Source organism: Microtus pennsylvanicus, chromosome 16 (assembly GCF_037038515.1).
Source record: "Microtus pennsylvanicus isolate mMicPen1 chromosome 16, mMicPen1.hap1, whole genome shotgun sequence".
Classification (NCBI taxonomy): domain Eukaryota; kingdom Metazoa; phylum Chordata; class Mammalia; order Rodentia; family Cricetidae; genus Microtus; species Microtus pennsylvanicus.
The window spans coordinates 35,298,871-35,370,959 of record NC_134594.1 but is presented as its reverse complement, the minus strand read 5'-3'; positions in this window follow the sequence as shown (position 1 = coordinate 35,370,959).

The window sequence follows — 72,089 nt, the reverse complement described above, 5'->3', positions numbered from 1 at the left end:
CATACATGATAATACAGTAAGCTTCATTCTAGAGATGCAGGGATGGTTCAACATATAAAAATCTGTTGATGTAATCCATCATACAAAAAATTAAGAAAAAGCCTACACGATCTTCTCATTAGCTCTGAAAAAGTCTTTGACAAAAATCTAACATGTCTTCATGACAAAAGTCTTGGAGAGATTTAGGATGCAAGGGAAATACCTGAACAATAATGACAAGATGCAGCAACCCAATCATCAGCATCAAATTAAATGAAGAGAAACTGAAAGCAGTTCTACTAAAAGCAAGGAGAAGATAAGGTTCTCCACTCTCTATCCAATACAGTACTTGAAGTTGTAGCCACAGCCATAAGACAACTAACTAAATGAGACCAAAGGGTTACAAATTAAAAATGAAGAAGTTAGAGTATTAATATATTCAGATGATGTGATATTATAAATAAGTGACCCCAAAAAATTTTATCAGGAAACTCCCATGACTGATAAACACCATCAGCCAAGTGATTGGATACAAGATTAATAGGAAAAAAATTAGTAACCCTCTTATATATCAATAAATGGACTGAGAAAGAAATCAGGGAAACAATACCCTTTGCAATAGCCACAAATAATATAAAATATTTGGGGGTAACTCTAGCCAGGCAAGTGAAAGATATGTATGGCAGAACTTCAAGTCTCTGAAGAAAGAAATTGGAGAACATATCAGAATTTTTATATGTTGATTTTGTATCCTGCTGTTTTGCTGAAAATGCTTATCCTATTTGAGGGTTTTCTGGTTGGTATCTTGAGAATCTTTTAAGACAGGTCTGCCCACCAGGCTTGCTTGGCTTCTTCCTTTACTATTTTCTTTCTTTAGTTTCTGTCTTTTGTTCAGCAAAAGTTTACAGCACTGTATTAAATGAAAGTGAACAGAGCAGGCACTATTGTCTTGTTCCTGATTTTAGAGGCAAAGGCTTTACTCTTTCCATTTGGTGGACCGTTGGTGAGAGCTTCCCATAGAGATTGCATTATGCTGATCTGGATTTCTTCTAGCCCTACTTTTCTCAGGGCTTTTATTATGACAGGCTGTTGAAGTTTGCGCAAGGCTTTTCTATATTGATTGAAATGATTGTACAGCATCTATCTTTAATTTTATTTATCTGTTAAATTACATTCATTGATTTGCTTTTGTTGAACCAACCTTGCATCCCTGGACTGAAACCAACTTGATTATGGTGTATACTCTTCTCTTGTTTTTGACTCCAGCATGGAAGGATTTTTATTGAAAATGTTCGTGTTTATGTTCATCTAAGAAATTAGTCTTTTTTGTATATGCTTGTTGTATCCTTCTCTGATTTGATTTCAGGGTAGTGCTGGCATCCTAAAATAAGTTTGGCAGTATCCACTCTCTGTTTTGTGGAACTGTTCGAGGAGTATTATTGGCGTTAGCTCTTCTTAAAGATTTAGTGGAATTCAGAAGTAAATCTATCTGATCCTGAGCTTGTCTTGTTGGCATGCTTTTATTCCTTTATCAATCTCTTTGCTTGTTATACATCTCCAAGTCATGCAGAATAGTATTTGGGAGTATGTCACCAAAGTCCACAACTGGGTTTAAAAATTTTGAGCGTGGTGGTCTTGTCTTATAGGAAGGACTGCCTTCTTTACCAGATCCAGCCGGTTTGTGTTTTAAATAAGATTTAAACTCTGCTCCACCCATTGGGGAGACATGTTACTAAAGCTGGTTTGGGTTTGGCTTCCCCCCCCCCCCCCGATTACTCTTCTCTTTCTTTGTTTGGTCAGGTGCCCTATCAGCTGACTTTGGGGATTATTGAAGTGCCGTTTTTCTCATTCTCTTTGGAATAAGATCTATTTCTATTATCCTAGCATCACATGGAGGCTGCTTCTAGTTCATCATCTCATGGGGAAGCACTGAAGAAATGCCTTTCCCCAGATACATGCAGAACCAGGTTCTGAGAACCCTGCCGGGTAGAAGTCAGTGCTCTCTTCACAGGGAGCAGTAATGCAGGAAGCCCTGGTTAGGGGCTGGGTCCCAGGACCTGGTGTCAAATTTATTATCATCTAATATTGTTGCAGTACAGAGTAGCCTTTGTGAATGAGAAAGCACTGGTGAGAAATGAGGTCTGGTCTACTTACATCCAGGTCAAGCATAACAAGCGCATGCAGTGATGAGCAGGGAAGTTTTTAGAAAAGTAGTTGTCTTAATTTCTTTCCCTTTTCTATTTCCCCTTTCATCCTCTTCCTTCTGTCCCTTCCCCTTTTCCTTCCTCATCTTCCCCTTTATTCTCTACCCCCAACTCCTTTCTCAAAAATATCTAAGACATATAGCCTAGGGTAACCTTGAGATCCCAAACCTCCTACTTCATCCTGCTAAGTGCTTTGTGTATCCACCATTGTGTCAACACAGTTGCTCCTCTTTGTAGGAGTGTCTTACCTGCTTGTCCCTTCTTATGAACCCAGCCTCACCTCTGGGCTCAGCTAAGGGGTAAATTGTTCTGGATATTTTTCTTTGGTTCGTTCATTGGAATAAAAGACCTCAAGCATGTGCCTTGGATAACATCTTCTAATTATTTTCATCTTCTAACCTTGATGCTTGTTTATAGCGGTAAAGTTATTTTCTGGCTTCCTTTCAGGATTATCAGCTCCTCAAGTGTGGGGTTGGGCCAATCCCAGTGCCAACCAATGACAAGAGAAGAGGGATCTTCAAGAGCTGTTTGATGGACGGCACTATATAGAACTAGAAAAGAAAGCTTGGCTAAGACAGATGGTAGACTGTAGCAGCATGTAGAACCATTTAAAATATTAAGCTTTTGTGGAATATGTCTTCAGTATTAGGCACCATATATTAGTCAAATTTCTCTAGAATCTAACTTCTTACACTGTGAGTCATGTGGGATCATATTACTTAATGTGGGAATCATGAAAATATTGGCAACATTAAAAGGCTTCTAAATGTATATGAAAAAATTCCTATTGGTCTTTTGCCTGTTTGTTTTTATTTTCATTTTGTGTGTGTTTTTCATTTCTTTGCTTTTTTATCTTTGCTTTTGTTTTGTTGTTTTTTTTTTTGAGAGAGAGAGAGAGAAAGAAAAAACACATAGTTGGGTGGGTAGGGAGGTGGGGGGGATCTGGGGAGTTGGGAGAAGGAAAAATCCATAAATAAAACATATTTATGGAAAAGACTAATAAAATTTAAAACAAAACAAAAGCAATTTCCCATTTAAACACACAATGACTGTGAAATGTTTCCGGAAGGATTTTTCTCTGTTGCATCATGTGACTTCACTGACGTCCTTGGAAAACCATGCAGTGTCAACAATCACTGCCTGAAACAACTTAACTCAGAGGCTCTGATATGATATGAATTATGGTATTTTTACTGGGTAGTCAAAGTTTTATGCTCTTAAAAAATAATGGTTTAAAAGACTTAAGTATTTAACTGAGACTTTTAATATTTTTCTACAATTATTCCTCTGCTATTTTAACATGTATTATATGAAATGGTACTCTCAGCATTGCTAATGATAAAATCAACATATTGATCAACTCTGAAAAACACTGAAGATGCTCTATGTCAGGTAGAAGTGGGGATGTTAACTTATAGGCCTGAAAGCTTCAGAGAAGGGGTAACCGACCCATCTGAGCGGCAGTCTGTGGAGGTGTAGAGAGGAACCCGACAGGACAGTGAGGTACACTGTGAAAGAAATGTCTAAAGCTGACTCGTGACTTTTCTTTGCATCAGGAAGTATAAATTCTCTCACAGATTTTGAGGTTGACCGTGCTTGCACTTACAATGTTTTACTGGTACTTGATGTTAAAAAAAAAAAAAAGCCATCTGCTTGATGGAATTAGAATGTGCCATTGTCTCAGGTGCACCTCTACTCTGATTCTCAAACTGAAAACCTTTTACCGACCTTTCCAGAAGCCAGTGATGGGGGTCCCTCCTTTCTACATGAATCTATCATGAATTCTCCTGGTAGAGTTATCCTGTATCCTGTGTTCGGTGTGTTGGGTTGGGTGTGTTGTTCCATCCATTTAATCTGGACACCATTTGTTATGCTAGACCAAGTTCCTGCACACCAGGGATCGTGTCTTAAAACTTTGCCTTCAGGGCACTGGAGAGATGGCACAGAGGTTAAGAGAACTGGCTGCTCTTCCAGAGGTCCTGAGTTCAATTCCCAGCAACCATATGGTGGCTCACTACCATCTGTAATTCGATCTGGTTCCCTCTTCTGGCATGCAGACAGAACACTGTATACATAATAAATTAATTAATAAAACAAACCTTTGCCTTCAACCAGAGCAACCCCTCAGTGAGAGTCTGTTGTGCAGATGAAGAGACGGGTAAGGGCATGGCATTCTCAGCCACAGTTAACTGCTTTAGAACACCTCTGTTGAAAGACAAAAGGCAACTTCAAGTGAGGCTTAACTAGAAGTAAATAAAAAGCTGAGTTTTACAATTACCTAGGGTTTCAGGTGAAAGACTTTAGAACTGGCAAGGGAGAATAAGGGACCAAATGAAGTCGTCAGGCTGGATGTCCATAGAGCGGATATCCCCAGAAGCTGAGCCTGGCACTACCACATAGTTCTTTTGCAGGGAAAGAGAATTATCCATGTTGGAAATGAGACCTGAGAAACTTGCCACGTCAGCAAAAAGCCTAATTTGGGGAAGTTGGTAAAAGGATACAGAGGGAGCTCCCCATAGGCAGAAGCTGCTTGAAGAAGGTTCTGAATGATAGATGCTGGCAGGCCCCACGGACACGACACGTGTAACAGCCGCATCACACGGAAGTTTATACTCCTCTCTTCTCAAAAAGGAATCTTGCTTCTTTCGGCTGTTCATCTTCTGAGCTCTTTTTGCGGAAACCATGCTCTCTTCTGTCCTAAGCTGGAGAACTCTGCCTCCAAACATAATAACCTCTGTTTTCCTAATATACAATGTTTCATTTATTCCCAAGAGTTTGCCTGCTTCTCAAAAATTCAAAATATTAAAACCAGTTAAACCATTTAGTTTGGCAGTATAATATTTCATTTATATGAAAATATAATACATTTACATGTAAATTCAATTAATACTCTGAATGGTTTATTTGAACCCTAATGAAACCTAATGATTTTGTGGGCAAATCAAATTACAATTGATATGTTTCCTGTTCCATAAGATAATGAGTAATTTTACACTGGTAGAGGGGCTTTAAAAAAAAGTCTTGCAAACCATAAATATAAGGTTTGCACAGATTATTTTGCTCCAACTCATTAAATTTCTCCAGGTTTGGAACTGTTTTGGAGATTTGTGAACTGAGAAAGGCTGGCACAGGAATTTGGTATGAGTTGGTGAGAGGCAGTGGCAGAAAGCCACCGGTCCTGCTGGGTCCTCAAGCTTGGAAAAGACCAGGGATAGGAGGAACATCCTGCATATAGAGAGCTTCCATGATAATTGCTCTCTCTAAAGCCAGGTGTGTTCCTACATTTAGATGGTAGATGACTGTCCCAGCCTTTGCATTTGGGAGCTCCCAAAGCAGGAAATGAAAGGAAAAACTCCATTTTGAGCTCCTGATTTAGAATATACATTCAGTTTGAGGCTTGGGTATATAATTAGCTATTTTATGTCTACATTTTCTTTCATCTACATGGAACAGTTGAAATTTTCCTTGTTTTCTTTTCAGGTTTAAAACCACAAAAATTGTAGAATGCCACCGAAGGAAACACATCCTTCAAACAAACTCTTTCCGTGTGGGTCAAGAGTTAGGCAGTTTTGGCCGGGTTCCTTCCCACTCTATGGGTTTGCTTGGTTCCTTGGGGACTTTCCTTCTCCAGCCATTCAGGCAGGCTCTGCTCTTTCCCCCACCATAAGCCATCTGCATCCTCTGAGATTTCACTTCTCTGAGCCATTGCTCTAGTTTACCCTATTGGCCTCCTAACTCCTCTGGATCTTGGTTCATGTGTTGCAAGGACACCTAGCTGGGTCCTCGGAGGTTGAATTGGAATGGCTCCTCCCAACCTCATAGGTCTCTTGGTTACACACTCAGTGTTCTGAGATCTCCTGCCCCTGACTTCTAGTTAGCCACAAGTAGGGCAGGGAGGTGGGCAGGGGCAGGGAATCACATCAGAAGGCAAAGGAAGATTTGAACAAGTGCTGATACTTGGATAGTGTCCATTCCTGAAGACAGTAGCAGAGTCACAAAAGAAGATTGGGGATAGAATTGCAGCCCTCAGTATCAGGTCCATAAAAGTGAACAAGGTCTCAACCCAACAATCTGTCCTGAATCCTGTACTCAGGAAGAATGGTGACTGAGCAAAAAGAAAGTCTCAGCTAACAAACTACTCTGGATATGTAAAACCAGGCATGGAATCAAAAGTAACACACACACACACACAAACAAAAACACATCAAACCCCTCCCAAATTATTAATCTCATAGAAGATCTTTTAAGAGATCTTCCAAAGAACTGAAAAGAATGATCCCAACATATTCTGAGGATTTATTCATGTCTCTAGTAGAATAAAACAAAGGAACTAAGAGAAATGCAGCAAGGAACAGAAGGATAAATGATCTGATCCTTTAGAAGATGTTCCTTCAGATAAGGATGTTGAGCCGGGCGATGGTGGCGCATGCCTTTAATCCCAGCACTCAGGAGGCAGAGGCAGGCAGATCTCTGTGAGTTTGAGACCAGCCTGGTCTACAGAGCTAGTTCCAGGACAGGCTCCAAAGCTAGAGAGAAACCCTGTCTCAAAAAACAAAATAATGATAGTAATAAAAAAGATAAGGATGTTGACATCCTTATTCTTATACCTACAAAATGGCAAAGGTAAGACTCTGGAAAATGTTGACTTTGGGACATCAATTTTTCTCTTTTGTTTGAATCAAGCTACTGTATATTGTTAGGTAAAGGACCCACCTTGGGGCTTCATTTCATTTTCCAGAACATGATTCTTTTTCTTCCTCTCCCTATGTATTCTACCTCCCTTCATAATTCTTTTGAAAACTCTCGTCATTTTTATTAAAAAATACACAGAACTCCTAGACTCTACTAGCTCATCACAAAAGAATCATGCTCGTGGTTAAATTTTCCTCAGAATCGGAACTCTTGCCCCTAGAAGTATTTGTGTTTTAAAATAACCCACTATTGTTTTACTTTCTTCGAATAATTTGAGTTTTGCATTTGAGAGGTAGTTTTCTCTTGAAGTGGATCCTGTGAAATGTGCACTTCGGGGGACCACTCTGCAATTTTTTTTTCTGGTTTTGGATGGGATGCTGTTCTTGGGTAAAACGATCTCTTTTCCTTTTCTGTGACAACAAACCCATCCATTAAAGAAATATATTTTTAACAGTTTTTAATTGACTGTGTGCGCACATGAGTGTAGGTGCCTAAGGAGGGTAGGTGCTCCTGGATGCCCCTGGAGCTGGGCTATAGGTGGTGTGAGCTGCCCCACATAGGTGCTGGGAACTGGACTCAGGTCTTCTGCAAAAGCAGTGCGCGCTCTGAACTGCTCAGACTGTTCTCCAGCCCCAAAGGGTATAATTTTGAAAGATAATAATATACTACTAGAGAGGATTTGAGTTTGCCTGTCAGAACAAGGCTAGGCTACTAAATAGTGACTACATCGCTGTGAAATAATGCTATTCATTCGCTGCTGAAAAAGTTTATATTCCCCATCCCTTCCGACTGGTGGAGGGGGAGCTATAATTTACAGGGCCCGCAAAAGGGAGAAATAATGAAAACGCCACAGGCCGAGGGAAGAAGAGTAAGAGATGTCTTTGAGCCCACCAGCACAAACTTCCCTTTCATGGACACATTCAAATTTCAGGGTCACAGACACATGTGAAGCTTCCTGGTTTTCTGGTATGGATTTGTCACGCACGCCTCCTCAAGCCTAGATCTCCTATGGCCTAAGGTGGGGATTTAGAATAAATGTCTAGAAAGCAGCAATGGGTACGGATTGCTTCATACACTAAGTGCAGTCAAGAACACATTAATATTTTGTGAATTGTAGGACCTACTCAAGCGAGGGAGACTTTAGATAGAGGAAAATATTCTAAGCACTATATGGGGACCCAGCAAGAGTCAACATCAACACACCTATGTGAACTTTGCTTTAGTGTCTAATAAAATGTGTGAATGCTGGAGAGGCTGATGAAATCACAACAGATAGAAATACACCTGGGTGCTTGAGTTTGGGTTTTTCCATGATAAGGCAAACTACAGACTAAAAAGAAAAAGAAAAAAAAAAAAGATTCCCTGTGACTTTGCTTCATTCCCAGAAAAAAAAAGTGAACGATTCTTTAAGTGGTCACTTATCACTGTGTTATTTATTGTATCTTTGATACCTCAGTTAACTATGCCTTCCTTGGCTGGGATAAATTCCGGCCTTAGGAGCTTCAGTCGGAAGTAGAAATACGTTCTGTTGTGGACATTGTGAAAGTGGACAGTACCAGCTGTGGCTCCCAGAGTGCCAGGGGCAAGTGAATGACCTGGCAAGTGTAGCCTCGGTGGGTAGTGAACAGCGCGATGCAGGGATGCAGGGGCTGGATTCTGGTATAGGTGGCAGCAGAGCTGAGGGGATCAGCCACAGAGTCCTGCAGCTACTACTGAGAGCGTCAACCGTGCCCTTGGCTGTGCCCTAAGCAGCCGGGTCAGTCCTGAATTGTGACTAGGGACAGCTTTCCTCGCCTGTGACCTGAGGTTTGTTTGGCTATTGTCTTTCTAGAGTGGCCTTTTGCAATCCTCTCTCTGTCTAAATTACTTGTTTCTGCTGCAACCGAGTCTTCCCAGTGATGCGATTCACACTCAATTAAGTCCTGGTTTCCCTCCCCCGTGTGTTTATGTTCTCGGATTGCTGTGACCTCTGACTGAAGGGAAAGCTCTGTGGAGAAACCAAAAAGCCAAGCTTCTTCACCCTTCAGTATTGTCATAACTCTGGGCCCAGAGTTAAAAACAAAAGCTTGGACTCCAGCAGCCCCACCAAGCTAGACTTAGTCATTTGTCCACAACCAAGAGACGAGCAACGGTGAAAGGCAAAGTGAGATGTATTCAATATGACCACATTGGGAAGAGTAAAGAATTAAAGGGGTTCAGGTACCTCCAACTTTGTCTTTGAGGTATGGATATGAGATATAGGTTTAAATCGAGGGAGACTTGGGACAAGAGGCAAGAGCAATGCATCATTAAGATGTTTGTGACTAGCTCGGTTACTGTTTTAACTCTGGTCCGGCCAGATCGTCTGGGGAGGTCACTGAGGAGGCAAGGTGGGCCCCAGGAGATGGTTGCTTCTGCAGCTGTGTCTACCTTTACTCTCACAGATAATCACCCTGTTCTAGAGCGTTGTCTACCCTGCACGGTTTACTGTTCTGCCATTCAAGGTGACTCAAGGGAACAAGTTAAGGGGAAAGCCAACTTCATGCCTTCATTCAGAACAACAGTAGACAGACAGATGTGAAAAGAGATGCTAGGCTTCCCTTCTGCTTTTAGTTCCCTTCTGGGCCCAAGTGAGGAGTCAATGCTCCCAGCAGGAGATGCTCCTGTTGCTATTTCATCCCCACAATGTGGGAGTCATGGAAAAATGCAAGTCTGACTGCCGTGCTTAGAATAGGAATTACCCGACTTACCCAGTATTTGGGACTGTTTCATTATGCTGCCTGTCAAAATCTTATTTACACTTTCTATTTCATCACTAATGCCTTAGTTATCATACACAATGAGCTATATTATGGTATTTTCATACATGCATAGTATTGTAATGTTCATATTGACTCCCTACTACTGTCTTTTGCCCACCATTCCCTCCTCCAATTGGTCTCCTTCCTCCACATTAGCCCTCTTCTATTAATATTCCATATATAATGAATATCTATATATATATATGACATAACACTATATGTATATACATCTATATAGTGTATATAGTCAAATCTGGATTCTTCGTCTTAGAGAAAGATGCAATGTTTCTCTCCCCTTCCCAAATACACTATACTTCTACTGTGAAGAATGTCAGTCAAAACCAAAACGTTACTCTCACGTTTATGAAAAAGTTATGCACCTAGCAATCAGCTAGAGCCAGAACCAGTCAAGAGCAAGATGCATAGTGCTTCAAAATGACTCTAAACCCAGAGCAGCTTAAAGCCACCATCTTGTTGACATGAAGCTTCGACATTCATCAGCTCTGGCTGTTTTTGTCTATTCAGGAAAATCTCAAAGGGCACTGGTACCTGAGGTCACCCCAGTTGGAATCATCTTCATGCTTACCCAAGGAGATATCATTATAATTGTTTCATTGAGTCCCCTGCATGGTTTCAGTCTGGTCAGTGCCAAATGTGACCACAGAAACTCATCAGTGGGTGACGGTCCCTTGGTTCTGCACGCCCACCCACCCTTTTTTTCCTAACCTGTGACTTCTGCAGGAGTCATGCTGTTATTTATGAGACACGAGAAGAAGCCACGGCAAGTCCATTACTCTTCAACACGACCCCTCTACTGATGGAGAGTGACTAATAGAAGCCTCCTTTTCTTCTCCTAAGCAGCTCCTGAAATGGGTTTGATAAGCTCATAATTTAGGCAGCCTTTCCGACCACAGTCAGGTCTTCCCTGGGCTAATAATTATCTCCCATAGGTAATTTTTTAGGCTACTGATCATTTGTCTCCCTAATCTCTCTATTTGTTCCTGCAGCTAACAGCAGATCCCAATACCCGCTCTAATTTTCTAATGAGCGGAATTCCAATTCCCCATTAAGAAATCTTGCTTTAAAGTGTAATTAAAGATCATCTAAGAAAAACAAGGCCAATTTTGAACAACCCAGGAGCCATTTTTTCCCCTCTGCCTGGAGGAAGGGTGTTTAAAGGGAATTAAAAATCACTTTAGAAAATTATAAACAGATTTAATGCGACCATTTTGATCAACACTCTTGTTATCAAGTAATATAGCAAAAATTAAGGTAATGGATTTGAAAAGGAATAGACCAAATAAAAATCATCTGGTATTCAACAGGCATGTCAACCAAGCAATTATGAATTCTGTTTATAACTACAGCACTTACTCTTTTGAAAAGGGCAATGAAAGCAAAACTTGGTTTGTGAGCGCCTATTAAATTAGCATTGATTTTGTTTTACTGCCAGGCTAAAGAAATATCAACATTAAGGAGTTTTTAAACCCTCCTTAAAGTATGCACACTTGCACAGAGTACAGTCCACATGTTATTTATCTTGCTGATTCCAGAGATCTCCTTCCTGGCCCTGACACTTCTCCCCACCCCTCAAACAAAGAAAGCCAAACAAACAAACAAACAAACAAAAACCCACCAAACCCACAAAAGTCCTCAGCATGGACGTCTGATACCTGGTTCTATGTAAAATTGTGGGTATTTGAGAAGCAGTAGAACGCAAGGAAACACACCCACTGAAGTGTAATCCCGTGTTACAAAACGCTGCATTTGAGCCGCTGCGGAATGCTTTGAAAGGTTCCTTTGACGCTCATAGAGGCTCGTGCCAAAATTATTTCCTCGATGGTTTTTATGTTTGTAAGTATTTAAGGGTGCCTGGAGGCAAAAGGACACATAACATATATGGCAGGTACGACAGGGAATGCTGTATGTTTTGGCAAAATTTGACACAGTGCTAGAGGAGGACCTAAGGACAGCCTGGAAATCCCTACGCGGAGTGGTATGGATGGAGACGAGGTGGCTGCACAGGCTTGCCCGCAAACATGACAGCAAAGTGTTGAACTCGCCTAGCTGCCAAGGGCCTGATCTTTTTCAGATTATGTGAATTTAAAATTGATTGAAAGAAGGGCAGCTATTAGATTTGTGTCAAAAGGCCTTCCCGTAATGGGAATGTACTAGCCATTTTGAAATTTAATCATAATCCTTCAGATCTCCCTAAGCCCCTAGAAACAATCTCTTTTAAAGTGTAGTGTAATTTTAAATGAGTTCTCCATATTCTGTCTTTCCCTTATATACTTATCCTAGGGCGTGCAGACTATCTTGAGAGTTTCTTTTCCAAATAAAAACAAGCGAATTAAAGAGTAATAGCACATTATATGGTTAACATAACCTAGAGGCTCTCATTCGTGAAAGGGTTCATTTCCAGAGGCTCTGGCATCCCAAGAATACTGGCTCCTGGAAATAACTAACTTGTGTCCCAAATTCTTGCTTGAATCACAGAACTTGCTCTTCTGCTGGCCATACAATAGAAGGGGAGAGGAATTACACGTTTTCTGTCCCTTTATCATGCAGATGTACCATGCTAACCGCTTTCTTAACTGTTAACATATTCAGCCTTCACAGAGGCCCAGGCATATTTCCATTTCACAGAAGGGGAGGTGTATGCTTAAAGAAGCAGCCTTAGAGTCCCGTTAGTTAGCCCCCAAATCTGAAGATTTGCCAATTAAACAGCAAGGGCAGCAAAGACCCACAAACTTCCAATATTTGAAAATCTTTCTTCAGTGGCTGCAAAAATCATTAGTGTGATAAATGGTCTCTAGAAATTTTTCAGTTGCACACTGAAAGAATGCAATTGAAAGAAAGGAAAGGAAAAAAGTATGCAGGTACCCACAATGCATATATATCATTAATTATACATTGTAGGATGTGGAGAATGTATTGTCAAGACCTAATATCTTAAGACACAGCATCAACTAAGGACAAGTGTCGTGGCTTTAAATATTAGATGTAAAACCACATGACAAATAGCCTTCCTGATAATTCTGTGTATTAGGAGCTGAACTTGTCAAGGCATGATTGGATCAAGCATTGACTTGACCCTGTGAAACCAAGGAAGGGAGTCCAGCTGACAGGAAGAGAGGGGTCAGCTCTGCCATCCTCTGGTGAGTGGCTTGCTCTGTTACTAATAGCTTCAAGCCAATTTCTGTACAAGGATTTTGTCAACTCTCTTTCTTTCCCACAAGCAGAATTCTAAGACATATTATTTTGAACAAGATGATGTTCATAAATATCCTTGACATATTAGAAGCAACACATCTTAAGATCAACATGGGGGTCGGAGTCTCCCCAAGGCTCCCCATCCATCCCTTCTATAACGTAATGCCCACTTCTGCTACGTGACTAACAGTCCGTCTTGACTGCCCCAGTGAGGACACAAATGTCAGCTGGTGGTTTAGTTAATGAAGTTTGACTTCAATATGTTTTCTGATTTTTTTTTTAAATAAACCTCCCAGTGCCTCACCTGGCTCATGCCTTCATTGTCGGCCTCTGCTCCAGGAAAGATGGTTAGAGCTCTGTATGGACCCAAACATTCCTGCACATTTTCTTCTTAAGTCATCTTGAAGAAACCTTTCAGGACATGTTGGCCTAACTTGTCTCGGCAGAAGTAGGAGAGAAAGAGAATCGTAGGACATGGAAAGAAGCCTCCTGCCGCCACTCACTGCTACTCCATCCTGGGTCTCAAGACTTTAGAGGCAGTCAAATGAGCTGAGAAACACCGGCCTAATCTGAAGAGACAAGCGCGAAGCATAGGTATTACTCGAGTCACTCACTACAAAATATCTGATTGTTAAAATATTTTAGTGGAAAATCTCTCACAGAAAACTGTTACCCCATATTATCCTAATGAAAACACCCCTATGTCTACAGGCGAAAGCTGATTGTAACATACCGTCATATCAATGGAAGACTTAACTCTGAGCCCCCAACACTTCAAATTATTGAACATTAATAAAAACACAAATTCAAACAATAACAGCATGATTTTTCATTCCAGTCTAATTTGCTGATTTTTATTTTTATTAGTTCTTTGAGAATTTTATACAGTGTGTTTGATTATTTTGCTCCACCCTCACACTTTCCTCTTTTCAGATTCACCCCCCCTTCCTCATTTTCCAACTCTGTGTTCTTTGTTTTTTGTTTTTCACCCATCAGAAACCTGTTTGTGCTACTCCAATATTCTTGGACGTGGGGCCTTTCAATGCAGTGTGCTGGACTTTCCAACGACTGTATACTCCTAGGGAGAACTGACTGTCTTTCCCAGTAGCTAACAATCGCCAAGAGCTATCCAACTAGGGGCGGGATTCCATGCCCACCCCTCCTTCCACGCAGGGATTTGCGATGGTTCAAGCTTGCACCGGCCTGTTCGCTCTGTGCCAACCACTTTGAGTTCATCTGTAGGATACCCGTTTTTAAATGAGCTACAGCTAGAAATCACACTCTTGTTGTTATTGGTAGAGGCGGGAAGAAATCAGTGGCCCCCAGATTAGCATCATCATCAGGCTGCTGCTTGTTAAACCTTGTTAAAATGCAAACTTGAGCTCCATTTTAGACCTTCTGAACTAGAAATTCCAGAATAGATTGCTGAGTACCCATGAGCTCCCCAGGTGATTCTATTACATACCAAAATTTGAGAATTGCTAGCAGATTGGCCTGTTTACCAGAGCAAAAGGGTGCTTGATTTTTCAGTAGTATGGACCAGAGTCATAAAATCTCTCTACGATGCAGTAACCTTCTTTCCCTCGTGGGCATTATAATGTTAGAACATAGGTAAGAAAAAAATGTTGTTGCTAAAGTTTGGTTTGATTTTGTTTAGTTGTATTTGATATGATTCAAGAATATTATAAACTCAAGACGGTTCTCACTCATGATTTGTGGGAAGCTGAGAGGAGCTCAGGATTTTGTAAGTACAAAATACGAACTCTGCCACTGAGTTATTCCTCCAACCCTTGAAGATAGATGTTCAATTAAATGTGTTCCCTAGTTTACAACTTCCAGTTCAATTTAATATAATAACCGAGTTCCATATCTATTTATTACTTGCTCCGTTCTCTTGGAATATGTGTATATATGTCTCGTGGTAGTATTTTGAATGAAGAAACAAAAAGTTCCCATATAATTTCATCAAATTTTTTCAAATTGTATTTAAGAATTTTGGGTTTTTTTTTCATTTTATTACCATTTTATCTTCAACTGGTTTATTTTATTGGATTTTTTTTTAATTTGGCTAATCTAATTAGCTTAGATAGCTATGTGTTTGTACTTTGTTTTGAATTATGCCTAACTTACTAAGATAGTCCCACCTATAAAGACAAGTTCATAGCTGATTTTAAATGACCCATGAGAAAGAACAGTAGCAGCTGATGAAATCGCAGTTGTCCGTAGTCTGAATAGGATCTGTGCCCTTTCTAACTGCACTTGCGCTTCTTAGCCAGATGACTCCAGTTTCATATTCACCACTTAAACTTAAATGTTTATATTAGCAGGTGACATCAACACATAAAAACAAATAGGACTCTGTCTCCATCTGAAGCAACTTTCCCCAGTGTTTCTCCCCTTCCTTAGCATATAACTTTATTAACTGGCTGTTCGCTTGTTCTGCATTCGGTTTCTGGTTTTGGCAGAGACTTAGTCCCACTCAAGTGACACTACTTAGGAAAGAGAATATGGGTGATTTCAAGGCTTAGATGGCCCGTCAGCATTAAGTCTGACAGATGAAATGTTGTAATACACATGCAAAATTTGATGAAAGCAGAAAGGAACATTCTCAGATAATAAAATATGGACCAGTTCCAGACAACCAGCTGAACTTGATTCTTTCAAAATGATTTACATTATCCAATTGCACTCTAAAAATTTTTCGTTTCCTGTTTTTGTCTTGATCTACATCATACATACACATATATAATGTATTTGGTGTCTTGTTCATTTTGATTTATTATTAAATAATTTGGACTCAATTTTCTCTGAACATGTCTTCTATGAAAAAATGATGTAATGTTTATTACCCTTAATGATAAACCTTTCAGTAAATTAACAAATGATCAAAATGGAATGTTTAATGCAACACATGACTTTACTTTAAGGTATTTTGCACACATAAAATTCCCCAAGATTTTTGCCTCTATCTATGGCAATTTTCTTTCAACAAGAGATTAATTTGAATCCATTGCTTTCCCTTTTAGTTATATTCAGGTCAAAATTCTTATGTAAGCCTCATGGGCATTTGTGAGACATGAGAAAAAAAACAAGCAAATCTAACCATTTGTTTGTAGGCAAAAGGCTTAGATAATTTTTTTTTGTTATTTGATTAGTCTCTTTTGTGTAAGAGTTAAGTGTTTTTTATTTCTCCTTCCAAGAGAAAAAAATTATAAAATCTAATTGTAAGCCAACTTTTGGGAGGTCAGACACACACATCTACATGGAATGGAATGCCTTCATCAGTTGCAAATGTCTTCTAATTCCCCCGTCATGCCCCAAGACACGCAATCCTCAGCTGGGGGGAGATGGAAGGGTTAACATATCTTTTTAAGTTAATCAAGACTCAATTTGAACTAACTCAATTCTTTACCCCCAATTTAATGCTCCCATTTTTTACCACTGACCTGAAAACATTTGATTTCATAGATGTCAACACAGACAAAAAACTCCAAGTACCGGAGAGTAGGTTTGTATTGCTCTGGGTAACTCCTCAGCTGTTAAGCTGATTGACAACGCTCACATGCCTGTGTTTTAACACTCAAAAGTTTATACTGGCTCTCTCTTCCTATCCCATCCAGCTTACATCCAGATCCCCCCACCTTCTGTTTCTCCCCCCCCTCCCTTCCCTGGTGGCAGAGTGCCTCTCTGCTCTGCCTGCTTGGGCGCTGGGTCCTAACCCCAAGCGCAGGGTAAAGGGGAGCTCGGGGGCTTCTTTGTCCCCATAGCCCGCCTGCAGCAAGCAGGGTGGGCCCTTTGTCTGCGAGCGAACCAAGCAGCACGGAGTTCCGATCAGGGCACCTAGTGAGACACCATTGTGGTGAGTGAGTGCTGCGGCACCCGGGAACAGCCCGCCTACACTTCCTGATCAACCTACAGGGCTACACTGCCCGGTACCTCCTCTCTCTTCCTATCCCATCCAGCTTACATCCAGATCCCCCCACCTTCTGTTTCTCTCCCCCCTCCCTTCCCTGGTGGCAGAGTGCCTCTCTGATCTGCCTGCTTGGGCGCTGGGTCCTAACCCCAAGCGCAGGGTAAAGGGGAGCTCGGGGGCTTCTTTGTCCCCATAGCCCGCCTGCAGCAAGCAGGGTGGGCCCTTTGTCTGCGAGCGAACCAAGCAGCACGGAGTTTCGATCAGGGCACCTAGTGAGACACCATTGTGGTGAGTGAGTGCTGCGGCACCCGGGAACAGCCCGCCTACACTTCCTGATCAACCTACAGGGCTACACTGCCCGGTACCTCCTCTCTCTTCCTATCCCATCCAGCTTACATCCAGATCCCCCCACCTTCTGTTTCTCTCCCCCCTCCCTTCCCTGGTGGCAGAGTGCCTCTCTGCTCTGCCTGCTTGGGCGCTGGGTCCTAACCCCAAGCGCAGGGTAAAGGGGAGCTCGGGGGCTTCTTTGTCCCCATAGCCCGCCTGCAGCAAGCAGGGTGGGCCCTTTGTCTGCGAGCGAACCAAGCAGCACGGAGTTCCGATCAGGGCACCTAGTGAGACACCATTGTGGTGAGTGAGTGCTGCGGCACCCGGGAACAGCCCGCCTACACTTCCTGATCAACCTACAGGGCTACACTGCCCGGTACCTCCTCTCTCTTCCTATCCCATCCAGCTTACATCCAGATCCCCCCACCTTCTGTTTCTCTCCCCCCTCCCTTCCCTGGTGGCAGAGTGCCTCTCTGCTCTGCCTGCTTGGGCGCTGGGTCCTAACCCCAAGCGCAGGGTAAAGGGGAGCTCGGGGGCTTCTTTGTCCCCATAGCCCGCCTGCAGCAAGCAGGGTGGGCCCTTTGTCTGCGAGCGAACCAAGCAGCACGGAGTTTCGATCAGGGCACCTAGTGAGACACCATTGTGGTGAGTGAGTGCTGCGGCACCCGGGAACAGCCCGCCTACACTTCCTGATCAACCTACAGGGCTACACTGCCCGGTATCTCCTCTCTCTTCCTATCCCATCCAGCTTACATCCAGATCCCCCTACCCCCTGTCTCCCTCCATCCCTCCCTTCTTGGAGCAGAGTGCCTCCCTGTTCAGCCTGCCTGGGCGCTGGGACTGAACCCGAAGGTGAGTGCAAAGGGGAAGGTGGTAGCTCCTTTGTCTCCATAATCTGCCTGCAGCAAGCAGGGTGGGCCTTTGTTTGCAAGCTAACCAAGCAGCAAGGAGATCGGAACTGGACTCCAGGAGAAACATCACGGGGGAGTGACATCACTTGGAAGGTACATCAGTTGGCAAGAAGACCTGATCCTGTAAAAGAAGATCCATAGGAGAATATTGGAAGGAAGAGATGGGGAGACGCCAATGCAAGAATTCACCCAACAATCTGAAGAACAACACGAAACCACCAGAAGCCAGCGACCTCACAACAGGAGGACATGAACACCTTAATCATGAAGAAGGAGAAAAAACTGACTTCATGACAGTGATTGACACCCTTAAACAGCATATAAAAAACGCCCTTATAGAAATGGATGAGAAGTTTAACAGAAAGTTCGAGGAATTGAGTAAATCAGTGAATGATACCCTAGGAAAGCAAGGAAAAACAATCAAGCAGATAATGGAAACAGTTCATGATTTGAAAAATGAAATGGAGGCAAAGAAGAAAACACAAACAGAGGGCCGGCTGGACATGGAAAATCTAGGTAAACGAATAGAGACTACAGAAACAAGCATAACCAGCAGAATACAAGAGATAGAAGAAAGAATCTCAGAGTCTGAGGATAACATAGAGAAAATAAACGCACTGATCAAAGAAAACAGCAAGTCCAACAAACTCTCATCACAAAACATTCAGGAAATATGGGACACAATAAAAAGACCAAACCTAAGAATAATTGGAGTAGAAGAAGGAGAAGAAGTGCAGCTCAACGGTCCAGAAAATATACTTAACAAAATTATAGAAGAAAACTTTCCCAACCTGAAGAAGGATGTACCTATGAAGGTTCAAGAGGCATACAGAACCCCAAATAGGCTGGATCAAAAAAAAACATCCCCTCGCCATATAATAATCAAAACACAAAATATACAGAATAAAGAAAGAATATTAAGAGCCGCAAAGGAAAAAGGCCAACTTACTTATAAAGGTAAACCTATCAGACTTACACCTGACTTCTCTATGGAAACCATGAAAGCCAGAAGGTCCTGGATAGATGTCCTGCAAAAACTAAGAGACCATGGATGCAAGCCCAGACTACTATATCCAGCCAAGCTTTCGTTCACCATAAATGGAGAAAACAAAATTTTCCACGATAAAAACAAATTTAAGCAATACGTAGCCACAAATCCAGCCTTACAGAAAATAATAGAAGGAAAATCACTAACCAAGGAGTCCAACAAAGACCTCAATAACTCAGACACCTAGAGACCCTTCACCAGCGCAACTCAAAGAAGGGAAACACACAAACCCTACTACTTAAAAAGTGACCGGAGTTAACAACCACTGGTCATTAATATCACTTAATGTCAATGGACTCAACTCACCTATAAAAAGGCACAGGCTAAGAGACTGGATACGAAAACAGCATCCAACATTCTGCTGTCTACAAGAAACACACCTCAGCCACAAAGACAGGCACCTACTCAGAGTAAAGGGCTGGGAAAAGGCTTATCAAGCAAATGGACCTAAGAAACAAGCAGGTGTGGCCATACTAATTTCTAACAAAGTTGACTTCAAACTTAAATCAATCAAAAGAGATGGAGAGGGACATTTTATACTCATAACAGGAAAAATTCATCAGGAAGAAATCTCAATCCTGAATATCTATGCCCCTAATATAAAAGCACCCACGTATGTAAAAGAAACATTGCTAAAATTCAAGGCAGCCATCAAACCGCACACACTAATAGTAGGAGACTTCAACACTCCTCTTTCACCAATGGACAGGTCAATCAGACAGAAACCTAACAGAGAAATTAGAGAATTAATGGAGGTAATGAAGCAAATGGACTTAACAGACATCTATAGAATATTCCACCCAAATAGGAAAGAATATACCTTTTTCTCTGCAGCTCATGGAACCTTCTCGAAAATTGACCACATACTTGGTAACAAAGCTAACTTACACAGCTACAAAAAAATATTACTAACCACCTGTGTCTTATCAGACCACCATGGATTAAAGTTAGAATTCAACAACAATGCTACCCCCAGAAAGCCTACAAACTCATGGAAACTGAACAGTCAACTACTGAACCATACCTGGATTAAGGAGGAAATAAAGAAAGAAATTAAAGTCTTCCTTGAATTCAATGAAAATAAAGAAACAACATACTCGAACTTATGGGACACTATGAAAGCAGTCCTGAGAGGAAAGTTCATAGCACTAAGTGCCCACTTAAAGAAAACAGAGAAAGCACATATTGGAGACTTAACAGCCCACCTGAAAGCTCTAGAAAAAAAAGAAGCAGACTCACCTAGGAGGAGTAGAAGACTGGAAATAATCAAACTGAGGGCTGAAATCAACAAAATAGAAACACAAAAAACAATCCAAAGAATCAATGAATCAAGAAGCTGGTTCCTGGAAAAAATCAACAAGATTGACAAACCCCTATCCAAACTAATCAAACGGCAGAGAGAAAATTTGCAAATTAATAAGATCAGAAATGAAAAGGGGGACATAACCACAAACACAGAGGAAATTCAGAGAGTCATTAGATCTTACTACAAAAGCTTGTATGCCACTAAACTGGAAAATGTAAAAGAAATGGACACTTTCTTAGATAAATACGATTTACCAAAATTAAATCAGGACCAGGTGAACAAGCTAAACAGACCTGTCAGTCGCGAAGAACTAGAAGCTGTTATCAAAAACCTCCCTACCAAAAAAAGCCCAGGGCCAGATGGTTTCAATGCGGAATTCTACCAGAACTTCCAAGAAGACCTAATACCTATACTCCTCAATGTATTCCACAATATAGAAACAGAAGGGTCATTACCAAATTCCTTTTATGAAGCTACAGTTACTCTGATACCAAAACCACACAAAGACTCAACCAGGAAAGAGAATTACAGGCCGATCTCACTCATGAATATCGACGCAAAAATCCTCAACAAAATACTGGCAAACCGAATCCAAGAACACATCCGAAAAATTATCCATTATGATCAAGTAGGCTTCATTCCTGAGATGCAGGGCTGGTTCAACATACGAAAATCTATCAATGTAATCCATCATATAAATAAACTGAAAGAAAAAAACCATATGATCATTTCATTAGATGCTGAAAAAGCATTTGACAAAATTCAACATCCATTTATGTTAAAAGTCTTGGAGAGATTAGGGATACAAGGGTCATACCTAAATATAATAAAAGCTATATACAGCAAGCCGACAGCTAACATCAAATTAAATGGAGAGAAACTCAAAGCCATCCCGCTTAACTCAGGAACACGACAAGGCTGCCCACTTTCGCCATACCTCTTCAATATAGTGCTGGAAGTTCTAGCAATAGCAATAAGACAGCATAATGGGATCAAGGGGATTCGAATTGGAAATGAAGAAGTTAAACTTTCGTTATTCGCAGATGATATGATAGTGTACATAAGCGACCCCCAAAATTCCACCAAAGAACTTTTACAGCTGATAAACAGCTTTAGTAATGTGGCAGGATACAAGATCAACTCCAAAAAATCAGTCGCCCTCCTATACTCAAAGGATATGGAAGCAGAGAGGGAAATCAGAGAAGCTTCTCCATTCACGATAGCCACAAACAGCATAAAATATCTTGGGGTAAATCTAACCAAGGAAGTGAAAGATCTATTTGACAAGAACTTTAAGGCATTGAAGAAAGAAATTGAAGAGGATACCAAAAAATGGATGGACATCCCTTGCTCTTGGATTGGGAGGATCAACATAGTAAAAATGGCAATTCTACCAAAGGCAATTTATAGATTCAATGCAATCCCCATCAAGATCCCATCAAAATTCTTCACAGATCTGGAGAGGACAATAATCAACTTTATATGGAAAAACAAAAAACCCAGGATAGCCAAAACAATCCTATACAATAAAGGATCTTCTGGAGGCATTACCATCCCTGACTTCAAACTCTATTACCGAGCTACAGTAATGAAAACAGGGTGGTACTGGCATAAAAACAGAGAAGTCGACCAATGGAATCGTATAGAAGACCCGGACTTTATCCCACAAACCTATGAACACCTCATTTTCGATAAAGGAGCTAAAAGTTTACATTGGAAGAAAGAAAGCATCTTCAACAAATGGTGCTGGCACAACTGGATGTCAACCTGTAGAAGAATGAAAATAGACCCATATCTATCACCGTGCACAAAACTCAAGTCCAAATGGATTAAAGACCTCAATATCAGCCCGAAAACACTGAATCTGATAGAAGAGAAAGTGGGCAATACCCTACAACAGATGGGCACAGGCGATCGCTTCTTAGGTATAACCCCAGAAGCACAGACATTAAGGGAAACATTGAATAAATGGGACCTACTAAAACTGAGAAGCTTCTGTAAAGCAAAGGACACTGTCACTAAGACACAAAGGCAACCTACTGACTGGGAGAAGATCTTCACCAACCCCGCAACAGACAAAGGTCTGATCTCCAAAATATATAGAGAACTCAAGAAACTAGACTTTAAAATGCTAATTAACCCAATTAAAAAATGGGGCGCTGAACTGAACAGAGAATTCTCAACAGAAGAAGTTCAAATGACCAAAAGACACTTAAGGTCATGATCAACCTCCTTAGCGATCAGGGAAATGCAAATCAAAACAACTTTGAGATATCATCTTACACCTGTAAGATTGGCTAAAGTCAAAAACACCAAGGATAGCCATTGCTGGAGAGGCTGTGGAGGAAGGGGTACCCTCATCCATTGCTGGTGGGAATGCAATCTTGTGCAACCACTGTGGAAGTCAGTGTTTCGGTTTCTCCGGAAATTCGGGATCAACCTACCCCTGGACCCAGCAATACCACTCTTGGGAATTTACCCAAGAGATGCTCTATCACATGTCAAAAGCATTTGTTCAACTATGTTCATAGCAGTATTATTTGTAATAGCCAGAACCTGGAAACAACCTAGATGCCCTTCAATGGAAGAATGGATGAAGAAAGTATGGAATATATACACACTAGAGTACTACGCTGCGGTAAAAAACAATGACTTCTCGAATTTTGCATGCAAATGGATGGAAATAGAAAACACTATCCTGAGTGAGGTATCCCAGGCCCAAAAAGACGAACATGGGATGTACTCACTCATAATTGGTTTCTAGCCATAAATAGGGTCCACGGAGTCTACAATAGGCGAATCTAAAGAAGCTAAGTAAGAAGGTGAACCCAAGGAAAAACATATAGTTATCCTCTTGGATAAGGGAAGTAGACAAAATTGCCGGGGGGAAAAGTGGGATCTTGGGGGTGGGGTGGGATGGGGGTTAGGGGAGATGGGGAGAGAAAAGGTAGAAGGGAAGGAGGGTGGACTTGGGGAAACAGGAGGATCGGGATAAAGGAAGGTTGGATAGGGGAGCACGGAACCACAATTCTTAGTTAAGGGACCCACTTTAGGGTGGGCAGGAGACTTGACCCTAGAGGGGCTCCCAGGTGCCCAAGCTGAGGTCCCCAGTTAGTTCCCTGGGCAGCTGAGGATAGGGAACCTGAAATGACCCTACCCTAGAGCAATACTGACGAATATATGGCATATCATCCTAGAACTTGCATCTGGCGATGGATGGAGATAGAGACAGAGACCCACACTGGAGCACTGGACTGAGCTCCCAAGGTCCCAATGAGGAGCAGAAGGAGTGAGAACATGAGCAAAGATGTCGGGACCACGAGGAGTGCACCCACCCACTGAGACAGTGGAGATGATCTACTGGGAGCTCACCAAGGCCAGCTGGACTGTTACCAGAAAAAGCATGGGATAAAACTGGACTCTCGGAACATGGCGAACAATGAGGGCTGATGAGACGCCAAGGACAATGGCACGCGGTTTTGATCCTATGCAATGTGCTGGCTTGGTGGGAGCCTAGCCAGTCTGGATGTTCACCTTCCTAGATATGGATGGAGGGGGGAGGACCTAGGACGTACCACAGGGCAGGGAACCCTGACAGCTCTTTGGACTGAAAAGGGAGGGGGAGAGGAGTGGGGGGAAGGGGAGAGGGGTGGGAGGAGGGGGAGAAGAGTGAGAGGAGGGGGAGAAGAGTGGGAGGAGGGGGAGGGAAATGGGAGGCTGGTGGGAGGAGGTGGAAATTTGTTTTTTTTTTTTCTTTTCTTTATCCTCCTTTTATCAATAAAAAAAAAAAAAAAAAAAAAAAAAAAAAAGTTTATACTGGTGCAATTTAGACATTTTATTAATGTTACAATAAACTGATTTCATTTATTTTCTTAGCTTATGATACGTTTTGAATTTTAGTTAGTTTTCTATAATTTCTTTTTTAGTTTGAAAGCCCCACATATTCATGGCTTCCTGTTTTATGTTCTGCCACAAAAAACCCAGTTATGCATTTTCAGTCTAATCCAGAATGTAGAAATAATTGATAGTGCTAAAAAAAACACATGGATTTGAAAGTACTTAACTGAGTTGAAGAGGCTTAAAGTCGATAAATAACAAATAAATAGAATACCATGTTGATACATTGTATCGTAAAGAAAAACAAACTGTATCTTGTTTTAGGAGCAGAGAGCCCCACTTACATCCAAGCACGTCACTTCCCTTTTGTTCTTTACTGGGAAAATCAGGTGAACTGAGAAATAAGTGTTTCCCTGTCTCTGAGCGCTAGGAAGGGCGCACAGGGCAGTGAGCACTGCGAGGGGGTGAGGCCATGGCGCTCACGTTTAAAACCAACCACAAGCCCGAAGTGGTCCAGCCCAGAACGGAGAAAATTTGGCATGAACTCATCATACCTTGGACATTCAGTCCAGCTTCTCACTCCTTTATCTAAATAACATTCATTAGGCTTGTGGTTTCTATGTAAGCTAGAACTTAGTTCTCAATTTCACTTGGAAAAATATCAATAATTCGTACTCTTAAAAGCATCAGTAACCTTTATTTGTCTGTACAAATCTTTATTCCCTGCCTCTTCCTCTTCATAAAGAAAAGTCCGTTCTCTAGGATCCCAGTATATAATGTAACAGAAATCCATTGAGCGGTGTAGAACAGACCCTCCCCACCCCGCTGGCAGCTGCCCGTTCTAATCACTGACCGTTAAGCCTGCATTTGATCACTAATGCACTAGAGCATTGCTAATGACACAGAGGTATGACAAGATAAGACCAGTCACATAATGAATGACTCCACAGAAGCAAAGTGGCGTAAGTAATTATAGAATCACATGGACCGTTGGGCTTGAATCGCCATGGACAGCCCATTTCATGTTCAACTAAAACAACTCAGAGATAACCTTCTGTTCCGGAGAAGCCGAGGTGGGCGCACATATGTACTTCAACTGACACATGCTTCTGTTTCTAGAACTAATTGTCCGGTTGCAAATGTCTCCAAACTCATTTCTAAGAGCAGTGAAACACTTTCCCACGTCCGGCTTGTGTTTGGACAGCACTGCGAACTGTGTTGATAATAGGGTAATTAGTTTAGAACTATTTTAATCATCTTGTATCAGTATTGGAAACTTTCTGTGTGGTGCTCATAAAACTTCCCAGGAAGTTTTAACGCCTGCATGGCAAATGGCAAGCGTAATTGCCAGATTTGAGTACGTTGCCATATGCCTGGCTAAAACCAAGGGAAAGATTCTTAACAAGCTGAATAAAGATGCTGATAACATTTGCATATAAATAGTTTTTAAATTAATGTTATTTTAAAAATCATGCGAACGGCCGAATGAAAATGTGTCTTATGATTCTATTAGACGTGATATGGAAATTGGAAATTATTATTTTTTTTATCTTAACACATAAAGGACAGCTTTCCTCCCCATGACAGCACCAGTTGCTCTGTTATGAAACTGAGCCATCAAGTCCAACCCCTGACACTGTCATTTTCCCCCAGATGGATATTTTTCTCCACAGCTTGTTAATAGACAGTGTGGAGGTGATGATAAAGCTGGGAATCTTGGCACATATATCAACACACTTAGTGATGAGAGACGGGGAAAATTGAAATAACCGCAAATTCTAAATAGACTTACCGGCCCGATAATCTTTATAGCAAAGGCAGCACTTCAAAGTATCCACAAACAGTAACCATTTGCTTGAGTTCTGGGTCCAAAATAGCATCGGTCCTAATCTTATCAAGTTGAGCCTGAGAAAACCCAAGTCAGAAACACATGAAATTCCAGCTATGGTTCAGGATGGCGAAAAACAGTAAACATTTTCTTGATAAGCTGAATTTAATAGGGAGTGCAAATGAGACATTATAATCAGGACAAAGATTTACAGCAGAAAGAAAGACGCTGCGAGGGAAGGGTGAGGGGGAAGATGGTGCCCGAGGTCCTAGGAAATCCTGAGGCAGGAAACGAGTTGTGCACGGAGCATATTCCTTATTATATAATTATTCCTTATTATACAGCAAATAATATTATCTGCAGAATTCTGCTTTCAGCTTTCGCCAGGAAGAGGGTGTCGTACTTCTTCATTTTACTGTATGTAGCTAGAAAACCAAAGGCAAAGTTAGAGCCAGAGTTGCAAATTGGCGAAACCTTGTAATGGATGTGTGTTCAAGATACTTTACTCTTTCTTTAATTTTTTTAAAGTTGTATTAACTCCTTTTATATGGATGGGAGTAAGCGCACATCTGTGCACCACATGCACACAGTGCTGTAGAGGCCAGAAGAGTCTGTCGGGTTCCCCGGCTCTGGAGTTATGGATGGTTGTGAGCCTCTGTGTGAGTGCTGAGAGCCCAACCTGGCTCCTCTGGAAGATCAGCCAATGATGTGAACTGCTGAGCCACCTCTCCAGCCTCCATCAGGCTGTTCCATTCCCACAACAGACCAAAGGAGGGGTTCTACCAAACTCCAATTCGATGAAGCAGTAAGATCTTATTGGGGTCACTTACAGGAGTACAGGTGAGAGGTGATGCAACTCAAGCAAAACCCCATCATGGGAAAGCTCACCCCAATGCAGGGGGTGACTCAAAAACGCTGCTTCTTTAGAGCTCTTGCAGATGGGCCCCGGGGGGGGGGCACTGAGGATCCGCAATCTGCAGCTCAGCAGGTCAGTCTTGTCCCCCAGCAGCTGCTCACGGCTTCCAGTACTTCACCGAGGGGCCCTTGTGGGTCTTGTGCGTGTTGGCTTTTTCAGACAAGTGGAGTTTGTTTATTTCCGCAGTCTCCCACGTCTCCCGAAGGAAATGCTTCAGTTCAGAAGAACTGGCCGTGCATCAATCAGTTGCTCAAGGAACAGGGTGTAGTTATCATTAATGTATAGACTGACTAAAACTGTCTTTGCTTTTCCCTATCATAAAAGACATATCAATACCAACTAAATATTCTCTTACATCCTACTTTTTAAAAAACTACACGCCATTTGTATTTCATCATTTTGATTGTTATTGAAGAGTGCCTGACATATTTCAATGCCACTGTCTCAGTGAAACAGTTAACTAGAATGTGGGAAGAGCCATGTCGTAGCATAGCATAGTGAGGAGAAAATTCGGCTCTCTGGGGATTTTTTTCACACATAGAATAAACTAAATTTTACATGAATTTTGTGAAGTTTCTACACAGGTAGTATTTTCTTGAGATTAAGGGGCTCTTTGTGGACATCGGACAATGGAATCATTGAAATAACATCTATGTTTTTGTTAAATGGTAAATCTTAACCAATTTTTCATCACTTAAAACTTAAGATACATTATTGTTATCCTTCTGGCATTTCTAATTGAGTAGTAAACATTATAAATATACGTTTAATTTCAAGCCATACTTTAGTATATTTAGAAAGTAGCCAGCAGCTAAAATTGCATTATAAAATATGTATGTATGGATAGGCACACACACACACATACATGCACGCCCTAAATTTCAAAGAGCTCCATGGTAAAAATTTTAAAACCCGATTATCAGATAATTGGCAATATGAATAGCTGGAAGTTAACAATGGCTTTGCCTGAGCACAAAACATTTAAACATTAATGATAGTAGAAAGCTAATTAGTGAAATTTAATTGGACGTATGCAAAATGGTGTAATGAGAAGAATTCAAGCATATTTAATTTTTAATACAAACTCAAACTCTGGAATAAAAGAAAAACAACTAACGGTAATGATGTAAACCATTGTAAAAGGTGTGAGTGACACATTTCAAAGCCTACTGGGTTAACCCTCAGAACGAGTTGATGCTGCAAATTAAATACAGAGATGTACGCTCTCACAGGCGTTAAATGCAATTACTTAAACGGCTTAAGGACAAAGATTTGAAATGGAATGGTAGACAAGATGATATGGAAAATGATCCCTGCGAATCTAGTCTGAAAATGAATTGAATTTTATTATATGCAGATAAGCATCCCCAGGAGGCCAGAGACGCCTAGAGAGCGGCAGAGACAAATGGAGATCTTCAGGAACAGTGCTAATGTCACTGAACCTGATAGCGTGGCAGAGTGATACACGAGTCAGAAAGGTCACTACCATTTAGCGCATATATGTTACAGAGACGCTAATCGCTTCCCTCTGTACACATGATATGGAAACCACACCCAGAGCTTGAAGCGTGAAGCCTCTCTGGAGGATGCATCGCAATAGCAGCTAGGAGAATGGCCATCTGATCACTGGAGGGACCTTAAATCCTGAGGCCCAGAGCCTGGAGTTTGAAACCACTCATGCAACATAGCAAGATCTGGCCTCAAACGAACCAACAACAAAAATGATCAGAAATGAAGAAATGAATATGATATGATATGATATGATATGATATGATATGATATGATATGATATGATAGAAAAGCAAGATGTGCTGGGCTGACCCTCCTCCCCTGGTGTTGTATAAGCAGAATTGTTAATGCCTTCGGCCATGTTTACCAGAAAGTCAAACAGCTCTCAGTTCTCTGGTAATAGGGCTGGGGAAGGGCTCTGCCAGTGACTGGCATGAGGACCTGAGTTTGGATCTCCACCCTTGGGACTGACAGTAGGGTGACAACAGGTGCTTTCCATCCAGCTGGTCTAATAAATTGCTGACGTTGGGGGTCAGTGAGATACACTGTCTCTAGCGATCAAACGGGTAGAGGAAGACCTTGTATATTAACCCCGTGTTCTCTCTCTCTCTCTCTCTCTCTCTCTCTCTCTCTCTCTCTCTCACACACACACACACACACACACACACACACACAAAGAAGAACATTTATAAACAGCATACACACAAATATAACAAGTAATGGTAAAGTCATGAGCAATATGGAAATAGCAATTGAAGAGTCTTATTTATAGTTTATTGGTGTGTACATTTTGCTTGTAGGATAAGATTGCTTCCATCCTCTTAGAACACAGGGAACAGGAAATCAGTATTTTTTTTAAATAAAGGTGTGATGAAGTGTTGGTGCCAGAGAGAAGGCTCAGCACTGGCTGTTCTTACAGAGAACCTGGACTAAGTTCCTTGCACAGCTTGATTCGTGACTGTTAACTCCAGTCCTTGGGGATCTGGTGCCCTCTTCTGGCCTCTGCAGGCACCAGGCATCCACAAGGTGCACATACACACATGCATGCAAACCCTCGTACATATGAAATAAAGATAAATCTTTAAAAGACTATGAAGTGCTATCAACAACTTTTCCTATTCATGTACAGGAGCATAGTAAAAACATTTGTAAGAGCAAGAAGGACTTTCGTGGATGGACTCAGTCTCTACTTTGAAAATACTGCATGGGGGAGCAGACATCCAAGAGACCTCAATTGGATGTCCACTATGGGTCCACAGGCACCGAGGCAACAGTAAGAACACTTCTGAATGCTCTCCATGGCATTCTCTTGTTTCATATCACAGACTTTCCTGGGATGAATTGCCATGTGCATCACAAGTGAAAAATTCTGGCTTTCTGGATTCTGAATCAATTATAGGCCCTGAGTGAAGAGTTGTGGTTTCTGTGGTCATGGCTTTTAAACAAAGAAGTGGCCCTCTTGGGTTTTGGGTATCTGCCTTCTTTTCATCTCCTGATTGGGAGAACTCAGGTCAGAGAAAGGAACATGGGCGAGCTCACCAGATTTCACAAAGACCCCTTACACACACATACAATGCACACACGTATGTGTGCACACACCAATACACTAAGATCAGACACCATGTAAGGGAGAGCAAAGAAAGAAAATTGCTGAAGTTGTTTAGGAATATTCTTGCGTCTGAAAGGCATTAGCATCCATGTGTGACCAAGGTCATAATGGTTTTGAAATTTTATTTTTTGGAAGTCTCAGAAATTGGATACCCAATCTCTCAAATGATACTGTCTTAATATAACTGTAGTTGACAGTTTGAGCATAAAAAATGTTGGTGTGAGATATTCCTTCCGTGCTACTGTAGAGGAAAACAAGATTGTTCCCAAACAACCAACAGCTCTGCACCCATGAAAGCTCACCTCACGAATCTCAAGAATTGGTTCACGTGGTCTGTACTGGAACATTAAAACAGAGGCCAGAAGTAGCAAAATACTGGGTTGACCGTAGTCCTGAGATATTGAATATGTGGTTATTTTTAATGGGACACATAAGCTTGTTAAGGTCTACAGTTGCACACCATTGTGTTCAAAGTAACCGCCAAATGCTTCTTTAGTTTCACCAACCCAGTGACTTTCTGGATAAGCACTTCAGACTGGCCAGTTGGATGGAGTTGGGAGCTTTGGTGAGCCACCCCCAAATTCTACCTCTTCTGTCACTCTATAAGATCACTCTGTATTTATTGTTTTCCTCTTTTCTTAAAAATCAAAACAACAACAACAAAAACCCACTTCCAATAGAAATGCAGCAGCCCCTTGAGGCTTCGAGTGCCTTCCATGCTTAAGTGGTAGTGGCAGGAAGAAAAACAAGATACTATGTTTACCGTTGGTGATTTCCAAATTGTTGTGTCTTCCAGATGGCTTCCAGAGGTTAGATTACTACAATAAATGCCATTTTGAAAATGTTTCTCTTGGTTTCCAAAGGCATCAAATTTAAAATGTTAGTTTCATGGAATTTCAACACAACCCACATTTTGGGGCTGGGAGGGACTTCACAAAGGGTTTGCTTGTATTGTTATCTTACAACCCTGCAACGTTAACTGACCACCGGCGTTGTTGTCTGGGGAGGTAATACGTTCCAGCTGTCCTGTCGCTACCTCCTAGTTTCTCTTAGATGAGCCACCACTTGCTCTGCGATGTGGCTAACAGTCAAATCGGTGTCGACCATGTTACTCAATAAGCGAGAATACACGTAGCTTATGTACAGAGTCCCCATCTCAACTAGAATCCAAAATCTGCTCTTCAAGATGACGTCAAAAAAGCCTGTAGAAGAATCCTAGCCACCAGCAAACTGCAGAGAGGTCAAAGTCCTTTTGGAAATTCTCTGCATTGTTGGCTTCCCAAACTAAGTCACTTGTTTGATATCAGTTAAAAAGAACTGAACAATAGCCAGTACTATTGCAAATACATACGCAGGATAGGCTAGAGACAAGAGCCCATCAAATCCCCACACAGCCATGGCGATTTCAGCATGTGACCACAAGGACAGACCCCTCAATACTTCATATTGGTTTTTTAAATATATCTCTGTAAGGCTTTCACAGATTTAATAAAACCTCCATCTGATCGTGGCATTGTTGCCGCCCCAAACAATCAAGCTTTAAGGACTTGTGAGGCCTCACCTGGATTTGCACAGCCCTGGAGCCAGATGGAGTTTTTTATTAAATCTGATCTCACACTTTTGGAAATACCTGAGGAGTCAAGCGAATGAGCAACTGAAGCCACTGTGCAGTGGGCAGGTCCAACGGGCCAGCCTCGCGGGCATCGCTCAGCACTGCCTGCCTGTTGGATGGTGCAATGCTCGCACAGAGTTTGGACAGAAGGATTCATTTAGGATTACCTTAATTGAATAAATACAAAGTTGCATAATTTGTGGATCAAAATAGTTTTACCTGGACTAGCATTCCCTTTCTTCTTAGCGGAATATTGTAAAGCCCCCATATTGTTATAATCAGAATTTTATCTTTGAGTCAGTCCAGTGCATTTACATGATAGGATTTTATGATAAGCCAGATATATAATTGCTGGTGAAGAGAACCTTCTCTTCAAGGCAAAAGACATGTGTGTGCATAAATGTAATTTATTTTTTGCTTAACTTTTCTCTAACAGAATGGCTAAGTCCAGTAGGAAAATCTTGTAAATGTTTCCAAGGAAAGAAAATAATGCAATGGGTTAGGGTTTGTTAATGAAGTAGGCTAAGTGAAGAGGTACACGCTGGAAAAAAAGATGTATTGGCTGTTTTAGCATCCTGGAAAATTAGCTATCATGATGTTTCCCCATTTAAAACCACCAGGATCCCCTGTTGCCTGTTGATATTAAGCTTGGGCTTCTTTACGTGTATTTCTCGAGATTGTGTAGTCTGGCTCCATCCTAGCTGCCCAGGCTGATTAACCCTGCTCATTACTACATGTCCTCTAGTCAGGACCAATGAGCAATGATAATCACTCCCCGTGGGCTCTACACACAGCCTCATACCTCATTTGCTGGAAGCGTGATGGTCTTTGCACCTGCTGCTTTCTCTATATTGAATGCCCAATATTTTGTGCCTGCCAGTTTACATTTCAGCCGTTTTAAAGGGTACTGTGGAGGATCCGTCAACTCAGAAGAAGCAAACTGTCATTGCTTGATCCTCCAATGAGCTTCTACTTCCGTGGTGGATTGACAAGCCCCTCTCCCTACAGAGGTGTCTACGTCCTGATCCCTAGACTGAATTTCCTTTCTCTTATTTGGAGAAAAGCCTTTGCAGGTGAAATTAAATTAAGGATTTTTGAGATATCCTGGATGATGTGGGTGGGACAAGAAGGCCATCAAAGATGTCCTTATGAGAAACGGGGAAAGAGAGAATTGACATATATAAAAGAGAGGTTGCACACTGACCTTGGAAGCAGGCAGTGAGATGGTGATGTTACAAATCGAGGCAGGCTGACAGCCACCAGAAGCTGGAAGAGAGAAGGAATCAGTTCCCCCCACAGACCCTTTGTAGGGGCACAGTCCTGTTGATGCCTTAATTTTGGACTTCTGGCTTCCAGGATTGAGAGAAAACCCATTTACGTTGCATTAATCCAAAAAGTCTGTGGTATTTTGTTCCATCAACCCCAGGAAATTAATACCCAGCACTTGCTCTATTGGTCCAGCTAAGCACTAAGTGGTTCCCCAATATTTCAAGTGGGACTCTTCTCAAACTCATTAGAAATTCTTGGCAGACTCTTAGAGTTGACTGCCAAAGATATGGTCATGGATTTATTACTGAATTATCTGATGTTTTTTGTTTGGAACTGTGTTTCATGTAGCCCAGGCTGGCTTTGAACTTGCTATGTAGCCGAGGATGACATCGAACCTCCTATCTTCCCGTTTCACCTCTTCAGCTGCACAACCCAGCTCTCTCCTGAGGCCCATTGCTCAACTGTTTTGAAACAGTTTAGCAATTATTTTTTCACTTAGTATGAGAGACAAAGATGCAGCTGTAGCTCAGTGACCCATTGACACTGATGCTCCTTCTTTAGGTAAGTATTTGACGAGAATGAGACTGTGGTTTTATTAACCTTTCTTTATTCTTACACTGAGCTTTGAAATAAGCGTTGAAATAAGCTTTGAAATAGAATGATAAGCATAGTCCTCTGGTATGTTCTTCCCTTTCTTCCTCTTCCCCTGCACATTACCTGCTTGGTGCCTTGCTGGCGGTGGCTGTTCCCAGAGTGACTACAGCACCTGCAGTCCATTTTCCCGTGTCACAGATTGTCAGCATTACGGCTGGCTCCTGCTCACATATTTTCCTTTCCAGAGGAAAGGGATGAGAGAGCTTACACAGTTGGCGGCATTGGGTCTTGGCTTAGCGTGTTGAGCCAATGCAGCTCCAAGAGGGTTAGCAGACTTAGCTGGCATGGGAAGTACGTAAGGGTGGCACTTCTGAAACCAACATTGTCCTTTCTCCAGGTGTCATGCTTTTCATCGAGAGAGGATCAATGCTCTCTCCTGAAACGTGGCTGCAGAGGCAGATGAAGCGTGACATTTGGACCTAATAATCATTCTGTAGGCCTTCAAAATGATTCATTTATTAGAAAGCTGGCTCTCCAAGGATTAGTTCTTTCATGGCCAATGGTTTCAGTCCCAATTTCATTTGACCATTGACTGTCACTTTTATGTGGTCACCAATGAAACTCTGCTGGAAGGAGTCACAGTCTGGTTAGACCTGGTTCTAAAATTCAGGCCCTATCGTGTGGTACGTAAATACTATAAACATTGATCAGCAGAGGAAGAGCTCATTGAAGATTCAGATGTGGGGGAATCTAAACAAGTCTCTGGGTGTAGAGAGAAACACACTGGATCACATTCATCTATAATTGCATTTTAGAGTCATTACATAGCAACCCATGCCATATTCCAAGGTGGGAGGCTTCAACAGTGGTATTTACCTCACTGGAGTTCAGCAGTGCATGGCTTCCTGCTTGTCTCTATGAGAAACCTCTAGTTACCAGAAGACTGCCTAAGCCCCTTTGCTTTAATAATAATAATGCTTCTAATTGTAAACATGAACGTGTGCATGTCCCAGGGTTAGCTGAGAGAGAGAACTCACATAAGCATAATTCCTTTCCTAGTGTGGTAAGAAGTTTCCTCGTTTTCTAATGGCAGCAGTAGGTGTAGTCAGCTCTAGGTCCTAAGTCACTGTAGCACATCTGCAAAGTTCCATTAAGCCCTTGTTGGGAGGTTGCATGGCTTGAAGGGTTTCAGACCCTTTCCTGAGGAGCTGCATAACTAATTGATTTAGATGGAGCTAAGGTAAAATGGGCACAGAAAGGTCAATTCAATTTACAAAAAGTATTAGTTCATGACTACTGAACTGGTTTCTGGTGCTTCCTCCCTCCAAAAAGCTCTACATAGACTTCCTATTGGATAAACTGCAGATCTGGTCTTTGGCTCTGTCAGTCTATAGATGATCAGATAGTACAGGCTTTAAGGACTCTATTCAGTTTGAACAAGTTAAACATTTGAGAATAATTGGAGACATTCTGTAGCATTTGCTGGTCTATTAGTGGCCTTAGATTCTTATGGAAAAAAACTGTCAATTATGGGTGCTTATGTAGGATGCCCTTCTGTAGACTGTGAATCTGTCTTATTATCATTGGTTAATAAAGGAGCTGATTTGGCCAATAGCCAAGCAAAGATAAAAGAAAAAGGAAGGCAGAGTCTGGGAGCTGCCAGCAGCTTCCAGAGAAGCAAGATGTGAGGTAACCAGCCATGGCCACATGGCAATACATAGATTAATAAAAATGAGCTGATTTAAGATGTAAAAGCTAGATAGTAATAAGCCTGAGTCATTAGCCAAACAGTTTGTAATTAATATTAAGCCTCAGAGTGGGTACTTGGGAACTGGCAAGCAGGAGAGAATCCTCCAGTTATAGGGCACCACCTCACCTCGACCAAGACCTTTCAAGTTTCTCTGCAACATTGGGGAACACACCACATCAAAATCACAGAAGGACCTATGAGACCCATTTGTGAGTATCCTGAGAGAGTGCGCCTTCTTTTTGCATATATTTCTAGTGTTTTTCTGTGGTTCTGTCTTGAGCTGGATGCTCCCTGCCAAAGAAGCAAGCACTTTCTATTCCGCTGGCCCTAGAATGCCACTTAGACTGAAAGTTGCTTAGGATCCGGGGATGACTTCACAGAGGAGGTGATGCTTGAAGAGTGGCTTAGTCAGGCAGATAAGTGGTCAGAGGGCACTCTGGCAGAAGGGACCGTGCACTATTTATACAGAGGTGGGGCACCCTAAGTGTTGCCTTAAGGCTCATTGGAGCCCCAAGATGGAAAATCTCATTTTGCATCTTTAGTTCCACACATAATGGTGTGATGGACACTTGCTTCTCAGTCCAGAGAATGCTTTTGGCTTCTGCTTTTATTTTATCCTGCCTTCTTTTCTTTTGGAATTTCCTGAATTTGGTTCCTTTTCCTTCAGAAAGGTTCCTTCCCTCTGTCTTATCTTGAAGATCACAGATATAGGGTTGTTTTTAGGGTTTAATCCCATATCTTCCAAAAGCAGCCTCTAACCCACCGGGCTTTCTTCTGGAATAGTTTTCAGGCAAACCCCAGGCTCCTAACCCAGACCTTGTCTCTTGGAGTGGTAGGAAAGAGCCAGATTGCTGAAAACCCTGATTGTTCGTCGTAGACATTAGTGCCTGCCCATCGCAATGGTGAACAACTGGATAAAGTTAAGTAGCAGCATGACGAAAATCAATATCCATTTTTGAAAGATGACCTTGGAGGTCTGATGGGAAATGAATGAGGGGGAGATACCATTGTGAAGCTGTGTCAATACTCATGGCGAGAATGGGGGGGAAATAGCAAAGAAGGTAGAAAAGGGGAAAGAGATTCAAGAAAGCCTCAAATGTGGTGTTGACTTGGATTTGAACCTGAGGAAACAGGAAAGGGGAGGAGTTAGGGAACTCCTTGGAAGGGGATGGTATGACTTTCCCTGCAATTGGGGACAGAAGGAAGATCAGGCTCAATAACAGGTTTAGTCCTTTGTACTGTGTCTTAAATTGTGATTCCTGGGGTGCACTTGGGTGTGCAGTCTAGGAGGCAGCTGAAAAGACAGTCTGAGGAGGACACAGTAAAGGCATAGGGCTGTGATTTCATCAGCATCTATAGGGTTGTGGTAGGAGATTTTTAGACCTTAGAATTGCAATTACTAAGACTAATTACTAGAAACACGAGACGATGAGAGGAATGCTGGCAAAGCCAATTTTATGATTATGACTACGTAAGGATAATGTTTCTAAAGAAACAGAAGTGTGAAGGGAAAATGTAAAGCTCAGGTTTGTTAATGTGGTGGACACTTTTTAATTTTAATTCTTTGGATCTTGTTTCTTCCCAAAGGGTTCGCAGCATCTAAAATGTGATGTTTTCACCTTTCGTTTAGAATAATTTCCCCTAAACGTTTGTGTTGGTGCGTGGATTGTCCAGGCTCCCGAAGATCCCAAGGAGACAGAGAACCTTCTGGAAACTCGGAGTGAGACAGAAGCACACACATAAATGCTCGGGTGAAATTTGCTTGCACTATAAGATCTATTTGTTGAGCAACAACTATAGGCCAGACACTCCTGATGATGGCTAAGAAGAATAAAACATAGCCTCCATCTTTCGAGACCTTACAGGGCAGTGCTGCAGTTAGAACTCTCGGAACTAGGAAAGTGTAGCATTTAGGGAATGCCACTGTGCCCATGTAGAGGTCAGAGGAACCTGTGGAGTTTGCTCTCTGTTTTCATCTTCATGTGGACTCCAAGGTTAGGATTCAGCCTCTGGGCTTCTGTGCTGTAAGCCGCTTTGCCCACCGAGCCATCTTACCAATCTTCACCCTCACGTTTCTGAAAGCTGGCTTGACCACCAACTTAGAGTTGCTATTTATTTGCCCTTTCTGAGATAAGTGGTCATGTTGTCTCTTTGGAAGGACTGTTTTGTTCGGGGGGGGGGGGGGACTTTGTTACCTGTACAAGTCACAAGTCCTGACTGGTGTTGCACGGTGACCCCGTGAAACCATGACCTTTCAAAGAGAACCATACATTTGTGTAATAGCTTTCTCAAGGCCACGGCAGTGTTTTTGGATAACTGAACCCATAATGCCATTTCCAGGCTCCTCTTTTTTTTTTTTATCGCAGATGAAATGAAATGAAGCTGTTAATGACAGGCGGGATGGGGAAAGGCATCTGGCAGCTTTGCAAGGTCCTGGCTGCCCTCCGCTCGTGAGTGGGACACCTTGCTTTCATTTCGCTCAGCTCTTCAAAGCAAAATGGCAATAGCATTAGCAGATCAGGCCAGAAGGCCTTCCGGAGACTCTTTACTGAGACTCGGTGTTTCCTTGCTGGTGGATACATTTGCACTAAGGGCCTTGATCTGTTCATATATCAGAGGAGGAATTTGGGGATTCGGATGACACTAACTCCCAGGTTGGGGGAGGTTTGTGGGGTAGATTTCGCATGAAGGGGAGTCAGCCATTTCTGAAGGCGGCCTCCTTGAAGCCTGGGGAAGAGGTTAGAAGCCAGGTCTCATTAGGCAGAAGGGTGGTTCACATTATCAAGGCAGGCCTTTCCCAAGGCTCTCTGTCCTCTTGCCTGGGGGAAGATGAGTTTTCTAAATGACTTAACTAACTTCTTTTTTGGCATCCTTTTGCATTTGGTTCCCTTCCAGGTACCAGAAAGAATGTAAATATGGAATGAATCAACTTTTTCCACATTTTTCTCTAGCAGTTCTTTTATGAAGACCAGATTTTCCATAGAGGAAATTAAAAAATACATAAAACTGAGAAGCCATGGTGTTGTTGGGAACGGCCTCATTTTCCATGTCACTTTGTGCCTGGCAGGGCGTGCTGCATTCAGACGGCATTAGTACAGAGTGCCGAGTTTGTTTCAATTAGCTTCCTTTTTGCTCAAGAAGAGGAATTACCATAAATCCCTGGAACGACAGTTGACTCACGGAGGAGCTGGTGTCATTGCGTTGGGGGTATTTTTTAGAGCCTTAAAAAAAAAACTACACCTAGTTATAAAGATGATTAAACTCTGATCTAATGCATCTGATATGGGCCCCTGGCCTAAATGCAGACTGAGAAGAGAAGGGCAATGACATAATTCATTCCCAAAAACAGATAACTTATCCGGTCACAGTAAATGTGGGCAGAACGATGTTTTTCCATTTTAGAGCATTTTTCTTCATAAAGCACAAGAATTTTCATTAGTATCCAGTTTTGATTCCCCTTCCCTTTTGGAGTATATTCTAAAGCATCAGCAAACCTCTGAAAAATGGGTATTTGGTAAAGACAATTGATAAGAACAGCTGAAAAAAAAAACATTTAGCCAGAACATTATGCAAAGTGGTACTGGGATTGCCATCCAAATGAAGACGCTGTGAATAAGGGATCCAGACCATCACCACTTCACGCTCCTCTGCTGTGCATCTTCAATGGCTGCGCGAGTTACAGATCTCGGGAAGAGCAGTCTGTTTGGTATGCTGAAGGCAAGTTCAAGTTGCTTGCCTTTCTGTTGTGACACTACAAGTCTAACCTTTATTGTCCGGGTCTCTGCTGAATTTTCTAACAGCAGATGCATGGAAATAGCGTGTGCGTCTCAGGTTTTCTTTATTTTTCCCTCAGGACGAGCAGCCGTCAGGTCAGGCCCCCCCACTGCAGAACTTGAAGCCATCAAGAGCAGGGATATATTTGCTTCATTCTAAGGGCAGATTTTCTGCCGACTCGGGAGATCACACAAATACCTCCAGGCCAGCATGTCTGAGTCATCAGTGAGTGACCTCCTGACAGCCTGAAACCACAAAATGGGACTTATGGAGCTGGTGAAGCAGGCTGGTCAGCCAAAGCAATCAACGGGCAGGGAGAGCTCGCTCGTGTTCACATATTTCTCTATATGGTTGGAAACTAATTCCAGAGAGTAATGGTAGCATAAAAATGCATCCATATAACTTTTATAACCCAGTTACTTCAAGTGCTTCGCAAATAAAACCTGGAATCTGAGAGAATTGCTTTCATAGCCTAAGTTCCTATTAATTACAGTTAGATGGCATTGGAAAAAAGAGCTTGGAGCTCACCCAGTGGGCTAGGCTGGCTAAGCAGGGAGCCCCGGAGAGCCACCTGTCTCATCTCCCCCGTGCTGGGGTTACACAAGCATGTCATCATACCTAGCTTTTGGCATGGGCTCTAGGGGTCAAATTTGGGCCCTCGAGCCTGTGAGACAAACTCTTCACGCCCTGGGCTGTCTCCCGAGTCCTATTTGTGGTTTCTAAGCGTGTCGATCCTCTCCTGGTTTCTTCTCAATTAGAATCTCTCACACAGACTTATTGCTGCACCATCCACTTCGCATTTACTTCTGGAAAGAACCCTATGAAGTCAGCACTAATGTTATTGTCCTCCTGGTGAAACTGGAGCTGATGTGGGTACAGCAGCTTGCCAGAAGTCATGCTAATACGTCAGCACAGTTTGAGCTGTGTGCCAGAAATTCACATATTAGGAACTGAAGCCCCCACTTCATATGGAAATGGCATTCAGAGATAGGCTCTTCAGAAAGTGATTAGGATTAGATGAAGTTATGAGGATGGAGCCCCCCAACACACACACACACACACACACACACACACACACACACACAGTATTAGCGACTTTCTCGGAAGAGGCAACAGATGTGTAAAACTCAAGGTAAAGCTCCATACCTTACCAATGGCCACTCTACATGAATAGAAGGTCATTGAGGGGTGTAAGACCTTGGGTCTGGCCAATATCACTATGGGATGTTTTCATTTGCAAGCTCCTCATAATAAAGTTAATTATAAAGATTAAAAAGAAAGAGAGGCAGAGAGACCTGCGCTGACAGGCTTGCTCTATGTCTTCAAGTGATGCCTTCCTTGTACCCAGATGGAGCACAAGGCCATCCATGGAGGTGGAGCAGACCCTGTTACATATTCTTCGGCTTTTAGCCTCTATATTCAAGTGGCAAATGTGCCTATTCTTTATACACACTCAAGTCGGGGTAATTCAGTCTCAGCAACAGAATATTCAACATCTAAGACGTAAGAAATAGTCTGCCCATCTGGCCACCAAGTCTGTGCTCTTCCCCAACTATAGCATGAAGAATGTGTGAGCTGGCAGGGGCTCCACTAACGTGCTTTTCTGGCAAAGGGCTGACACACTGGAGCTGCATTGGTTATGCAGTCCCCTATCTTTGAAGTTTTGGAGGCTCTGCTCATTTATCCAACAGTTATTAAAAGCTTCCATGGGTTGAATATTTTACCCGGAGGTGGGGCTGTAGTTGTGCCAAAACTAATCTGTCCCTCTAAGAAACTTCTTGTCTGCCCAGAAGACAGGGTTAGATCTGAAGGCTCAGAGCAGAGGCCATGGAGGAGATGATGACTCCGAATTTTCAGGACGTCTGGCAAGCTACCACCCATTGAAGGTAGAGAAATGGTAAGGTGTGATAGATTGACACCTACCAAATGATAGGTAGATGTCTCAAAACCACCTACCTGTTGGCGTCTTGCTGTGAACCCAGAGGGATTCGCGGTAGACCCATGGAATTGTAAGTCTGTGTGTTTTCTTCCATAACAATCTACAACACCAACAGTAAACTCAAGCAAGTGGTAAGGCAGGCTTGAGAGTTTTAGGATGACCTGACTTACTGGCTTTCTGACCTCCCTGCACTGGTAGGGAGGGCCTGAGGACTGGGGAACAGAGCTGAAGAGAGAGATCTGAATGCAGAGCTATGGCCAAGGTACAAACGAAGGGAGGCCAGAGGCTGCCCCACGTCAGATGATGTGCGTTTGTTTGCTGGTTTTTAAAAGCACTCTTGGAACAAATGTTTTTTAAAGCTGAAGAAAAGGAACTAGAGCAGAGCCCATAAGTTTTGGGGAATAGTTAGGAACAGGGATGTGGACAGATGGAAGAGGAGAGTTTGGAATGTTTTGATGGTAGGAGGGAAAGGTGCCATTGGGGAGCAGTTCTGGGGATGAGTGTTTGTGGGGTTCTAAAAATGAAGCAGAGAATTCTTCGGTCGCTGTTTCCCAGATTTTGGGCAGTGTGGCAACTGAAACTCTCTATGAGAGGGAAGATGGACAGGAATAAGGCATCTTTACTGCCCCCCCCCCTTTTGTGAGGGGTAGCGGTGCTCACACGGGGCAGAAGAAAAGACCCTCTCATTTTGTCAGAACTAATTTCACAAATTCACAGGCACATAGACCCTACAAATACCTATAAACCTCCCCCATTCCATTCAAGGCCATTGTCTTCTGCCAAGGCCACCAGCTCCTGAAGAGCTGTGCAGCAACTACCACCTACCTCCTTTCCTAGAGGTGGGGCAGGGCATCACAAAGAAGGAACTAGGAGAGGAGGGGCATGGTCGATGGGTGGGAGGCAGCGCCATCTGGAGGATAGACTCGTGTATTGCTGGAGCTTTGTGGGGAACTGGTTTCTCAGCTCCCCCAGGGCACACCAGGTTTCTAAAGAGACTCTCTGGACTTGGGTCATGAAGCACTTAGTAGATGCTATTTCCTTTTAGTTTTGGTGTACTTACACCTTGAAGTGTGTGTTCGATGAACCATTCGTGAAAAAAAGGTGAGAAGACGCAGGAGAGATATAGGAACGCATGCCCTTAAGGGCTTGGAAGATGTGCCTGGCCACTTAGAGAGAAGCGAGTGCCATCTCTGAGAGTCAGTGTAGGGAGTTGAGAAGACACAGTGCTCGAGCCAAAACTTTCCAGATAACTGGGGAAACCTCTAAGGGAGGGATACCCTAAAAAGAATGTGCAGCTTGCTAGGGTTAGAGTTCTGTTCAATATCAAAGGAAACATTTCTCGTCTTTTTAAAAAAACGTATAAAGAGAGCCTGTATTCCCCAGTGCCTCAAATTTATGATTTCCAAATGTGGACATGTATTCCTCCATGTGCTTGATATCTTTTTAATGGACTACAAATATTTGAAATGTGTAAAAACCGTGGGAGGATGAGCATTTTAAGTGTGGGGGGATGGAGCTGGATTAGGGTTAGGGTTAAGATGTCACTGCCTGCCGTAGATGAGAGATCCCGGGAGTCCAAATTGCTGGATCGGTCTGCACTCTTACAGTTGATATAGTGGAAACATTCTTGAATTTGATCTCTCAGAAGTCAGCAGGACGGAAACAGGAAGTATCTTTACTCAAGTCTTTCAATGTCGCCTGTCTGGGGAGAGGGGACCATGTAATTCCTCCTTCTGTGTCAACCCACCTTCCAGGGAAAGAGGGGACAGTGTATCCTGGTATGCCCTAGGGGACTCTGAGATACTCTTCCTAACTTTTATCCCAGTCCTCCCCTGAGGAGCGTTAGTAAGTTTAAAGCCAGACACCGACATGGCCAGAAGAGACTGCTCGTTCCAGAGACAAGTGGTGTGCTCCCAGTCGGGTAGTCTTCAGGGTCTCCTTTGTGACTTGTTTAATAGACTTCCTTGATCAGACACATCTTCACCGAGTGGCCTTTGTTCCCTGGGCACAGATTGGGAAGACAGTACACGTTGCCATGTTTTGATCATAGTATAATGATATATTAATATCGTGAGTCACTAGTAGAGAAAGTCCCCAGCAAATGTCAGTTTCCCTCCTCATCCTAACACCGGTTGACAGTGAATTGGTTATCTCTTTTCCTAATGCTCATTTAAGTTTTATTCCATTATATATACACATTAGAAGACGTAGGACCAGAATGTAGGCCCCATGGTCTTAGCTGTGGCTCTTTTGTGGGGTTTTGATTATGGGGTCCCCTTGGTGAGTGACAGCATGACCCAGTGGTGAGAGCTGCTCCCCAGAGTCAGGCTGACTAGATTTAAATACAGGAATCAGATTCCCAAAGGGCTGCATCCTGGCAACTTCTTCACTCTTCTGTGTCTCGATTTTCTGCCTTCAGTGTGGGGTGGGTGATCATCTTCTTTATTCTGAGGACCGTGTAAGTGATATGTACAGAACATGCAATCAGTGTCTGGCATCATGTAAAGGCTTCAACTATGACTGCTGTTCCCATTCCTGCTCAGTCACACATACTACATTTAAAGCAATGTTTAATGAATATTAACTACAGTGTGCATCATTATATGTTCTGTGAAAGTCGGAGGGCAAAGAGCTCTTGCATTCTTGTGGAGGGACTAGGGTTTGGTTCCCAGCACTCAATGGCAGCTAGTAAACATGTATTAACTCACTTCCAGGGGATCAGACATGTTCTTTTGGCCTTTGTGGACACCAGGCACACATTTGGTGAACAATCAGGCATGCAGACAAACATTCACATAAAAACAAACAAATAAAAAACAAAACAAACAAAAAAACCCAACAACTAATCTTTAAACAGAAAGACAGCTAGCTGATAAACCCAAATTCAATTTTTGGAGATTAGTTCCAGACTCATGCCTCCCTGGACTGGAACTTGGAGTCAGCAGCAGTGACTACAGAAGCAATCAAAGTCTCCATAAGATGGTGACCAAGTAAGCGACAATTCTCACAGGTATTGGCACACCCTCCCTGTCAGAGGCATTGACACCGCCTCCTGGATCAGTCAGTTTTCTGTTTCTTAAATACCATGACCCACACTTTAGAAACTGCTGACCCAAGGACACAATTTGTCTGTAGATACCTTTTGTTTGATCAGGATACAAATAACAACAAGTGACTTGTTTTCTGATATTTAAAAATGGGGCTGTTTCTCAGAAATTCTAGACTTTCTGAGTCTCAAATAAATGGAGAACTTACAGCCCTGAGCATGGCCTATAAGACAACTATAAGTTGTCTATATGATAACAGTGTAGGATTGCTCATATCAGATCAATTATGGGTTTTCATTTTCCACAGACCCCATAACTCCTTATTATATGGTATTTGTCCTGCTTGACTCGACAGTATTGTTGGTCAATCCATGTATGTCTTTGAATTTCAATTCCCACTATATGCTGATACAAGATAAGTATTGGGATATAGAACAAGGGGTTCAATTAATCTGAGAACTGATATTCTTAGTCTAGACTTGACTCAGCCTATAGATGAGTTGTTTGACTTGGGCTGCCATTGGTGTCTTCAAATACTCTAAATATCTGACCTCATGCATGGCACCTTGGTGCCCAGTACTGGTGATTACTACTAGAAATCGTTCATCACAGTTAGGGAATCGTGAAGAAGTGACACCAAAAATAGCAATCTATGTTACCATAGTTACGCAGAAACATTTAAATTATGTGTTTGTAATATAATAAACCTAGGAAAAATAGTTTTCTTGAATACTTAAGAATAAATTAAGACAAGATACTTGAAAACCAATATAGAGACATCTCTCAAAATAACGCATTTGAGAACTTGGGCATCGTTATGGTTTGAATCTAAAATGTCCCCAAAGACTCATGCTTTGAAAACTTGGTCTCTAGAAGGTGGCACTACTTGAGGGACTGTGAAGCTTTTAGGAGATGTGAGTCCTCCCTGGCAGAAGTAGCTCTGTGGGGATCTTTGAATGCTTGTCCTACCTCTTGGTTTCAGTCCCATGTTCTGCTTCTTGGTTTGCTGTGACGTGAGGACTTCTCCTGGCATGAGTACCACCATGCCTTCTTCTCCATGGCGGATGGAAACCCTCTAGCTCCAGGAGCCCAAATGAATATTGCGTCTCATAAGTTGTTTCTATCAAGCATTATGGCGTGGTATGCAAAATAATTAATCTAGAAATGGATAGCAGAGAGGTGGGATTACTTCCGACTAGAACTGGTATGTGGGTCTTAAGGTTTTGGATGAGTTGGCAGGAGAAATTTGGGAAGAATATGGAGGTGCTGGCTGAAAGAGCATTAGCCTGCTGCAAGCAAGTTCTACTGGGTGATTCTGGTGGGAGTCAGGAAGACCAGAATGCCAATGGAAAGGTGAATATTAGGCCCATGCTCAGGGGCTTCCAAGTGGGAACAAAGTGTGACTCCGCTGAGAACTAGAGTAGTGACTAGTCTGGCAAAGTATCTGGCTAGATTTTGCTTGTGTTTTGGAAATTTGAGTGAGGACAAATAAAAAATAATGAATCAGTTAATTGGTCAGAAGGAATTTAAAGACAGCGTAGTATTGTAGAATATAATTTTGACGTTGTGAAGATGTCTTATATTTGTTTGTACTGAAAAATATTACTTTGACTGTGTAAAGGTGTGTCACATTAGTTTTTCCTGTATTTGTTTAATGATCTAAGAATGTGTGTTCAATTATGTAGGGTATGTGGCATTTGTTTCATTTTGCTTGCCTAAAGCCCCTGATTGGTCTAATAATGAGCTGGATGGCCAATAGCTAGGCAGGAGAAGGGATAGGCGGAACTTACAGGGAAAGAGAATAAATAAGAGGAGAAATATAGGCTTGAGAGAAGAAGGAATGAGAGAAGAAGGAGAAAAAGAGAATGAGAGAGACGCCTGAGACGAGAAGCCAGGCAGATGCCAACTAGGATGACTCAGAGAAATAATGGAAGTAAAATATATAGAAATAAGAAAGGTAATAAGCACCCAAACTGCCTAGGCTCCCCCAAAGCCAGTACGTGCAGTAGGATCAAAAACCCACTGCGATTGTTCTTGAGTTCTCAGTATTCCTCATTGTCCTCTATGTTCAGCTAGTCCGGATTTGTCCCATGCTTTTTCAGACCCAGGCCAGCTGGCCTTGGTGAGTTCCCGATAGAACATCCCCATTGTCTTAGTGTGTGGGTGCGCCCCTCGCGGTCCTGAGGTGGGCAGTCCTTGGGCTTCCCACAGGTCAGGGAACCCTGATTGCTCTTCGAGCAGATGAGGGAGGGTGACTTGATCGGGGGAGGGGGAGGGAAATGGGAGGCGTTTGCGGGGAGGAGGCAGAAATCCTTAATAAATAAATAAATTAAAATAAAAAAAATAAATAAATCCCAGAGTTTAAAAAAAAAAGAAAGGTAATAAGCCCCAAAGCAAAAAAATAGGTAATGAGAATCACGTTAATTTAATTTAAACAAACTAGCCAGAAATGTGCCTAGTTTGTGGAACTAGTGGAACATTCAAAACTAATAATAAGTCTCTGTGTCATGATTTGGGAGCTGGTTGGTGGTCCAAAAGAAAAAGCCTGATACAGCATAGCCATCAGATTGTGGCCTGGCCATTGTTAGATCCTCTTAGGCAGGCTTACAGTGAGGGCCAGAAGCAAAGACCTGAAGCAGAAACATGAAAATGTTGGGTCAGAAAAAGAGTATTGACAAAGTACAGGCTGAGTGGCTATGGCTGTTAACAAGATTAGCATAGCTAAGAAGAAGCCACACGCTTTGTGCTAGGGTGATAGAACAGGTGCCCAGGGATGAGATCCCAATGGTCAAGGATCCAGGGTTTACTCACGTGAAGGACTTTTAAAAAGAGATTGCCTGGAAGGAGTCTCTAGGGCACAGTGCTGGGATAAAGGATCTAGGCAAGCATTTTCTTAAATTCAGCTCCACCCCAGACACTCAGGAACCACAACCTGGACCAGATGGTGCCTCTCTACTCCTCAAGGCAGCAGAAGAACTTGGAACCATCTATGTGGTTCTGGTTTCTCAAGCGATCTGGAGGTCATAGAAGCCCAGCTGTTAGAGTTTAAAGGAAAGTCTGGGAAGCCAGGTGAAGGGTATCAGGGTCATATTCCCTGAATGGGCTCTGTAGGAAGCAGTGAAGATGAAACCCAAGTTGTACTGAGGACCCCAGGATGGTGGAGATGCCAGAAATATGCAAAGTCCACTGAGGAATGGCTAGGCTCTGTGCCAACTTGCTCCAAGAGGGAGTCCATGTGTGTGGAACACAGTATAGCAACATGGGTGGGTCCGCCAAACACAGTGACATTTACATCATTACACACGTGTGCTAGATGCCAGGAAAGGAGCAATAGGACTGAATGCTTGCCCTGCTGGGTTTTGGTCTTGCTTTGGTCCGGTCTTTCCTTGATGCCTTCCCAGTCCTCTCATTTGTACTGGGGCTGTTCACGGGTGCCACGGTAATTCAGAAGTACATGACTTGGTTTTGATTTTTCAGGAGCTCACGGGTAAGAGTTTGTCTCGAGTCTCAGAAGAGACTTTTGACTTTGAACCTTTGAATAATGTTGAGACAGTTAACACTCTGGGGACTCCTGGAATTGGACTAGATGCATTTTGCATTATAAGATGGCCGTGAGCCTTCAGGGTCTAGGGGAGGATGTTGGTTTGAATCTGAAATATCTCTCACACATTCATGTTCTGAATGAAGAAGGTAGTGTTATTTTGAGAAACGAGGGATGTTTAAAATAGAACATTTAGAAATAGTTGTCAGAAGCACACCACTAAGGGTGCATTTTGGAAGGTTGTATCTAGTTCTTGGTTCTGGTCCCATTCTTGGTTTGCTGGTCTTTCTTCCCAAGTATGATTGGCCTTCGCCACATGATCCTGTTGCAATGCCATTAGCACTGCTATGCCTTCCCCTCCACCATGGGTGAAGCTATGGGTCAAAATAAATATTTTCTGTCACATTGTGTCATAGTTAAGCAAAAGTAACTAATACAGTCATTGGCTTTCCACTTTTGTTTTTAGGAGTAGTGAGTCTGAGATCCATACAGCTAGGTTTCTATGCATCCAAGAGATGGAGAATCACTTTCATCTTAAATACAGTTGCTTTAAATCCCAAAAGATCACCATCCTGGTTGTGGAACCTTTTTGTGAAACAAGGCGTGAGATAAGAGAGGATACAGAAACACCAAATGTTCTGAAGATGTCCTATAATGACATAGAAAAGTCGGCGGTGTGTGCCAAGTGCACCTAGGTAAGGGACGTGGCTTCTAGAAGCAGGAGATGGCCCATTGCAAATGGTCAGATTGCAAATGCTTCCTTGTTCCCCTGAACATCAGGGGATGCAGGAATTCCATGGCTGCTCAAGGCTTCTAGAAAGCCTCTTGTCGGCGTGCACAGCTCGCCAGGGCGCACCACACTGCAAACAGCGAGGAGTGCTTCTTTATCAGCTGAGTGGTATGCTAATGCCACTGTCACATCAAACACTTGCTGCTGCGGCTCCGTTAATGGCTGTCATAAAAGCCTGGCAATAGCGAGCGTTTTAAGTGTTTGCGGAACGCCATGTACTTTTTTTGCGATTGTAAATAGGCCACACATTTAGAACTAATTACATGCAAGCTATGATAGCAGGTTTATATTTTACAGCCCTCTGAGCTGTGATCAGCACTTCTAATCACAAAGTAAGCAGAAAACAAGCAATGACAGCAACACCTTTGCGTTGAGGACTGTCTTGTTTTAAAGTATGGAGTGCTGCTCATAGAAATGAAGGCACTTTGTCAGAAGGAGGTAGCATAACAAAATGGATCCTATTTGGCTTTTCTGTCATGCTTACATCCAAGTGTATTTTTCTCCTCTACAGCTTTGATCATCCCAATAAACACCCCAAGTAGTATCTTTTCTTTAAACATTTTTTTGCATGAACAAAGAAAAAAAATGTCTTTTTGAGCTTCAATAGCACATTACTTTTATTTGTTTTGTTGCAAATATCTCACATATACCAATCATGGCATCATAGATATGCATATAATAGCATGCATTATATAAAGGAAATAGGCTGTCTCAATCTCTCCAAGCTCAGCAATGACTCTTATGTGTGTTTTAATATTGAGAGTTTTCCAAAGCTGGGCCCCAAGTCTAAAATGAAAACTTAGAGATTTCTGGAAAGAGGTTCTAGACCCCAGAGTCTTATTTCTGTAGCCAATGAGATTGCTGGAGTTCACAAACAGAGATGGGGTATGAGAAAAAACCCACAAATTCCCTAAACTGCAGCCAAAATTGTGTGGCCCTGTCTTGTCCTGCCCTCCCTTACCCTGTTCTCTCCTCTCCTCACCCCTTTTCTCTTCTCTTCTCCTTTCCTCTCCTCTCCAAAAAAAAAGTTTGTCCTCAGGGTTGGGAACACCATTTAGGGGTTGTTGATTACTTGAATCAGGTAGAGGGTTGGGGTGAAATTATGTAGGTTCAGAGATTAAAAAAAGAGGGGAAGAATAATAGTGGGTAGTAGAGTGAATACATGTGGGCTATTATGGACAATTTACATTGGTATAGTTTTTGTATATTGATACAAGTTCAAATTATATTTGTTATTTCTGCTTACCATATTTGTACACCTATGCAAAGTTATTCTGTCAGATTGTATACATGCATATTTCTACCTCTGTTTAGGACATTTTGCATATTGATACAGCTTCTAGGATATATTTTCATATTGCATTGTATATTATTCTTACCTCTGATCAAGATACTTATACATTGTTTACATTTTGAGGTCATTGTCTTCATTTGCTGCACATTTGTTTACAGATTATTTAATACTCAGACGTAAAGTCTTAGTCCTTAAGTTACACAGGTATTAAATATTATAGGTCAATAGTTGTTCATGTTTGTTATACATATAGTCTAATTAATTAGGTCCTTTAATTACATAGAGATTGCATTCTGCCTAGATAGGTAATCTTCAACTACTTCAAGGATCTGTAGAACATGGTATTCAAATAACTTAGGGTTCTGTTAACATGAGACATGATTGCTCCTGACAGCACCAATCTATTCCCCAGAGAATGTTGAGCACCAAAGACACTTCATTCAGAGTTTGTTTTCTTCTTGGCACAATTGGCCTTTTGGCAAGGAATTGCCCATGCCTCAACCACTGACACAGTACATGGTCTCTGGAATGTATAAACAAGACACAAAGAAAAGGACTGACAAACCTTGCCAAGACAGGGTAAAATTTCCCTGCCTCTGAAAATGGTCTGTCAGGTATTCTAGGCCTTAGCCAAAGTTGGTTGCTTCAACATTGTAAATGAGACTTTAGGTGATTTCTCAGGTAGCCAATTGTCTCCATCATATACTGTTCAATTCAAGTAATATTATCTCCCTTTTCAGGCCTTCGATGATTTAGCCAAGCTTATTTCCTATGCAAGACTTAGACTCTTTGGAATAGAATGTTTATTAAAACATTTGTCATGTGTTCCTTGCTTAATATTGTTTATGTTGGTTATAATTTTATACTTGATATCTGTTCCCATTGTATATAGTTTTGTATTTGGTTTCGATTACTCTTATTTAGACAAAAGGAGGAGGTGATGGGGACGCTTTGTTAATCAATTATCTTCAAGAGGTGGGACCAAATTAGGGTGTGCCTTTCAGGGACCTGGACAAAAGCAGGTACACGGCCCTGGTGCTCTCTCTCTCTCTGGTTCCCTCACAGCACAGCTGAGCTTGGACTTCTTCCTGTTTTGTGAATTTTTCCTCTTATAATAAATAGAAATATAATTGTTTTATCTTTTAGCTAGCCTAGTTACTTTCTGAATTGAGCTAACTTCTACATTTCCCCTTCTCCTCTCTTCTACTCTGTTTCCCCTCTTTTCTCCCCACTCAGAAGAAAGGAGTTCAGGGCTTATTTTGGGGCCAGAGAAGGAATAATGAGTACTATATGTAGAGAGTTTTACCAGGTATGGTGGCATATATCTTTAGGTGAATTCCAGCCTGGTCTACAGAGTGAGTTCCAGGACAGAAGAGCTATACAGTAAAACTCTATCTTGAAAAACCAAAACCAAACCAACATAAACTACAAGAGAACTTGCTTAGACCATAAGAAGCAGTGAAGAAGTGGTTCCCAGGAAATCATCTAAGTGCAGTCTTGCGGATGCCAATAAAAAATGTGCTTGTGGTAGTTTATCAAGAATCTCTGAGGAATTCCTTTTCATGTCACCTTCTAGGTAGGTCTGTGTCAAGATGGATCTGAACATCTCCTTCCCAGCCACCAGGTTTCAGAACCTCATTGAAGTGGATGATGAGCACACGGTTTGCACTTTCTGTGGGAAGCGTATGGCCACAGCAGTATCTGCAGATGCTCTTGGTGAGGAGTAGAAGGGTGTGTCGTCCAATCAGTGGTGGGAAGGTCAAACAAGATTTTCCCATGATGCAAGGTGTCTTGCATAGCAGAGTTCTCTTGCTGTTGAATATAGGGCATTCTTGTTATAGACCAAGGAGTACTGGAGAGAGGAAGAATATGTCTGTTTGAGTATGTGTTGTGGATGCTAGTCTGTGCTGTGAAATTATCCTTCTGTACACTCTGAATATGTATTACTCTCGTTGGTTAATAAAGAAGCTGATTGGCCTATAGGAAGGCAGGATAAAGTTAGGTGGGACAATCAAACTGAGGATGCTGGGATGAGGAGCTAGAGAGTTGTTGGCAGATGCAGAGAGAGCAAGATGGGCATACCATATTGAGAAAAGGTACCAAGCCATCTGGTAAAGCATAAATAAGATAAATAGGTCAATTTAAGTACAAGAGTTAGATAGTAACAAGTTAAGCATTTATGATTTATATTAAGTCTTTCAGTCAATTATTTGGGAAGTAGCTGCTGGATATTTGGGAGCAGACGGTCAGGACAGGAAAACTTCTGCTGACAATTCTGAGTGTTCTCAACTTGGTTATTGCAAACACAGGTGTTACGGGAGGTCCTCCCACTCCTCCAGCCTATCGCCGCTGAGATACCAGCCCCTTGGGGTGTGGTCTCTCTCCCTTTAAAAAAAGCGGCCACTTCCCTCTCCTCTCTCTCTTCACTTCCTGCTCCGCCGGTGACTTGACTTCCTTCCTGGTTACGCAGAGGGCTGACAGTGATCTGTAAGTTTTTTCCCCTTTAAATAAATACCACCCTATTAATCATAATTCCAAACTGGTGTGGCATTGTTTATGACTTACGTCTTCAATTGGCGCCCCACGTGATGGACTAAACCCACTTAAAAAACCTGAGAAGGCTTAAAAATAATGGAGAGAGAGTTTAACACAGATTTTTGCTGTTTGTTGGTGGCGTGCTGTAGAGATATTTCCTGATTCAGCAAGAGCAGCAGAAAAAAAAGCTGCGTTATTCTAAAGCACAGCTTCCTGGGGCTGTGCCACCAGTGCAAACTCTGGCTTTATGTTTGTGTTCCCGCTTGGGATCGGAAGGAGAGTTCTCTGAGGCCGTGAGGATGACTCAGAGCTCCCCGCCTGCTCCTGGGAAGAAGGCAGAATCAGCTTAGGCAGGCGGAAGAGCATGGCGGATTCCTGCCGCCATACAGAGACGTGTTTTCAGACTGCGCAATGCTCTGCGTGTCAGATTTGGATGTAACTTGGATGAAAAGAATTTCTGTGCTGCATGCTCAGTCTCAGAATTAAAGTGCTGAGTGCCGCTCCTACCTGGCGGCTCCAGAGCTAGCACAAAATGGTATGTCCTCCATTTTGAAATTTTCCTGACTCAGCAGCAGGAACAAACCTGTGTTGTTTTAAAAATGCCGGCTTTCTGGGCCATCCTGCCAGGGCAAACTCTGACTGTTTGAGGCAGGAGGGCCGGCTACCGAGAGAGGACTTGAGTGTTGTCTGTTCTAGCTGGCAAAGCCACGCCTTTAGTCCCACTGAGATTGCTTGGTAAACTAAAGACTCATGTGGTCAGAAAAAAAAGAGAGATATACAGTAAAGAGAGATTCAAAGACAGAGAAAATTTCTGAATGGTTTAAAGTGTGTTAAAAATATATGCAAGTTGAAAGTTGAAGTTCTTAAAGCAAAAAACAAAAAAAAGGAAGAGAGTTGTGTGTACACACCTTTAATCCCAACACTTGGGAGGCAGAGGGAGTAAACCTCTGTGACTTCAAGGTGTGGTAGCACACGCCTTTAATCCCAATGCCTGGAAGGCAGAGACAGGCGGATCTCCGAGAGTTCAAAGACAGCCAGGTCAAAGATATATGCTCAAAAAGCAAAAAGTTAACGTAGGAATGTCACAGCTTAGTGCCTAGTGATTTAAAGGCGCAAATCAAAAGTGCTCCTGGATAGTAAAAAATTGCAGATTCACAATAGGACAGATTCAGACCACTAAATGAATCACACTGTTGGATGAATGTACGTTGGCTTGGGAGAGAGAAGAAAAAGAATATAGAGAATAAAGTTAATGGTTTAAAAAGAAAAAAGTAAAAGTAAAGTCTTTAAAGAGACAGAGTACAGATAGTTATAGATATAAATAAAAATAAGCCGCGTAAAGATGGAAAATTCACAGAGAGTCTGGATTATGTACATTGTGTTTTCTTTAAAATTTTTGACTGTGAAGGAGCTAAGTACAGAGAGACATTTCATTATATGGGCTGCCCGGTGGAACCAGAACGGATATCATGAGGGTATGATTTCAGAATTTGGATCTAAGGATATAATACTTTGGAAAAGAGTTTCTTATTTTGTTTTCACAGAGGATGAGACTCTATGGATTTCTTCTATTCCGATTTGGTATGATAGACCACGTCCTCCCGAAAGGTTGCTGTGAACATCTTCAAAAAATTACTTCGCTCAACTGCCAACTGAGATGACCCTGGCACACAGGTTATACCATGAAAGACCTAATTAACGACGCCCCCATTCAGCAGGAAGCAGTTTGGAGAGAAAAAACTGTGCCCATGTTCCCAAATATAGTTTATAAATGTTCTTTTACATTTAAAGGGGGATATGATATAGGTATGAATAATTTGCATTAGTATAGATTTTGCTTTATTTATAGAGATTTAAGATCAATTTTGTTATATGTATAAGTGTTTCTGATTTTGATTAAGGTATTGTGATTGTGTAGTTCATTTTTAAAATGAAATGTATAATTAGGAAATATAGTTTGTTGATGGATAATCATAACTAATAGTCAAGTTTGTAGTCATGTCACTTAGATTTTCTAGATATATAGAGATATATTTTAGATAGACATTCTTCATGTCTTTCAAAGATTACAGATTAGGACATTTAATGTTTTAATAACTGAGGACTTTTCATGACAATGAGACACTCTGCTCCTGGCAGCACCAATCTACTTCAAGAAGAAGATGGGCATTGAAGAGGATCCTTCTGGAGTTTGATAGCCATTTGGGCAAGAAACTGTTCTTGCCTGGACTGTTGCATAAACTGGACAAAGAGAACCCGCAGAGAAAGGACTACTGAACTTGCCTAAGGTGAGATGATCTTTCAGGGTTCCTGATTCATGAAAGAGTCTGCGAGACATTCTGCAGGACACAACAGATAGTGACTGAACTGACTTTGAATTTTCCTGCTTTATGGAAATGTCTGCTGGATACCATGGGCCTGAAGGCTGAAGATGGATGCCCCAACAGTACAGAGGAACTTTGGGTGACTGTCCAGGCAGCGAGATGTCTCTGTCATTTCTCGAGTTTTAAAAGTTGCTTTTTTTCTTGTTTGCTTATGTAGTATTGTATCTTTCTGGAGTCTTTGATGGAGTTAAGAATAGTTAGTTATAGTTATAGTTTTCCTTAGTTATGATAAAGATTATTGTAATTTTTACTTGATAACTGTTTTTTTGCTATGTTAAGGTTAAAGCCTTCCTTTTTTTGTTTAAACAGAAAAAGGGGAAGTGATGTGGGAGTGTCATATATCAATCTGTTGATTTCATTGGCTAAGCAATAAAGAAACTGCTAGGCCCATTGGATAGGCCCACCCTTAGGTGGGTGGAGTAAACAGAACAGAATGCCGGGAGGAAGAGGAAGTGAGGTCAGACTCGACAGCTCTCCTCTCCGGAGCAGACGCAGGAGCAGACGCAGGAGAGACGCCATGCTACCTGCTCCAGGGAAGACGCACGCTATGAAGCTCTGACCCAGGATGGACTTAGGCTAGAATCTTCCCGGTAAGCGCACCTAGGGGCGCTACACAGATGATTAGAAATGGGCTAAATTAATATGTGAGAATTAGCCTAGAAGAGGCTAGATAGGAAGGGGCCAAAGCAGTGTTTAAATGAATACAGTGTCTGTGTAATTATTTCAGGTAAACCTAGCCGGGCAGGCGGCTGGGGTTTTAGGGACGAAGCCCCGCCGCTCCCCTATTACTACACACAGGAGAGAAAGATATTTCTGGACTGACAGATACTACTGTGCCTCAAGTTGAGACTACCAAGAGTTAGCCGTATTCAAAGGCTTTCAATCTCTCTAAAGAAAATGATGTCCTCCAACATGCTGTCAGAAAGCCCTTAAATAAAGAAGATGATATGCCCAGGGCCGAAGCCCCCAAGATCCAGCATCTGTTACTCCACATGCTCTGTGACTCAAATGCTGACTTATTGCTCTGAAGAAACAACACGCTAAGGTAAACAAGGAGCAGACTGAGCATGTTAAACTTTTGGCCATGAGAAAGAAGGAAGCCAAAGAAAAACACCAGAGTTAGGTAGCCGAGAAACATAGGCTAACCTTACTGAAATGAAAGCTTCTATTTCTAAGTCTGAATCTAGTCAAAAATAAGCCTATAAGAGTAGCAAATAAATGATCAGACCTTGATAAAGGAGTTTTACTGAAAACAATGCCTACATATTTCAGTGAACTCGGAGAAATAGAGATGGTGCCTGACTAGAAGCTTCGCCCCCTACTGACTGACACTCACGGTGCTGGAAGGTAATCTACACACTCCTGGAGGAGAAAGATGGTCATCAATATCTCCCAGCTACAGCCCCTGTGACCTACAACAGTCATCCTGACCTGCAAGATAAACTAGAGCAATAATAGCACAAATGTTTTGGTAGTAACCAGCCACTTTCTGATTGAATTTAAGGCCCACACCGTGAGATGGAAGCCATGGCTGACATTTCTTGGTCTGCTGAGCACCTGAGACTAGATAGGTCATGGGCCTAGGGGAAAACCTACTGCTATTCTTCTGCTGAAGGGACACAGCAATAAAATGATTCCTAATGACATATTGCTGTACCTGTAGATCAGTGCCTTGCTCAGCCCTCATCAGAGAAGTTTCTTCTTGCAGTAGATGAGAACTAACCCGGAGACTCACAGCTGGACAATGTACTAAGTCTTAAATGGGAAGTCTTCATCAAATCCCTCCCTCCAAGGTTCAGGGATCTTTGTGGAAAAGGAGACTGAAGGATGCTAAGAACCAGAGGTGATGACTTCAAAGTGACAGTGTCTTCCAGACACAACAGGGCTAGTACACATAGGAACTCACAGGGCAGCACACACAAGACCTGCATGGGTTCAAACCAAATGGGATCCCATCTCTGAGAGAGAGACGTTGACACTGGCTCTTACTCCTAACCAAGAAGCAATCTGTAGCTGATATCAATTGGCAAAGGAAAAATCAATTTCCTCCAATGGAGTCTCATTGGGTATATTAACCATACCTCAAGGCAGAACCCGTGCCCAGCAGTAGTCAGCCAACACACAACAGACTTGGTGGTGTTTTCATAGACTTTCTGTCTCATTTTGCTTTGGTTGAACATTGTTTTGTCTTACTGGTGTCTTGCTTATTTATCTTTGTTTTCTTTTGTCTGTGCTGTTTGGTTTGTTTTGGTTTTGGTTTGAAGAGAGAAAGAGAAGAAGAAGAGGAGAGGGCAGAGGGAGGAAGAGAGAGGAGAGATGGGAGGAAGAGACAGAGAATCTAAATTTGGGTATATGGGGGTAGAGGAGGATCTGGGAGAAAGAATAAGGATAAATATGATCAAAATACACTGTATTGGGGGGGTGGGAAGAGAGGAGGGAGGGGAGTCTGTGGTCAGTATGTAAAAATAAATGTAAAATAAAATTAATTAGAGACACACACACAGAGAAAGATCTTAGGAGGCCCTGAATCCCTGGGATCTGTGATTTTAAAATGCAAAAAAAAAAAAAAAACATGTTGTTTTAAAATTTTTTTCAATGAGAAACAAAAAGGGAGAGAGTTAAAAAAAATCAGACCTTGAGAAAAAAAAAAGAATCTCTGAGAAACTTGCTGCTAATTTTCAGAGAGCTTCTTAAAGCCCTGCCTGCTGGGTTCTTCTGAGAGCGTTCTGAGAGTTCGGAAACTCCATTTCTTCTTGTCTCAGGCACACTGCTTGGTTCTAGCCAAGAGTAGGATGGAGGAGGGGAACCACCTTTCATCCTTTTCTTGCCGTGTGCAGTCTGATGAAGCATGTTTCCAACCCCGTGCAGCCCAACAGCTGACAGCACTGGAACACTTCCTTGGTTCAGGTAGACGGTGCCAGACCCAGATACTGCAGTATTGGACTGAAGGAAAATGTAAATGCTTTGGCTGGTTCAGGAGTCAGGCACAAGATTTTGAGGGAAAGCTGCTTCCTTGGTGATACAGGATGGTCAGAAAGACCAGGCACCTTACAAAGGTGGGCAGAGACCCCCCCCCAGATCTGTATATATTGGTATCCGTGCTCCTTCCTCCTTCTCTATTCCCTTACTGTCGCCTATGGGAACAAGAGCTAACTACAGATGCTAATATCTGTTCATTCCTTCACCCCTCCTCTGCTCCCCATTTCTTGTTTCTCTCTAACCCTTTTGTTCTTTTTATCTTTTAAGAAACCTTTACCAATTCTTTGAAAATCAGTGTTTTGATCATACCCACCTCACTTCTCCCAACTACTCCCAGCCCCACCCTCACTTTCCGAGACACCCAACTTTGAATTCTCTTTTGTTAAAAAACAAAAATAAAACAAACAAACAAACAAAACCCCATTGTGTCCTATTTGTGTTGTACAGATACTATGGGGAATGGGGCTGCCCTCGTGTGGTCCATTTACCTGGGGTCACACCATTAAGGAAAACCAGTTCTCCTCACACCATTAGAGAAAACCAGCTCTCCTCACACCATTAGAGAAAACCAGTTCTCCTCACACCATTAAGGAAAACCAGTTCTCCTCACACCATTAGAGAAAACCAGTCTCCTTCTCTGAGCAACTATCAAAAGTCAATAACTTTCTTTCTCTTCTTTACATTTCCAATTTTTGACTTTGCTTTTTAATATCTGAAGCCTTTCCTCTTTAATTTTTAGTTTTATTTTGTTATTTTTTTCTGCTGTTTTTAGCTGCATATTCAATTCATGTCTTCTCTCCTCCTCCTTTTCCTTCTTCCTTCTTTCTCTCTCTCATAAGAACAAGCAGGACATGAGTGACATTGTGGAGTCCTCTTGTTTAAAGTGACCTTGCAATTTTGAACACAAAATTACTGTTTAGTTTGGCATAGTTTTCAAGATGCCCGGGAGTGATGAGAGGCAGTGCTTTCCAATCTGTGAAAACTTTATCTGAGATAAAAGACTTTCCTATGCCCCAATTCTTTCTTCAAAAGAGAGTTTACGTACTCACTGCACCAAACTCTGGCTCAAGATGATTCTGGATGTTATATAGATTGGATTCTAAAAATAAACGAAACAAACAAAGCGGTGGTGGACTTTTGTGCTTGGCTGATTTTAGGTGTTCTGAAGACTGCACTGTGTGCCATTTGCTTCTCTCATTGAGAAGAAAGAAAGAACTTAAGTGACGAAGGATTTGCTTTAGCTCACAGCAGAAAGGAACACAGTCTCTCATGGCAGGCTGTCTCTGTGGCACATGACAGCTGTTTGTTAGAGGCGTTGAGCAGAGATCATACTTTAGAACCATACCTTGGGTTCAAGCCTGTCATAGAAGCCCCTAAACTCTCCACAACCTTCCAAAACGGTACCAATCAGCTGGGGCCCAGCTACCCAGTCACATGACCATGTGGCAGATGCTTTACTTTCAAAGCATGACATGTCCTCTAAACTTTCCTGTTAAGCAGAAAATTTCCATCTGCGGCTCCTGGAGAGCCGCTCTAGCTCAGTCTCATCCCTGTCTGGAGTTTTTGGCAAACTTGAGCCCATCAACCTTCCCTACCTCTCTCTTACCCTTTTCCCCCTTAAGGGGATTCTCCCATTTCTTCTTCTGTGTCTTCACTGTTGGCTTTCTCTCTGAATCCCCCAATGCTTCTTCCCCAATGCTGCACCCTCTGAAGTCCTCAGGCAGGACGCAGGTCTTCCCTATGCCTGTAAGAGGTCTTTTTCTAACAGCAATAATCTCCAGAAACTTAAAAGAAATAGTCTTCTCGGCCTTTGGTCTTCGCAGGTTCAGAGACATGTGTATCAAGTCCTTCCTTGACTTTGGATCAAGTGTACACCCCAGGAGAAGGAGGGGAGCACAGGGACTCCACTTCTTCATCTTCACAGTTCTCTGCTGAACTAGCAGAGCGTGGCCACCAGAAGCCACTTACCAGTAATGTTCCCTTCTTTTTATGTCTAATACTCATCATCTTTCGCAAGTTTAGGACACTTCACAGTCATTTCGAGTCCTGTTGTATAAAGATTATTACAGCTTTTGTCTCCCTGGAAGAGATTTGTTTTGTTTTGTTTTTCCCCGTCTCATAGGAAGGGCCGAGTTCTCATTATGAATTCAGTCCTGAACTCTTATTAGTCCTTGGCCGCCGAAGAAGCCGCTATCCCCAAACTTTCTTCTGAGATTTCTTATGGGAAGGGGAAGTGTGCGAGCAGACTTTCCACTTCCTTATTGCCTACTCAGGTCACAGACCGGCTTGACATATTGCTCAGCACCCTTTCTGACGGAGCAGCATCTGCCAGCACCTCTGTCCCAGGCTTTGGAGCCTTGTGGCGGATGCTCTTCTGAAGAGACAGCACTATGGCCATGTGCTGGGAAAGATCACAGCCTTTGTTAGGAGACACCCCCCACCTTCAATCTGCTTTGGGGCAAGCACCTGCTTTGATCTGTGTGCAGGCCTGGTAGGTCACGGCCTACATTAATTCATGCATAACAATATGACTTTCCCTTTCGTTCAGAGAAACGCATAATCATTTCAAGGCTTGCCTAATGCTGAATTCTTAACAATCCCATTGAATCTTATTTTCATATGTCTGCTGGGTGATCACTGAATAGCCCCGAAAGAGGCAGATAATGAAAAAATGTCTCTTTTAAATTACTGAAGACTATGGCTGTCAGAAGGAATGATTTTTTTTTTAGGGAGGGGGAACCCAGCTTGGGACAGGCCATGTCAATAAACTGTCCATCAGCATCCAGGTGTGTCGGCACGCAAAGGCACCAGGCTAGGAACACGGCCCATTGTACGGAAATCCCGTGTAACCTGCAGAAAGATAAAAGTGAGGGGAGCCCCGGTGATCAGGAGCACTTTGTAAACAGCAGCATGCTCCGTGACTGTGACACTCTGATATTACCGCCTCCCTTGTGGTCCCCTTCCCCATGGTTCGAAATTACTAGAGGCCCCTTGACTCCTGCCAGCCTCGGTTTTAATGATCTTTAAGCCTTATTCCTAAAGGCAGGACATGGCACTTGGCAGGAAAAGAGCTTAATAATTTGTTTGTGGTAAAATGCTATCCTAATTAGTGGATCTCATTAATTTCAATAAGGCCCGAGTTAGCCTCCCTTCCCCACAGTCCGCCAGTCACTGTGTCCCGCTGACTTTCCTAGCGGATCTGTCTCTTAGTGTTTGCTTTGTCCCTGCATCCACTGTCAAATCCGTGACCTCCAGTGTCACACCTGGGCAAAGACTGCTCAGGCCCATCTGCAATTCACCTTCCCTGGCAGCCACAGGGGTCCTTCAGCTACAAATGACATCATATTCCTAACTGGATGCTCTGTGGCGAACGCTTCATCCTGCCTTGTTGTGTCCACCCCTGCTAGGTCTCGACTTCGTACATGATGGCAGTTGCCCACACTCTTATTTTTCAAATCCTCAAGGACTCCAAGCTCCGCTCTGCCTCCATCTTGGCTTTTTCTGTTTCTCTGCTTGGACTACATTTTTTTCTCAGTCTACTCATGGGCTGGTCCTCACCCGTCAGGTCCTCAGTCTCATTGTTTCTTCCTGAAGGAGACAGACGACATACACCCCAGCTGCAATGTCTGCCCATCCTGGCCAGCCTCCGCTAGCTTCCTTTAATTTTCGTAAACCCCATTCTTAGGTATGTGACTGTTCATGACTTAGCCCTCGCTGATAAAATATGTTCCGTGTGTGACTAGATCTCCATTGTTTCCTTCTGTGTCTTGAGGGCACACAGTCCTCACGTTCATCTTAGGAATGAGTGACCACTAACCAAAGGCGGGAGTCACTGACTAAGGGGAGGAAAGGTCTATGTTGGCATTCTAAAACAATTAGTAACATTCACTTCTTTGAAGAGATGTGATCAAAATGGCTATTTTTAACTAATTGTACTGGCTGATTCTGGCACAGAAGTAATTCATTAATAAGAAAATAATAGTGAGGGCTGTAGAATTCTATGATTTTTAATACTGCTTGGTTGTATTTGCCAGAGCAGTTTGGAATCCTCTATTATGCTTCAAAGTTTATTAGAGGAAAAAAATTACATAGTGTAGTTTTTTGTTTTGTTTTCTCCTAGGAAACTCTTGTTTCCGGTGTAAACCCCAATGACCGGTCTGGAAAGAGCAAAGTTGCGATTTTATTATTTTATGACTTTGTTTTGTTTGTTTTATTCTTTGCAGTGCTAAAGACTGAATCCAGAGGCTTGTGGATGCTGGTCAGCCCTCCTACCACCAAGCCACATTTCCAGCCCTCTTTGAATAAGTTTTATTCATTCATTTTTGTATCACTTCATGGTAGAATATGTTTATTTATGTGTTTTATGCACCTTGGTGCCTGACTTTGTGGGAGTCAGACAGGTAATTTCCTCCCATGGGAAAGGCTGTCTAGCAATTTCTCTTCTGTAGTAGTTTAGGATGAGTGCGGTGGCCGTGTCTGCAGCTGTGGAGTTCTAAGGAAGCCAGGAAGAGATGGCAAAGTGCTTGAGGTTGTTATGAGCAATGCTTCTTGTATTTAGAACAAGTTCAAGACCTCGTGGAGAAGAGATGAACTGGGCCAAAGACTTCTGAGGTGGCCTTCACAGTCAGTCCAGGAGGGTAGCCCTGATCTCCACGTAGGCCTGCCTCAGAAACTGATTCAAGAGACGCCTTAGATAAATTCAGTATTTCAGAATCCGTGAACTTCAGGTCTAAAACCAGCTGTGGGCCTTTTACAGTGGTTTTGGTCACAGTTAAAGAAAGGGAAAAGAACATATGGGGTCTGATATGGCACAGAAAATAACTAGACTACATTTAACATACTTCTGTCCAGGTACAAAATTATTCGGGAATAATCGGACTTAATTTTCCTTAAAATTAACATCAATTAAAAAGAAGAAGATGAAGCAAAATAAATCCTTCCTAGACAAAAGTTGTAAACTGAGAGGTGTTCCAGCTTCATCTGATTTTTCCATCCTTGGTTGACAAAGACATAAACTTGGGAATGTTGGCAGGAGCAGAAGGCTAGAAGATTATTGCAGAATGGGAACTCCCAAGTTTTACAGATGTTTAAAGAGGAGGATTTTTTCTGACAGTTTCAATTTCTGCTAAGAACCGAAATGTACCACCCATACGATAATCACAGGCGCAGAACTCCGGCTCTGGAAGGAACCCCAGGATTCCATCTAGTCCATGTACTAGAAGTTGAAGGGCCTTGCCCAAGGCTTAGGCTTAAGTCTGTAAAGCCAGGACCTGAGTTCATTTGCTCTCATGAAAACGCCTCCTAAAGAACAGGTCCCACCACAGTTCACCAAGAAGATCTGATGTCTGATGGAAGAGTGAATCACAGTAATTACAGTTACAGTCACAATTCTTCAGCTTCCTTCTGAGAGAGTCAATGATGTGGAATTCAGAAGCAATGGGACTCAAGGGTCGTTGTCTAAAAATGTAGTGTGCGGGCTCGGGAGGTGGATCAGCGGTTAAGAGCATTTACTACTCGTCCAGAGAACACGGTTTGGTTCCTAGCAAACACATTGAGGAAATGGGGACTCACCATTGCCTGTAACTCCAGTTCCAGGAGGTCCAGCACCCTTGTCTGGCCTCCACGGGCACCCATACACACATGGCATACACTCTCCACAAACATACCCCCTCACACAGATAAATTTACAAAAAACAAAAACAATTCAGCCAGGCCCAGAATCCTAGCTACCAGGGAAGCAAAGAGCAAAGGACAGCAAGTTCAAAGCCAGTTTGGCCCACTTAGTGAGACACATTTCCAAACGCTATGTAGAAAAGGAGCATTTCTAGCACATCTGAGGCCTTGGTTCCATACCCGGGTACCAAACAGGAGCATCAACATCAGAAACAAAAGGCAAAGATTTAAGGAGTCAAGGAGTCGAAGCAGGGCACTTGGTGTCTGGAATCCTTCCTTCCTTCTACTGGGGCTTTCGATGGCAATGCCAACAGCACCTGTGTCTGCACACTGTCTCCTGGGAAAGCAGTCTATACCCTAAAAGCAGGAGGTGGCCCACAGCTGTCTGCATACTGTCTCCTGGGAAGCAGTCTATACCCTGAAAGCAGGAGGTGGTCCACAGCTGTCTGCATACTGTCTCCTGGGAAGCAGTCTATACCCTGAAAGCAGGAGATGGTCCACAGCTGTGTCACACAGAAGGCGGAGACACAGAGCAGAGGACTTGGGAAGCCCCGTGTGAAAACACATCTGGAGGTCCCTGTGACTCACTGCTCCTTCCTCCAGCCCCACAACCTCTACTTACACAGTGACTGTGTAGACGGAGCATGCTCATAAATGATTTGATTGGGGGGGGGTGCGGCAAAGGGCTGGCGTGTTGGGAGCTGGGAACTGGGAACTGAACCGAGGGGTGGGGGCATGCAGGTTAGACAAGATTTCTACCACTGAGCCAAACTTCCAGGCCTTGTAATTGAACATTTAAAAGGTTCCTGGTGGGGAGGAGTTGGGGAGCGTTGCCTGAGTGGTGGTTGTCTGTCTAAATCCTTTGTAAATACTGAGGAGTCATTGTGTTGAGGGAAAACTGTTAAAAGAAAATGATCACTTTCCTTTCATCTACTCCAACATGCATACAAATAGAAATTAGAATATATTTAGTGTCTGTATCTTTTTTGAAAAGTCAAAGAGAAAAGTAGCCGGAAGACAGATTGAGGGGAACAAAACTAGTTAGAAGTGGGCTGCGTCTGGATTTACAATGCTTCTTTTAAGGATAGGCCTATCAAAAAGGAAAATATTTGTATTCTCCCTGGAGTCACTATTAAAAATCACATTTTGTCAATATCATAGTTCAATCAATAAATGCAAATAATAATTAATCTTAAACCATATCACTATATAATGATAGGGCAACACAGTATCTTAACACATTTGATGGTTAATATCGGAAGTGTCCCTCTATTTCCTTATACAGTGTCTCACATGTGCATCTTGGCACCTTCACTGGTTGAATATTTCAGTGAAACATGGTGATGTGGTGTTTTTCGTAATATTCTGATGATGGCAGAAATTCCTGTTTAGGAGAAAGTGCTTAGTATAGCTTGCAGTACCATCAGTAACTGAGTTCATTTCACTGAACCAAAGAACCAGAGGGCTTTGTATCTCTGATGAAGATTACCTCACTATTTTTCCAATGTCATCTTGAAAAGAGAATGTACGAAACTGTTTGCGTGTCGGAGTTTGCCTGCACAGCACACTTTCCAGGGGTGCGGTTGGTCAGGACCAGAGATCTTTCCTGTAGCTTAGACGGAAAGTGTTAACACAGTTACTCCTTCCAGCCTTTAGACCTTCAGTTTTCACAGATTCCCACCAAGGAGAGGAGAAAGCCTCCTATGAGTGAGGCTTCCAGAATGACATCAGTTTGGTTGGATAACTGCTGGAAAATGGTCACCTTGGCTGTCTTCCTCAGTCCCCTGGATGCTGTTTCCACTAGTTATCTACTGTGATATCACGCTGTGGCCCTTCCCCAGTGAGGCTGGGTTTTGCTATTCATCTTTAGATCTTGTTAAAGCTTAGTTGGCTTATTTGATGCTTGGGAGACCCATGCTCCCGGTCAGGTTCTTCAGCCATGACTTTTTTGTATAGATAACATCACAATGTGTCCATACGCTCTTGCTTTGTATACGCCTTAAATGAGGCGTTGCCTGTGAGTGGGGAGTACGGTGTCCTCTGAAGGCCAACTATCTCAACCCTCAGTCCCAGGAAGAGGCCTCCCAGAACTGCATTCTTGAAGCAGAAGGGACAATAACTCCCTTAGTTTCTTCCCTTCTGGAATGTCTTCTGAGATGCGGGGCACTAAGAGGAAGCCTACTACTAGGAGCAGATTCAGGGCTGGGATGAGGTGAGTTGGGAATCCAGAAACTCAAGCCCCGTTTCCACAAACTGAGTAGATATGGTTGCGTGTCTTGATTTCCGCCTCTTTTCCTTAATTGTATAAAGTCATTGCTTCTTATTTTCCATAGACTCTGTTAAATATGAAGGGGAAGATTTGGGGGATACTTGGATTAAAATAGGCAGTGCATCTTAGATTAGGGTAGTGGTGGCAACAAGAGTTGGGGAGAACGTCTCAAGGATGAAGAGGAGGTACTTTCCACACCAATGTGTGGAAAGGGCCTTGACTTTGCCTCACCCCCAGGATGAAGGATCTCTTCAGGGCCCATTTCAAAGCATCTGGGTGGTGTTTCATTAGGGACAAGGTAACACATTACTCTGGTACCTTGCTGTAGCGTGAGTTTTTGTTTGGTTGTTGTTTATTATCTAGTTGTTTTATTATTTGTTTTAAAATTTTCCAGGGAGAGCAGAATTTTTTTTTTTATCATAACCAACAGAAATGCCTGAGGCTTCCTGTTAAAGTTAATTCTCCGGATTTAGTCTCCAGAGAGAAAGTGTGCCCTTGGCTCTATACGATTACCGTAAGTAGGATATTTTTCTCCTTAAATGTTGAATTATGACAATAGTTGTAATGTTGTTTGAGATGTAAAAGGTTAATAGATATCTATTAAGTGCCTCTTAAAATGGTGAGGCTGCAGGTCAGATACACAGAGAACAGTGGTTTCACTCAGCATCTATCAAGACTGCATCTTTCACAGGACTGCTGGCTCCCCGCCTGGTGTGTTCAGCTGTACACGGGAAAAGTTGCTGGGGCTAATGATCAGGTGGACAGAAACGACTGACGAACATGGTTCTGATTCTGTGGTAGGAACGGAATCTGTCATGGATCTCCACCAACAACTATTCAGCAGCAAAGCCACACCTAAGAAGCCATGTGTGAGTGTCACAAGAGGCCACACCCCAATCTGCTCGTTTATTTTCCTTTACTTTTGAATCGAGTGACATCATGTGCTAAATGCTTTTTAGAGAACTTAATGACTGTTCTTTCTAGGCACAGCCCTACCTGTTTAAAGTATACTATTTCATTCATTTCTTGACAATTTCATACAAATACTGTGTTCTTCCATAAAAGTACTTCCTCCCCTGGCTGCTTCCAGGTCCACCCTACCTCATACCCCTCCCAACTTTGTGTCTCTTTCTTATTCCAACACAAGCCATCTTCACCCATCTGTGCTCCCCATATGCTCCTGCGCGTGGGGTCATCCACGGGATTGTGATCAAGGCAAAGAAAACTGGGTCTCCATCCCCTAAAAGCCACCAACTAACTGTCCATGGCTTCTCTGTTAGGAGTCAGGGCTCATGAATGCTCCCCTCTCCAAGCTGGAAGGCTGACTGGCTTGATCCTGTTCTGGCAACACAGCTGTTGTGAGTTAAAGACTGCAGCATGCCTGTATGCCAAGAAGAAAGCGGTTAGTTGAACACTCTCTGGACATTGTCTGCAGTTGGGTTTATACCTTAACCACTGTCCAGAAGGCATAGCGCTTGTGTGAGTCAAAGCTCCTGGGAATCATCATAAAGGTCTTGGATACAAGGAACAAACCTAAACATAATAAAGGCAATATACAGCAAGCAATATACAGCCAACATCAAACGAAATGAGGAGAAACCTACAGTGATCCCACTGAAATCAGGAACAAGACAAGGTTGAACACTCTCTCCGTATCTACTCAATATAGTTTTTAAGGCCCTGGCTAGAGCAATAATATAACAAAAGTAGATCAAGGTGGTACAAATTGAAAAAGAAAAAGTCAAACTCTCACTATTTGCTGATGATACGATAGTTTACATAAGCAATCACAAAAATTCTACCAAGGAACTTCTACAACTCTTAAACACTTTCAGTAATGTAGCAGGATACAAGATTAACTAAAAAAAATTCAGTAGCCCTCCTTTACATAGATGATAAATGGGCAAAGAAAGAAATCAGAGAAACATCACCCTTCACAATAGCCATAAATAGTGTAAAGTATCTCAGAGTAACTCTAATCAAACAAGTGGAAGACTTGTATGACAAGAACTTTAAATCTTTGAAGAAAGAAATTGAAGAAGACACCAGAAAATGAAAAGATATCCCATGCTCTTGGGTAAGTAAGAATTAACATAGTAAAAATGGCAATCTTATTAAAAGCAATCTACAGGTTCAATGAATTGCCCATCAAAATCCTAGTACCTCGAAAGAACAGTACTCAACTTCATATGGAAAAACAAAAAACCAAGAATAGCCAAAACAATCATATACAATAAAAGAACTTCTGGAGGCATCACAATCCCTGACTTCAAACTCTACTACAGAGCTACAGTACTGAAAACAACATGGTATTACCATAAAAACAGACAGGAGGACCAATGGAACTGAATCAAAGACCCGGATATTAATGCACACATATTCAAACACCTTATTTTTGATAAAGAAGCAAAACATATCAAGTGGAAAAAAGAAAGCATATTTAACAATTGGTGCTGGCATAACTGGATATTAGCATGTAGAAGAATGAATTTAGACTCATATCTATCACCATGTACAAAACTCAAGTCCAAATGGATCAAAGATTTCAAAATAAAGCCAGCCACACTGAACCTTATAGAAGAGAAAGTGGGAAGTACAACTTGAATGCATTGGGACAGGAGACCACTTCCTAAATAAAACCCCAATAGTACAGTCACTGAGAGAAACAATTAATAAATGGGACCTCCTGAAACTGAAAAGCTTCTGTATAGCAAAGGATACAGTCAACAAGACAAAATGACAGCCTACAGAATGGGAAAGGATCTTCACTAATCCCACATCAGACAGAGGTCTGATCTCCAAAATATACAAAGAATTCAAAAAATTGGTCATCAAAAGAACAAATAATCCAATAAAAAATGAAGTGCAAACCTTAACAGAGAACTCTCAACAGAGGACTCTAAAATGGCTAAAAGACACTTAAGCAAATGCTCAAAATCCTTAGTCATCAGAGAAATGCAAATAAAAGAAACTCTGAGATTCCATCTTACACCTGTAAGAATGGCCAAGACCAAAAACACTTATGACAGCTTATGCTGCAGAGGATGTTGGGTAAAGGGAACACTTCTCCATTGCTGGTGGGAGTGCAAGCTGGTATAGCACCTTTGGATACCAGTATAGTGATTTCTCAGAAAATTAGGAAACAACCTTCTCAAGACCCAGCAATGCCACTTTTGGGCAAATATCCAAAGGATGCTCAATCGTGTCACAAGGATATGTGCTCAACTATGTTCATAGCAGCTTTGTTTGTCATAGCCTGAACCTGGAAACAACCTAAATGCCCCTCGACTGAAGAATGGATAAGGAAAATGTGGTACATTTACATCACGGAGATCACAGCAGAAAAAAATAATGACATCTTGAATTTTGCAGGCTAATGGATGGAGCTAGAAAACATCATATTGTGGGAGGTAACCAAGACCCAGAAAGACAATTATTATATCTGCTCACTCATAAGTGTTTATTAAACTTAAATCAAAGAAAACCAGCCTACAAATCACAATCCCAGAGAGGCTAGACAAGAATGAGGACCCTAAGAGAGACATACATGAATCTAATCTACATGGGAAGTAAAAACAGACAAGATCTCCTGAGTAAACTGGGAGCATGGGGACCATGGGAGAGAGTTGAAGGGAGGGAAGAGGCAGGAAGGAGAGCAGAGAAAAATGTATAGCTCAATAAAATCAATAAAAAATTAAAAAAATAATAAAAAATGCTTCAGGGAGAACACATCTGAAGTGCTTTTCTGAATTACCCAAAGCTCAACCCACACGACTAACGTAGGTGTTTCCACTCACTGATCTGCTGGTTTCTTTCTTGATTTTCTGTCAAGTCATTTTTTTTCTCCTGTAGCTAAGGGCCTGTCGCTTCACTGAGACATAGTGTGTGACATTTCATTAGACTAGAAGCTCTTCAGTGAGAACCTGGCTCTTATGTGTCACTGGTAAATGGCTGGGACCTAGACCTGTGCTTTATACACAGACAGACCTCAACAAATCCTTATCTTTAAACACGGGTGCTGCCCAACTCCTTCCTCATGCTTGTAATAACCAACACTCTTTCTGCTCCACTGCACCGGCCTTCGCTTGTTGTTCCCAAGGGTGGGGAGGGAAGATTCTTCTGAATGAATGTCTGAACAGAAAATCTCTTCCCCCAGCCTTCTTGTGGGATACACCTGTAATAATTTCAGCTCTAGTGACCCTTTGAAGAAGCTTCCCTCGACTCCAAAGAATAATCAAACTGTCTGAACTCTTTCTTAGAGACTGGGTTGGTTCTACCCTCCTCCCGTGCTTATCACATTGATTACTTTGGGGTTTAGTTGACTTTGTCTCTTTTGACACAAGGCTGTCTTGAGTCTGAAGCCCACATCTGGTCTGGTCTTCATTCTAGCACACTTCCTCGTTCACAGCAGTGTTTAATAAATGGTAGGTGTTTATAGATAAACAGACAGTCGGGGGACAAGTGACCGCCACCCACCCTCATGCACGTCTGTGTTCGCAGCTATACGCTGCCTCCCTTGTTTTCTTGAACAATGCAGAGTCAGGAAGAGTTTCATGAGGGATGGACACAGCATCCTTGTCCTAGCCAATTGCTAGAGATGAACAGTCACGAGGTGTACTGAGTAGGGTTGTGTTGCAGGGTTATGAGATTTGGAATGAAGAACTTCTCTGTCTCAGTATGTCATAATATGCCGCAAGAAGGACCCTGCATGCAATTCCAGCTCTAATAAACTTCTCTTGGGCAGGCTGCACAACCTTTCTGAACCTCTTTTCTTAATATGCAAATCTGGGCCACAAATGGTACTTAATTCATATGATTATTTAGAAGATTAAACAGATAATGTATGTAAAGTACATAGTTTAGTGCTTGATATGGAATAAGGAAAAATAAGTACTCAATAGAAGTTATTATTAATAATAACGTTTGAAGTCCATCGGTGGGCTAATAGTGAACTGAGACTCAATTGGATTATAATTAAATATATTAAACAAGGCCTTGCTCAAACTCAGTGAAAGGAATTAGTGCTTTGCTTTTAATGGCTGCAAAATTCTACTGAGCTAAATAATGGAATTGGAATGAATTCCCCACAGTCACGACTGGATTTAGTAAGATCTGGAAGCGTATAGCAAAAGACACACTGTCATTATAGATTAACGTATCTCCACACCCCAAGTTGTATATTATTTAATAGGATGCTAGATGGCTCTTTAGAATTTCTTTGACAAGAAGAAAATTTGAGCACATGAAATAAGTGTTTAAAAGAAATCTGTATATCTGTATAACCTTAGCTATGATCTAAGCAGTATCCAATGATAAAATAATTATGTAAATACCTTTTTGTCTTTCTGTCAAAAGTCCATTTCAAATGTATTATTTTTTCCTAATTAGAAAATGAATATAATCTTTGAATGTAATATTTTAAGATGTTTAGCCTTATTGACGTGATACAATTACATACCTAAATATATATACACCAATTTAGATAATTTGCAGTGACAGGTAAGACCTAAATTACAGGAACCAGAAACCTAATTATTTCAAATTGAATAATCTTGCTAACCAGTGTCACTTGTTCCAAGGGAACAAAGGCAGTGGCTTTTTAAAAATGTCTTACTTGTATTATTAATTCTGTTATAATTCCCCTCAATTATATCAGAGTTCTTCTGTATCACAAGGACCGAAAAAGCAAGACGTTTATTTCTTCATCAAATGCAAGAAAATGCAGACACTGCCCAATCCTTGCCAGTCCGTGTATGTGGGGACCAGTGGAACCTCTCACTGCGCAGCAACCAGGGTACAATTTTCTCATCCTTCTTCATTTGGGAGCGAGGGAACCCACTATCTAGAAGAAAATCCTCACCCTTCAGCCTTTGTGATAGATGGGAGAGATTTATTATAGAATAGCTTTTGTCCCTGTTGCCCATGCTCTCATGTTTAGACAGGAGAAAGGTTTTAACTAGTTCATTTCTCCTCTTGGTCATCTCTTGACTATTTGGGGGGTTGCAATGAGTGTGCTGAAGAGGAAGGTTTGTGTGCTGGAATTCTGGTCCGTAGATTCTGACTCATGTTAGGATCACTGTGCTGTTCTTTCTCATCTTTAGAACACTAGCTGAGAAGTTCATCTTCGTCAGAACTGTATCTGTGCTTACGATTGCCCTATTCTTTTGAAAAGATGTAGGAACTCAAGACAAGGGTAAGACTGAGAGTTCGGTACTTCATATTTAGAGTTGGAGGACTTCCTTGATTGAACATGTCTTCATGTCATTGGAGTTGATGGAAAAAATACTTTAATGCCTATATTTGCATTTTAATTAGTTGATCAAGTAAACTTACAAAGTAACAGGATTCCTTATGGCATTTTCCTACATGCTCAGGTTTGCTTGACTTGCAACCCCCAGTCTCTCCATGTCTCCTGCCCATATCGCTCTGCTTCTGATGCATTTTTCCAACCCTCAGCCTCCCCACTATTTTTATGTCTAGAGTTATATTATCCTCCTAAAGACTATCTCTTAAAGACCCCTCTTCCAAATCCCTCTCGTGGTCTTCTGTCTAGTGTCATAGCCTCCT